This window comes from Peromyscus californicus, unplaced genomic scaffold (assembly GCF_007827085.1).
Source record: "Peromyscus californicus insignis strain IS unplaced genomic scaffold, ASM782708v3 Scaffold_23__1_contigs__length_62951481, whole genome shotgun sequence".
Classification (NCBI taxonomy): domain Eukaryota; kingdom Metazoa; phylum Chordata; class Mammalia; order Rodentia; family Cricetidae; genus Peromyscus; species Peromyscus californicus.
The window spans coordinates 37,226,544-37,298,632 of record NW_026294534.1 but is presented as its reverse complement, the minus strand read 5'-3'; positions in this window follow the sequence as shown (position 1 = coordinate 37,298,632).

Below are 72,089 nucleotides of genomic sequence, written 5' to 3'. Positions count from 1 at the left end.
TCGGGGACCATAATGGTGCCCTAAGTAGGATGTGGTGAGGGCCTGAACCAGGGAGATGGGAGGAGTGGGCAGAAGGGCTTTCGTTCTAGAATCTGGAACGATCACTGATATATGGGTAATTCTTCCCAGTGGACTCAGTGTGGTTTGGGAGGGGGGTGGGAAAGTCAAGACTAATTCTATGATTTTTTGGGGGTCTGAGCATGTAGAGCGATAGTTATCATCAATCTGGATATAAGAAAATGGGATTCAAGACTCAGTTTGGGACAAGTGTGAGAGCCTCATGAGACCCCCACATGGGAATATATCGTATGGTGTGCATTAGGCCTTCAAGGTCTGTATTTGTCAGGCCCACCCAACCACCCAGTATTATGCCTTCCCTTCCCAGTACAAACCACGGCATTTTCCCTCCCTCTACCCGCTCACTCCTGCTTATAGGGCTGCACTGACATGTCCCTCTTCCCTGAAATGCCATCTCAACTTCCCGCTTCCTATCTAAAGTCAAAAGCCCCCCACTGGCTTCGTGTTTTCATTCTGCAGACTCTGAGCCAGACATCACAGAAGCTGAGGTTTGGTGGGAGCCTCCGGGCTTCTCAGACACTTTTCTCAGCCTCCTTCATGCACACAGTACTCCTTTGTGTGGTGATATATTGTGTACCCTATGAACTTGTCTGAGAATCAGAGAACAGAGCCAGCTACTAGATTAGACATAGAGGTCAGGCAGTGGTGGCACACAACCTTAATCCTATCACTTGGGAGGCAGAGATCCCTCTCTATCTCTGTGAGTTCAAGGCCACACTGGAAACAGAGCCAGGTGTGGTGGCACACACCTTTAATTTCAGTACTGGGAAGCAGACACACCTTTAATACCAGGAAGTGATATCTGGGCAGAAAGATATATGAGGAGTGAGGAAATAGGAACACACTCTCTTTAGGCTGAGGATTTCATAGAGGTAAGAACTAGAGGCTGGGTGTTCTGCTTCTCTGATCTTTCAGCTTTCACCCTGATATCTGGCTCTGGGTTTTTTATTGTAAGACCATCTTAGATTCGAACAACACCTTTAACTTCAGCTGTGGACTCTATCTGGGCATCTGGTGCCTTCTTTTTGCTCTCCCATCTGCAACAGTGACTGTTATTGAACAGTCTGGTCTGAGTATCTGCTGTGATAAAGATGTAAGCACTCTGCACCGAACGCCTACTTCCCATTCAGTAGGAACTCCTACTGGAGGAGAATAGGCAGTTCTGGCTCCTTTATTTCATCTACAGAGCTGTGTTCTTGGGGCATATCATCAGACCTAGTTCAAGTCTCCTCCATCTCTCTGGGGTCTCACCTCTCCCAGACTGGTAAAGAAGCAGGCAGGGAGAGGGGAGGAGGGAAGGCCCGGTGGGGTCTGGCAGTGTTGGACTCTTGACTTTGATCTAATGCACCATTGGCCTTTGATTCTTCTCTGGCTTCCCGCCCTACCCTTCTGAGCCCCGTTAATCATTAGTCTATTTCTAAGAAGGAGACTGAAGTGTGTCATATAAACACTGTGAAAAAGAAAAACTATGCCCAGTTCAACTAAACAAGTTTATTTGAGCAAGAAATGGATTCTAGAACCAATCCAGCTGAAAATACAGTTTACCTCACCCCTACCCCCATCCCATCCTACATCCCATCCATCATATACATGCATGCTATAAGGATCTATTTTAATAACCAGAGAGACAAGAAAGGACAAGCAGATACTACCTGATGGGTGCTGTCTGGTGTTTGTCTAATTGGGGCATAATTTGGTAGCCTTCGTCCTAGGGTTAGCTGAGGGGTTAGCTGCTGTGACTGGCTGAGGCTCACTTACTTAGCTATAATAGTTACTCTTTGGTTAGGTTACAACCTACTTGTTCATCAATTTAGATTGTAGTTCATTAGCTATGGGGTTCCCTTAAGACCAATATATTGTTCAAATGCAGGGCTGGTGTGGGCCAATTCATTCCAACAGTAGCCCACACTTTGCTCTAAAGTTCCTTTTGGCTTGAATTTTACCTCTATTACCTGCTTGACTAGACTGGACAAGCCACTTAATTTCAATCATTCTTATCCTTCTCATTTCTACAATAAACACACTCAAGGTTTCTGTAATCGTATAAAATATATACTTATATATATTATATGTATTTATATACATGTATCTATTTATTTATCTGTCTTAGCTAGCACAGTACTATACATAGAAATCCAGGGAATAAATGCCATCTTCCCAGGGCATTCTGGGATTTATGTGCTCCACTGTACTAGTTTTAGCATGGTATGAGCTCCTTGCTTTCCGGCCTTGGTCAATTCCTGAAGACAATATCCTCGGTACTCATAAGTGAGTTGAGCTTGAGAGATGTAGTCCACAGAGTTGGACGACTGGTATGTCCCGGAGGCAATTAGGGCCAAGGGTTCCTACGGGAGAGTCACAACGGAGCTCTGGGGATCCCATGTGAACCCCATTTAAGATTTGGTCTTGAGCTAATGGCCTCATTAACCATGGGATCAATACTTACTTCAGTCCTTGTTGCTTGCATAGCATATGCTCTTGAGCTTCCAAACAACCGTGTGTGTGTGTGTGTGTGTGTATGTGTGTGTGTGTGTGTGTAAGAGTGCTTGCATCTGTGTGTGTATCAATCAAGGAGAAATCTTGGTGAGGTGCTAGCTAAAAGCAAAAGGAAAGAAAATACTGACCCTCTAACCAAGCAAGAAATACAACAAGAATTTCATTGTCCTCAGTGGAGGTGGAGTAATGAGTCGGTGAGACAGAATAGGACAGACTTGAAGAAGGTAGACAGATAGAACGATATTCTGTGAGGAAGTGTGGCCAGTTTCCCAGCCTTTACATTAGTTTCCAACCATTCTGATTTAAGAGTGGGTGCTTTGGGGTCTTCTCGGATGCTTGCACCCAGTGTTTAGCCCTCTCTCCTGGCCTTTCCCGCTCTTCCTTCCTCGATCCTTTGTTCGAGGCCCCCTTACTCATGGCCCGAGTCATCTAGAATGGAATCTAGATGCTCTGTATTCCTCAGCAATTCCTGTGACTGCTGCTGAGGTCCTTAATATCATAGGATGGGAATGTGTGCACCTTAGACTAGATCTTGTAAATCTGTGCCTGTCCAGGGTAGATGCTAAAAAATATTCTTTGGCTAATCAGAATCTAATTACATTCTTCTTCAACTGAACAGAAAGAACCTTCTAAGGTTCACCTACTATTTTCCTTCTAAGTAACAGATAGCCATCAACTCTAAAGAAATAGTCATTCAGCCAGGTATGAATGAACTTACCATCTTTTTGTTTGTTTGTTTGTTTGTTTTTCAAGACAGGGCTTCTATGTGTAGCTCTGGATGTCCTAAAACTCACTATGTAGACCAGGCTAGCTTTGAACTCAGAAATCTGCCTGTCTCTACCTCTGCCTCCCAAGTGCTGGGATTAAAGGCATGCACCACCACCACCTGGGTCAACATCATTTTTAAACAGCATGTTTATTTCTTTCTACAAAAAGATCCCAGACAGCTCTGAAATATGCTGTGTTTTATGGAGAAAAGGATGCCGTTTGACATGGTTTGGTCCCAATAATTTTGTTTTTGGCTAGTGAGGAAACAGCTACCTTCTCTGTTCTGCTCTGAGAGAATGAATGTGAGGGCAGACACAAAAGGAATGTGTTAGTTGGCTTTCAGTTACTACAATGAAATACCTAAGATAATTAACTTATAAAAAACAAAGCTTTATTTTGGTTCATAGTATTGGAGGTCAGAGGTCTGCTGGCATTATTGCTCTTGAGTCACCGCTGCTGGAGGGCACAATGGAACAAAACCATTGACCGCATCACTAGGGAACGAGAGACAGGAAGAAGAAGGACCAGGATCCACCTACTCTGCTTCCAGCAAACTAAAGGCCTCTCACTCAGCCCCATTTCCTAAAGATTTCCCTAGATCCCAGCAGCGCCACTGGATAATACGCCTTTAATGTATGAGCCTTTAGATAATATTCAATTCTGAATCATAAAAGTGAGTTATTAACAGAAGGGTCAGGCACCACGCTCTTAAGAGACATGCCAGATCAAGTAGGGCATACATGCTCAGCTAAGAATGTCTCAATATCAAAGCACGAAAGAAGGAATGATAAACATAAATTGTAGGAGAATGAGTCTCTTCAATTCCTTCATAGTGCATGCAAAGGAAGTGATTCTACTTAATTCGTATCTTCCTTTGGGATTATAGAGTCATTTTTCTCATCGTTATGGTTGGACACCTGACAAGAACGTGTCTGAAGAAAGGATTAATTTTGGCTCCCAGGTCAAGAGGGAAGAGTCCATTTGGCAAGGAGATCTTGGGGGCAGGATTGTGAGGCAGCTGGTCACATTACATCTTCAGGCAGAAGAAAGAGGAGATGAACGCTGGAGCTCAGTGAGACCTCTTTAGAAGTATCTCCAAGATATGGCCAGCTGTGTGTGTCCTTGGCAATTCCAAACCCAGTCGAACCGACGATGAAGATTCACAGGGATGTATAATTGGAGTTTATATATGAAAACAGTGTCTCCTACTGGAACCGTGGCATTGAGCCCGTGTCTGACCCTGCCTTTAACATTGCTTCTCCTCTACTCCACACTGGACAGAAGTCCTCATCCTCCTTTTTCTGCCTCCTAAGAATACATAGCAATTGCCTCACTAACTGCATTTTACATTTCACTCTGTCTCTTTTTGAAAGGATGGCATATATATGCCATCCTTTCAAAATATATGATGTTCACTTTCCACGGCTTATGAAAACATTAAGCTCAGCCATTCAAGACTATCTCAGAGGGCTGTAACTTCCCCTTTGCTTCAGTTATCTGATGCACTATTGCCACATGTGGGTAAATACAACTGTTCTTTCCAAATAGCGAGAGCCAGCGGGACCCTTACCCCACTCTTCTCCCTTTCATACAAGGTACAAGGGTGAAAAGCCTCCAGCTTTGCAGAGTGTCCACTAGATAAATATTTAATGGAAAAGAGCACTGGGTTAAAAGCCAATGCACAAGTTTGCCTGGTCAGCAGCCTTCCCCTCTGTCCCCTTCCCGCTCCCCTTCGGCATCCCAAATCTGCAGACTCAACCCAGTCTGGCCTCCCGGAGCCTTGCAAATCTAACCAGATATTCGGATAACTTTTCTGGCCTCTGCCTCGTTTGGCGTCGCCACCACCCTGCAATGAACACACCTTGGACACGACGGTCGCGTTCCAGCTCCATTTCTTAAACTTGAATCCGCATATTTATCATTGCCAACCACATCGGTCCTGGTGACTCTGAGTTTCTCACTTTGTAGTAGGAGCCACCTTCCCAGGGACAAGAAACCTGTTCCTGATAATGGCGTCCACTACTTAGGGCCGGGTACCAAACACTTACGGCAAGTATTTCTTGGGACTCATTTTCAACATGGCACTCCAGGCAGTCAGAATTAAAAGATCACGAACAACAACTTACAGCTGTCATTTCCCCAGAGCAAATTGCACTGTGGAACTATTGCCCACAGATATCCTGCTAGTAATTCTCATGAGAATCACACCAAAGACAGCTTAGAAGGGGCAAGGCGGCCATCAAAAAAAACAAGATACTTCCAGTGGCTCTGTGAGTTCAAGGCCACACTGGGAACAGAGCCAGGCATGGTAGCACATGTCTTTAATCCCAGTACTAGTTAACCATAGAGGTCTGGAGGTCTGTACAGACAGACAGGAAGTGATGTAGCTGGGTGGAGAGAGGAAGTAAGATGCCAGGGCACAGAAAGGTATATAGGCATGAGTATACAGGAAGTAGCTCTCTTTGACTGAGGATTTCTAGCAGTAAGAACGTGGCTGGCTTCTTTCTGCTTCTCTGATCGCTCAGTTTTCACCCCAATATCTGGCTCCAGGTTTTTTATTAATCAGACTGTTTAGCAATTTGTCTTGCAGGGGGTCTGCTTCCATTCACCCCCCTCCCCAGTCTCCTCGGTGCTGTGACTTCAGGTGTCTGTCACCACACCTGACTCAATAAACTCTTCAACTGACTTCCCTCTTTATACATGGATTATATATATTTTAGTTTACAGACCAATAGAGGGCATAATTTTCTACCTGCAAAAACTAACCAAGTAGGGGCTAGAGAGTTGGTTGATTTGGTCAAATGCTTAATGTGTGATGATGAGGACCTGTGTCCAGATCTCTAGCACCCACATTTTACCATGCCTGGTTTAAAAAAAAAAGGCATGATGGCATGTGCTTCTAGTCCCAGCACTGGGGAGAGGGAGAATGGAGGATTTCTGAAGTTCACTTAGTCAGTCCAGCTGAATCAATGGACTCCAGTTTTAATGATAGACCCTACCTCAACAAACAAGATGGCGGGCTGGTGAAGAAGGGTGTTTGAATGAGAAATGTTCCCCATAGGATTGCATATTTGAACTTCATTCTCAGTTGCTAGCACCATTTGGGGAAGTTTAGTGGGTGCAGCCTTGCTGGAGGAAGTCTGTCCCACCAGAGATGATAGAACATCACCCTATTTCCGGTTTGCTCTCTCTGCTTCCTGCTTGTGGCTGAGACCTGGTCTCTCAGCTTCTTGAGGCAGCCACCATGCCTTCGGCTTGCTGCCGTGCCCACCCACCATGATAGACTCTCATCCCTCTGAAACTGTAGGTCAAGATAAACTCTCTTCCACACTTGTCTTTTGTTTATGGTGTTTTTATCCCACCAGCAGAAAAGTAACAAATACAGCACCAAATATTGACCTCTGGCCTCCCACACATGTACACACACATATACACACATACATGAACTTGTGCACCTGCCTGTACTACACACACACACACACACACACACACACACACACGCACATATAAAACTAACAAAGTACGTTTTCTCATAAGTATGTACTTCAGACACGTTGACTGACATTTCATGTTCAGCCTCTGCTCTCCAGGTTTCAAAAGCTAAGTTTACTTTTAGATATCAACAAATGGGAAGTCTTGCACATGTCCCCCAGGAAGGGGCTGGGAATGGAGAGAACAGGCTTCCCTTCTCAGGCGCTTGGTAGGTCCTGGTGTGTGTCTTGCAATAGTGTGACATTCACCAGAAAGAACACATTCCTGTCAGGCACACTAGTTGTATGATTCAGATGGAGTGAGTATTATTCTTATTTTTTTTTCAAATGAGGAAGTTAAAGTTTGATGAGGTTAAAGGACTTCTCCAAGATCCTAGGATTTGTTTTGATGGAAACAGAATACAGTCTCTGATACGTTCTGTGGCTCATATGGAGACTGTGTGACTTTAGTGGTTCTGCCTTGGCATGGTTGTGACCCAGTCTGCTCTCCATCTGTCTTAGGGTTTCTATTGCTATGAAGAGACACCGAAACCATGGCGACTCTTACAGAGAAAACATTTCATTGGGGTGGCTCACCTACAGTAAAGAGGTTCAGTCCATTATCATCATGGTGGGACATGGCAGCATGCAGGCTAACATGCTGGAGAAGGAGCTGAGAGTTCTACATCTTGCAGGCAACAGGAAGTGGGCTGAGACACTGGGAGTAGCTTGAGCACAGGAGACCTCAAAGCCCTCTTCCATAGTGACACACTTCCTCCAATAAGGCCACACTTACTCCAGCAAGGCCACACCTCTTATTAGTGCCACTCCCTTTGCGGGCCATTTTCTTTCAAACCACCACACCATCTCTACGGGAAATATTTGCACACTATAGTATTATATTGAATACTAGTGCACATGACCAACAACCAATCCCAAACTTAAATATGGCCTCAACTATGTGATGCCTCAGGAAAATGGGTAGGAGACTACAGCCATAGACTATACAGGAGAGAGAGAAGTTCCCATGCCCCACAATGTCAGAGCATGTCAATATAGACAAGAAGGAGTCAGACTAGATATTCTAAAGTGGAACCAAAGCCCATGCCGGAAGACCGTTTAGACGCCTACCAGCTCACGTTCTAGGATCAGACAATTTTCATACCCGCCACTCGCTATTGAGTGACGGGAACAAATCAGTGGTGCTCTCCACCCCTCTTGCTCCTTATCTACACAAAAGGGAGACAAGAAAATTCACACACGCCTAATTGTGGGGGTGAACAAAGACAGCACACACTGTAAACTATACACTTCTAGCAGAACTCACAGTTATTATTTTTAGGCCACTGGGCATGGAATATAAAAGTAACAGATGGTTTCCTTTTCCCCCTGAACTGATTACAGTCTGGGGAGGGATGCACATTATCGCCATATGAAAATGTTTCAAAGGTAACTGCATTCCTGAAGAACTATCTCATTTGAAATTCTATTAACCCTTAATCTTCCTATACATATCCTCTGCGGACAAGAAGGAGATGGGCTCTTGGCTGCATACATCTATACTCAAAGTAGCTTTTTTTTGTTAGTGGTGCTTTAAAAAAAAGTCTTTGTACTGTCTTTTTAAATTTTCTTTCTATCTATCTATCTATCTGTCTATCTATCTATCTATCTATCTATCTATCTATCTATCTATCTATCTATCATCTACCTACCTACCTACCTACCTACCTATCTATCTATCAAGTATGGGGGCAATTGGTTCTTTCTTTCTATCATGTGGGTTCTGGGGATTGAACTCAGGGTATCAGGCTTTGCAGCAGACACCTTTACCTACTGAGCCATTTTGCCAGCCCCAAACTATCCTTTCTGTTTTGTTTTGTTTTTTAAGTTTATTTGTTTAATGTGTTTTACTAATGCAGAAATTTTCTATTCATTTTACATACCAACCACACATCCCCCTCTCCTCCCTCCTCCTGGCATGAGTATTTTGTCTACACGTATGTATGTATGTGTTCCATGTTGCCCGGTGCCCACAGAGGTAAGAAGTAGGCACTGGTCTCCTGAAACGGGAGTTTCTGATGTTTATAAATCACTATGTGGGTGCTGGGAACCAGATTAAGATCTCCTGCAAGAACAACTAATGCTCTTAACCACCAAACCATCTTCCCAGCCCCCCGCCCCGCACTGTCCTTTCTTAGCATGAGTTTTTCTCCCAAGTCAGCTGCACTGTAGATGGATGACGAGCAGTACTGGCCTTCCTTGACTGACACTTCTCAATCATTACATAGTCATGCATAGGACATTTCCAGAATGACTGATTTATAAAGGCTTAGCCAATTCTGTCACAGGATTAGAAAGATGATAAATTATTAAGAGCAATAATTTTTTTTAACAGCCTTCTACCAAAACCACTCATGAAATTCTCTGCCCCTGGCTCATCGTATGTTTTACTCCTGAAGCCTGGAGCAGCTTGTCAGCACACTGTGGGGACAGTCACAGGACAAGGGACTAAGTGGTCAGCTTGGCTCTGCCATGTCACTCTGGACACATCATGCCAATTTGCAGGAAGTTCCACTGTTTCAAATGCTGTTCTTTCAGAGATGCTTTCTTACTACTTAAAAATACAAGCATTCTTTAAAATAATCATAATTCAAATTAGCATGAAATTTCAAGCCATCATTCAAATGGTCTCCAAGTCTTCATAGTAAAAGTAGGAAGCATTGACAGGGTGAGGCTGCTAATTGAGGAATAGTTTTTGAAGGATGAACATTTCGCTTTGAATATGTTGAATAAAAATGCATTGTGAATATGCTTGAATGGAAAGCAATTTGAGATATGTTGAATAGAAGATGTGTCCTAATTACTATAATACGCCAATTCAAGGATACCACTGGAAATTGCTCAGTTTCAGAATCAATAGTTCTGATTGCTGCACTTTTGAAAGGATCTCAGAGCCATTCTGTTTTGAAAGCTCTGGCACAGCCATTCTTTGAGGTTGATTCTAAGGACCCAGGGGGTAGGGAACAAAGCCACTCTCCAGGGGTAGAGCTTTGTGCCTGAAGTTCCTGAGGGCTCTGGGACTTAAACCGACTATGTTTGAGCTCAGTGCATAGATGAGATGGTATTTCTCAGTAGCTAAGAGTAATCAACAATATTTGCCTAAAGGGAGCCTAGTATGAGAGTTCCATGGTTGGTTGCCAAAGGCTACATCAGATCTCTTTTGGTGTGTGTTTGAATAAGGGAATAGATAGTAAGGTTGCCTAGCTTAACACAAAGCATGTTTTTGTCCTGAATGAGCACTTAAAATTTCTGACTTTAAAACAGAGACTGAATTCCTTTTCCGCTTGAATTAGCACACCAACCAGTAAATCAACAAATATTTATTGAGATCCTGCAATGGAACCTTGGACTTCCTTGTTTAATAACTCTTGGCATATTCTCTAGTGTCCTGGTAAAGAAAACATTTCCTCTACCAAATCATGTTAAAATCGTGTTTATTTTTCCATTTCATCTTTGTACTTTATAAAGTTTCCCTCTGATCTTTCTCCCCCCATGGAAGAACACTATCAATTTGATGCTCTAAATTCAGTTAAAACAAAACAAAGCATAGCTTGGAAAGGTCACTTTGAACCCTGAATTGGGGTGGGGGAGAGGGGTGCACACAGGTGTGTCATCTAATGCTACCTAACCATTGGTCCACAGAATTTCACTGGAGGAACCACGATTGGAGAACACAGTCTAGGTGGTGGAGCTGGATCAAGAAGCACTGAGCCTACCTCCTGCCTACCTCCCCCTCCTGTCGTAGATGTACTGAAGCTTCTGAGACATTCTGTAGCTCTGAGGATTGTGGTAGTAAACATCCCTCGGTGAAATTCTAAGTAGATTTTGAACACATCCACTGTAACTTTTTCTTTGATTGCTACTCTCTAAGGCTATATTAGATCTCAAGTTCTTCAACAGCAAAAGTTACCAACAGTGAGAAAGCTGTCACACACTTTCTCTCATACACAGCATCTGGATTTAACTACATACATGAAAGCAGATGAGGGATTATGGGAATGGGGGAAGGAGGAACGATTAGGTAAGAGAGGGTGAATATGAATAAGCAAAGTACAACGATATGTATGAATGAAATGCCATAATGAAACCCACTATTTTATATGCTAACTTAAAAACATCACTGTCCAGAAACAGAGATATAGGTCAGTGGAAGAGTGCTTGATAGAGAGGTCAAAGCCTTGAGTTAGATCCCCAGCAGTGCAAAAAACAATTTTTTTAAAAAAATGACTTCTATTATATCATGGGAGTTCCACTTTGACAGATTCAACCAAGTATATCTTGGGGAAAATTGTACATCTACCAAATATATACAGATACTTTCTTGTCCTTATTCTCTAAATAATAGAATGTAATGGTTATTTACATTAGCATATACATTGTATTGGATAGTATATGTAATCTATAGATTATTTGATAAATCCAGAAAGATTGCACAGATCATAACTAGTTATTATTTTAGGCATATACATAGGTACACTATTTCATATGAAGGACACAGCATCTTAAGAAATCCTGGAAAACATCTTTCATGAAAGCAAGAGCATCCTCACTCAGTCATAATAAAAACAGACCCAGATCCATCCTATTTGTGAACTATTCAATTACTGTCCCTTCAATAAAGACTCACTGTATGCACGTCTCTATGCTGGGGTGTCTTGGAGAATATGATTTTTAAATGGAGGTGTGCCAAAGGAATTTGTATCTAAAAAAAGAGAGAAGACTGTGTGGATCCAAAGAAGTCTTGAGTGAATGTGTAGAGAGCAAATGAATACTTGAGTGAATGTGTAGAGAGCAGACGAAGTCTTGGGTGAGTGTGTAGAGCAGATGAAGTCTTGAGTGAATGTGTAGAGAGCAGATGAAGTCTTGAGAGAATGTGTACAGAGCAGAGGAAGTCTTGAGTGAATGTGTAGAGAGCAGATTAAGTCTTGAGTGAATATGTAGAGAACAGATGAAGTCTTGAGTGAATATGTAGAGAACAGATGAAGTCTTGAGTGCGTGTGTAGAGCAGATGAAGTCTTGAGTGAATGTGTAGAGAACAGATGAAGTCTTGAGTGAATATGTAGAGAACAGATGAAGTCTTGAGTGAGTGTGTAGAGCAGATGAAGTCTTGAGTGAATGTGTAGAGCGCAGATGAAGTCTTGAGTGAATGTGTAGAGAACAGATGAAGTCTTGAGTGAGTGTGTAGAGAACAGATGAAGTCTTGAGTGAACTTGTAGAGAGCAGATGAAGTCTTGAGTGAGTGTGTAGAGAACAGATGAAGTCTTGAGAGAGTGTGTAGAGAACAGATGAAGTCTTGAGTGAATGTGTAGAGAGCAGATGAAGTCTTGAGTGAATGTGTAGAGAACAGATGAAGTCTTGAGTGAGTGTGTAGAGAGCAGATGAAGTCTTGAGTGAGTGTGTAGAGAACAGATGAAGTCTTGAGAGAGTGTGTAGAGAACAGATGAAGTCTTGAGTGAATGTGTAGAGAGCAGATGAAGTCTTGAGTATTCGTGTAGAGAGCAGATGAAGTCTTGAGTGAACGTGTACAGAGCAGATGAAGTCTTGAGTGAATGTGTAGAGAGCAGATGAAGTCTTGAGTGACTGTGTATTGTTGACATGGGCACAGCAGTGTCAAGAATCCGAGTGACAGAATACCTCCACTGTGTTTACAAATGATTGACCAATGTGTGCAAAAACTGGGAACTGTGGCTTCCTGCTCCCTAATGTTTACAGACTGCTGGCCTATAGAGACCTACAAAGACCTACAGAGACTGGCAAACCCCCCACTCCCACCATGCTGTACTTAAACACACTGAGGCTCTGAGTTGCTGAGGTAGGAGGTAGTGCCATTGTATAAGAGTATACACAGCCCACACAACCACAGCTTTTCTGTCTGTGTGTCTTTCTTCATTCCCTCATCGCCATAGTCATGTTTCCAGACTCAAGCCATACAAGTCTTGGCAGAAGACCCAAACGTATGAAAACAATAACAACCAACTTGTGTTATAATAAACTCTCCCCCCCTCCCAAGGTATATTAGTCAAGGTGGGCTGACTGCTGAAACACACAATCTCCAGAATGTGTATGTAGGCTCCTGAAGGATGGGTGTGAAGGTTCCTGCCGGTGGTGAGTCAGGCCTCAGCTCTTCCATCTCTTAGCTCTCATCCTCACCAGTCAGTTTCCCAGGTGACTGGGATTTTTCCCAGACTAAGCTGCTGGCTCTGTTGGAGAATTTCAGAAGGGAGGCAGGTCAACTCTCGCATTCTCTCAGGTAGAATTTAGCCATATTGGCCATACCTCACTTCAAAGGAGGAGGCGGTGTTCTGGGTGTCAGAGGGAATGGGATGTCGGCTCAGCGGCAGAAAACAAGCATGCTGTTTGATCCCCAGCATCATACAAACAAACAGAATGGCAAAGAGGAACAGAATATTGAAAAAAAAATCTGTTGTTCCTCAGTGAAAACCGTTAGGGCTGGAAAAATGGCTCCGCAGTTAAGAGCACTGGCTACTCTTCCAGAAGACCCGAGTTCTATTCTCAGCACCCACACAGCAGCTCACTGCAACCTATAACTCCAGTCCTTGGGGATCTGACCCCCTTTCCTGGCCTCCACCAACACCAGGCATGCACATGGTACACTTTCGTAGGCAAAACACCCATGCACACAAAATTTTTAATATATATATATATTTTTTTTAAAATTATATATGTGAATGTTCTAAAGTCTCTTCTAGGTAGGGGTTGGCCTGGCCCCCCGGAACCTCTCCTGAAGGTCATTCCCAGTGAAAGGAAAGATCTATGCAAAGGATAAAAGAAAGAAGTGTCAGTCAGCAGGTACAGAGAACTCGTGCACATGGTTTCTCCTGAAATGAGAGGTTCATGTAGAAAAGTGGGGTCAAGTTTGGAAATGATGTTAGCATCAGGTTGTGGTGGCACTGAATGCCGGGCCAAAGAGCCTTAGCAACATTTTAGGTCAAGGCCAAAGAGACTCCATTTAGAGTTAAAATTGAGCAAATACTAAGCCTGTATTTGTTCTCTGGACATCATTATATTTTGTGGGGGTTTGGACTTTTTAAAAAGTGGCTCCAAAGGTCATTTGTTGAGGCTTGGTCCCCAGATGTCAGCCCTATTGAGAGGTGATTGGACCATGAAGATTCTAACTTCATCAATGGATTAATCAGTTGATGGAGTCACAGCCTGCTTGGAGAAGGTAGGTCACTGGAAATGTCTTTGAAAGGTATATACTGGGTCTCTGACCCTTTCCTCTCTCTCTCTCTCTCTCTCTCTCTCTCTCTCTCTCTCTCTCTCTCTCTCTCTCTCTCTCTCTTTCCAGCTGTGTAAGGTGAGTAACTTTGTGACCCATCTGCCGGGATATTCTCGTCTACACAGGCCAGTGATGTAGACTTGAAAGTGCTGGAGCTGTGAGCCAGAACCTCTCTTCCACACCTTAGTTGTCAGAGTAAGGAAACAATCACCACATGCTCCTTGCGTTCACTCCAGACAGTCTCAAAAGACTGCAGCCGAATGTGTCTCTGTCTCCATCGCAGGGGACTGTCTGCATGTAGCAGTTGTTAGACTCTCTTCTAAAAAAATAATTTTATTTTATATTTGTGTGTGTGCGTGTGCGTGTGTGCGTGTGCGTGCGTGCGTGTGTGTGTGTGTGTGTGTGTGTGTGTGTGTGCGTGTGCGTGTGCGTGTGCGTGTGCGTGTGCGTGTGTGTGTGTGTGTGTGCGTGTGCGTGTGCGTGTGCGTGTGCGTGTGCGTGCGTGTGTGTGTGTGTGTGTGTGTGGTGGCACACGTGGGGCTCAGAGGACAACTTTCAGGAGTCAGTTTTTCCCTTCCAGCTGGGGCTTGAGGGATCAAACTCTGGTCATCAGGCATGCATGGTAACTTTTCACAAGCTGGGCCATCTCACCAACCGGTTGTCCAACTCATGGATGAACTTTCCATGACCTGTTGGTAGTGTTTCCAAAACAATTAGAAGCCCCAAGCCAGAGTTGGAGAGCCACTCCTTGCAAAATCAGCTAACAGGGGGCTGGAGAGATGACTCAGAGGTTAAGAGCACTGACTGTTCTTCCAGAGGTCCTGAGTTCAACTCCCAGCAACCATATGGTGGCTCACAACCATCTGTAATGAGATCTGGTGCCCTTGTCTGGCCTGCAGACATACATGCAAGCAGAACACTGTATACACAATAAATAAATAAAATATTTTTTTAAAAAATCAGCTAACAGTGGCTCTTGACTATAGGAAGCTTGAGGCTAGCTGTGTTTGCCCACACATTTTTGGTAACTCTACAAGCATTCTGTGTGCTAATTTCCCTATCTGTCATCTTCTTCTACTTTTCTTCTTCTTCTTTTTTTTTTGTTTGTTTTTTGAGATAAGGTTTCTGTGTGGTGTAGCTTTGGAGCCTGTCCTGGAACTCACTCTGTAGACCAGGCTGGCCTCGAACTCACAGAGATCCACCTGCCTCTGCCTCCCGAGTGCTGGGATTAAAGGCGAATGCCACCACCACCCAGCTATTTCTTTACTTTTGAAATCTTACTACTGGGCTGGAGAGATGGCTCCGTGGTTAAGAACACTTGTTGCTCTTGCAGAGGACCTGGGTTTTGTTCCCAGCCTCCACATGGTATCCCATAGCCATTCTTAACTCCTGTTTCCGAGAGTTCTATGCCTCCTTTTGACTTCCTTGGGTATCCAGCACACACATGGTACACATACACACATGCAGGCAAAACCCACATTAAAAAAAATCTTTCTAAAGAGAATTCAGTTGAAGGAAAAATAGTTTTAAATTAAGAATTAAATTAATAAACTCAAGAAAATTTTAGAAAAGAAGACAAAATAATTCACCGCCTCATCTGTCAGCGGCAAATGACCCTTTAATATACACCTTTTCTCCATATATATGTATATGTGAATTATATTATGTGTGAGTTATATCTATATATAAGCTATATACAATGTATGCGTTATGCATGTCAGGTGTCATTTTATGGTTCGCCCTTTCTGTATTCAGCATATATCCTGGGAGTTTTTCTCATCTTGCCAAGAGACCTTTAAGAACATGGTTGTTAAAAGCAGATCTGAATGGACTGTGTTTTCACCAAGCACCTCAGGAGGTTACGCTCTGAGCTGTCTCCAGGTTGAAGGGTCACAGGAGAGACCCACCAAGTGTTCCATTAAGAAATGATCAAGGATAGATTGACCTTCATATATTATACCCCAAAGGCTGGAAGTGGTGTGTGTTTGATGTGGCCTGTATCTCATGGCCCTAGAAACAGATGTTCTCTCTAATCAGGACTAGAGACCTCATAATCCCCTGAGCCATATATTGAAGAAGCATGCATCCTGATTTGTTTATATGGTCTCATATATAGTTTCCCCTGTAGCTACTAACAGTTGACTCCTGAGGTTTGAGTCTACCCACAAAAGGCTTAGATGTTAGAACCTTAGTTCCTCCAGGTGTGAAGGGGTGGGGCTCTGCTGGAGGTGTTTGGGTGAGCACAAGTAAAATGGCAATCAATTGCCCACCAGTGTTCATGTCAACACTGTTCACAACAACAGTGTTCCCACCAGTGTTCACAACAACACTGTTCACAATCAGTGTTCACGGCAACACTGTTCACAGTCATCTGAAGTCCTGGAGATGGAAACCCAAGGCCTTGTGCATGCTAGGCAAGCTCACTAGCAACTGAGCAGCATCCCCAGCTCCTGACTCCCTCTCTAAAGAAGGGCTGGGTGTGGTGTTGCACGCCTTTAATCCCCGTGCTCAGGAAGCAGAGGCAGGTGGATCTGTGTGAGTTCCAGCGTGGTCTACAAAGCAAGTTCCAGGTCAGCCAGGGCGGTTACACAGAGAACCCTGTCTTGAAACAAACAGGCGAACAACATCAACAACAACGAGGTGAAAAAGAAGAAGGGGACCATTTCTTGTCATGTTCTCTCAAAGCTTTTGAAATAAAACGTTTTTATGTTTTCCTTTCTGTTTTTTGAGACAAGTTCTTCCCAACTCTCCCAGGCTGGCATGGAACTCACCGTGTAGAACAGATTAGCTCAAGCTCAGAGTCCTGCCCTACGTCTGGAGTGTTGGGGTCACAGGTGAGCACGGCACACCTAGCTGTACTGAAATAAAGTTTTGCTTGGATCAAAGCTAAGCCGGAGGCATGGTGCGGTGGAAAGATACAAAGTCCATGAGCCCTGGAGTAAAGACACCGGAGTCGCTATCTAATCACAGCTCTGGCTCACTAAGACTGCAGGGCAAGGAACCTAAGTCCAGCCCAAAGCTTGAATTCTGACACACAAAGATAGAACTGATGGGTTGAAGAGTCCCGCAGATGCAGGGGTTCAACTCCCGATCCGGGAAGACTGCCATGGCACAGCAAGAGAGGGAGAAGGTTAAATGGCCCACATTCACAGCAGGCTTGGCCTGTTGAGTCTACGCTTCTGATGGAGAGTACCTGCAACTAAATGAGAAGCCGCTACTCTGGGCTGGGGAGATTGGCTTAGCCGATAAAGGCACTTTCTGCCAAACCTGATGGATGACCTGACCTCAATTCTCAGGACCTATTACATGGTGTAAAGGAGACAACTGGCTCCTGTAGGTTATCCTGTGACCTCCACCCACACCGTGGCAAGCATGTGTATACACACAGGCATACGCCAAATAATAAATACATGCTTAAAATTCTAAAAACAAAAAACAAAAAGCAAGATGCATTGCTCTGGAGCTGACGTCATTAGGGTAAGGGACCCGTAAGTGGCGTGGTTCAGAGTTTTGCACAAGCCAAAGATGACTGGAAGTCAGAAGTGATAAGGGAACATAGAACTGGCAAATGCCTAAAGGCCTTTGTTGAGTGGTTGGAGCCTGTGAGCTGTGACACAGAGGACTTTGGGAACCTCCAGGTGTACAGAACATCAGGAAAGCTGCCAGCCTGTCTGGGAAGGGCCCAGCTAGGCTGCTTCCCGAATCCCCAGCCTCCGCTTCAGAGAAGTTGGCCAACAGTGAGTCTACTAATGACCTTCTGATCCAGAATGTTCTTCATGTCACCTGCCTCTTTCACCCATGCAAACAAATGAAACTAAACCAAGTTTCAGTGGCGGGAATATGCAAGAAGGATCTTATCCTGTTATACCAGAAGACAGAGCCCTCCTCCTCTTACCATGTGTATCACCCCAGACTGCTGGTCAAGTGTTGCTTTCACCAGCTTGGCCCAGGACAACTCACTGCGTGTGTTTATCATACCATTTCTTTGAGAACGTGAGAAGGTCTTCCTGCTGGTAGGCAGGTTTGAACAGACAGCTTGTGGGGGGGAAATCATGAAAAAAAGTTTTGAGACAGGGTCTTACTCATAATGTAGTGCCAGCTGACTTGGAACTCACAGCTAGCCTCCTGTCTCGGTATCCTAGTTTGCGTCTCCTGAAGTGTCTGGTAAAATGCTGACCAAACACAGTTTGGGAGAGGAGAACGTTTGTTGGGCTTCCAGTCTATTATCCCAAGAAGTCAAGGCTAAGACTCTTCCTCCAGGTAAGAACTTGACTGTGGGAACTGAAGCAGAAACCATAGAGGACCACTGTTTCCTGGCTTGTTCTCCCTTGACCCGCTCAGCTCCCTTTCTTCTACAGCCAGGGCTCACCCACCCAAGGGACTGCACTGCCCACGGTGACCTGACCTCCTACGCCAATGAGCAATCAAGAAAACGCCCTACAGACGCTCCCATAGGCTGATCTGATGGAGGCAATTTCTCACTTGGGTTTAATGTCCAGCTACGCACCCCCCAAAAGGGAGGGGGGGAGGGAGGGAGGGGGGGAGGGAGGGAGGGAGGGAGGGAGGGGGAGAGAGAGAGAGAGAGAGAGAGAGAGAGAGAGAGAGAGAGAGAGAGAGAGAGAGAGAATTGTCAGTTTCTCAGCCTAAGCGCCTAGAGAGCAGACTGGCTTCTTTGAGCATTCTATAAAATTCTCAGTAAGCAGTAAGGCCCTGAGGAGATGTCAAGGAGACAGAAACCTTGGAAAGAAAGACTTGGCATGCATGCTCGGCTTTCTTGGGGCTTCACCGTTGTGATGGAGACAAGGCTCAGGCAGCCATCCCCAAACCAGATCAGGGCAGGTTGAAAACAGAGAAAGGGCCCCAACGGTGCTGGGGAAGCGAAAAAGGGTGAACACAGAGGCCTATTTTCTTCCCGGGATTGCATCACTCCCTAGCCAGGCTCATACTTCCTCAAGCTGTGCAGCTGACGGGAGACTCCAACAACAGCAGCCAGGCTAAGGGGCAGGTAGCTTCTAGGAATCTAGAATATACAGTTCTTGTGTTGCCGGGTCCTACAGCCAACACCAACTGTGGTCTTAAGTCATCTGATGCGCCCTGGACTAAGAAACTGGCCTGACAGCCAGGGAACCCATGAGCAGGACCCAGGAATAAGCCACCAACGCAACTGGCACACGCTTGCGTGCATTTAGTTCATGTGACAAATACATCAGGGTCCACCCGGCCCCATCACCGAAGACACCCTCCCCACCACACACACACACACACACACACACACACACACACACACACACACACACACACACACTACGCACCAGAAGTATTCAAGCTTGATCTTCAAGGACGGTCAGAACTTTCGGGAAAGGTCTCAAGCCCAAGAAGGGATGGGGTGATTATGTTTTCACTGGTCTGATTGAAAAGGAGAGGAAGAGAGCAACTGAGCAAGTTTTTAAACAACTAGACTCATGCACTGTAAAGGAATTTGGGGGTGATGTGTTTTGTGCTTTCGGAAGATTGCTGTTTTTTCTTTCTCTTGTGAAATCGAGTTCAGAATGCATGGCAGACAATTCGTATTGTCTCATATTTGGCCCAATAAAAATAGTGTCCATTTCCCACGTTAATTTTGAATGTTTTATTTATTTATGGGGGGCATGTCGAGGTCAGAGGACAACTTTGGGGAGCAAGTTCTCTTCTGCCACCATGACTGGAGGAATGACTGGGTCCCAAGGCCTGAAATCAGGTCGTCGGGCTTGGCAGCAAGCATCTTTTCCTGCTGAGCCAGCTCGCCAGCCCTCACAGTAATTTCTTACCTTCATTTCCCATGCTTTTTTTTTTTTTTTTTTGAGTACTGGTCTGTGAATCCTGAGGAGTATGTTCCAGGTATAAGTGATGATGACTGTACAGCTTGCCTTGCTGAACAGGCTGTGTGCACAGGGAAGTGAAGAACTCAGTGTGCTCCAAAGCAGGAGATGGGACCAGAAAAGATTCAGAAGTGGGTGGAGGAAAGTCCTTTCTCAGCGGCTCTGGCCATTAAGAAGCAGGTAAGTACAAGACAGCTGGGCTTTGCTGTGAGAGGATCAACTTGGACTCCAGAGGAGCAGATGGATTAGAAAGGAAAGAGATAAAAAAGACAAAGGATGCAATACATCAGAGATAAGGATCCGGGTAAGATAAAGACTCTGGTGGCCAGCGGCACGGACTGAAGAAATACCGCAAGCCTTTGCTGGCTGTCCTGTGGAGTGACAGCCTGGAGGATGCCATCAGCATAGATACAACCGGCACATTCAGCTCCACCTGAGAACGCCGCAAAGCCAAATCTTGAACATGACCAGTGGTGGCCCATCAGTTCCCTGGGCCCACAGACCCCAGAGTCTGAACAATTTGGGGCAATTAAGAGCTCTGGGGTAATCCCAATGCCACCTAAACACATGCGCCTTTTGACCCATTGGCTAGGATAGTAATCGCGTACTTTGGAAGACAAGACATAATCCACTCGACAGACTTTTGGGTAGCAGGCAATTTAAGGACATTGGAAGGATGTGCAGGTGTAGATGGACCACTGGAGTTAGCACTCATTCTCAGTGGCAAGGCCGCAATGGGGGATGGCAGAGACTAAGGCAGAGTCGGGCCCGTAGACCCTGGGTAAAAGAAGCTTCTCTTTTGCCCCATCCAACTGATACAATGTGGAAATGAGGTCGGATCTTCGGAAATTTTTTGAAAGACTGGAAATCTGGAAGTTTACTTAATGAGCTAACTCAAGCTCTAGCTACAACATTATTTAAGTTAAAAATCTGTTTTACCTGCAAGCTGAATTTGTTCCTCTGACCTCGAGTCTGAGACCTTTGGCCTAGAGATTAAAGAATCATTAAGCTCATGTATCTATAACCTGCATACAGGCCCTGTGCTCTCTACTTGACTAAATAGAACAGCAAAGCAGAACAGAATGGAACAGAGACAGGGAAGCTGGTTTGTGAAAACTAGGTTTACTTACAGTTTGGCCAAAAATAATGGAGAGAGAGAAAGAGAGAGAGAGGGAGACAGACAGACAGACTGGGAGATAGAGAGAGAGACAGAGAGATAGAGACAGAAAAAGAGACTGATAGAGACAGAGACAGAAAGGGAGACAGACAGAGACAGACAGACTAGGAGATAGAGAGAGAGGAAGACAGAGAGAGAGACAGAGACAGAAAGAGAGACTGACAGAGAGAGATAGAGAGAGGGAGACAGAGACAGAGAGAAAAAAAGAGAGAGATAAATAAAATACATTAGTTTGTCACCAATCCTTGTCAACATCTGTAGCAGTATCTCTATTTACAGAAAAGATGTTACAACCCCCCCCCCCCTTTAAGGTCCAGGGGACATCCAAGAAGAGGGCACAGAGAGAACGTAGGACAGGGAGGAGACCTTGGAAATGCCATCCTCTAAGCATGACACAGCCTTTGCTGCCACGAACTCAGAGCTGCGGATGCCTGCACTGAGCCTGCGCGAGCGTGGCTCTTTGACCTGTCAGTCATGGAGCCCTCCCTCTCCCGGAAGAACTATTGGCTACTGGTAGATGGAGGACTGCAGAGTCACTGTCTTCAGTTGTGGCCCACCGTTCAGCCCAACCAAGCTTCAGTGGGTGATCCATAACCAAAGCCAGGGGGGAAAGGCACTGTGGAGTGAGCCATGATGCAAGTGTCGTAAGCGTGAGGAGCCCGTGCGGCAGGGGGGTTGCTCTTCGGCACAGGACTTTGGGCTGTTCTCGCCCTTACCAAGGGGGCTTCATGGAGAAAGCTTTAGCCATTGCAGCCCACGGTACACTGTTACATGCCCGCAACGACTAAGCAAATATATGCCAGCAAGAAGAAGTGTGACGCCGTTAATGATAGAGGTGAGGCTGAACTATCTGTGGGGAGAAAGGTAAGATTACGAAACACTTTAAATTCAAAGTGAACAAGCCAATAATCGCCACTGTGTGCTTCTCCTATCAGGAACTGTGACCATGTGCCTCGGTAAATGGACCTGTGGTCTCCAGGCGACGTTTGTCACCGTGGCCTTATCGGAAAGAAGAACAAACGCTCCTGAGAAAAACAAGCTGGGGTGGACCTGCCGTTCTCCTAGAACCACTGAGCTGAGCTGGGTCTAGAAACTTCTCTGTTGTCACTCTACCGGGCACTGGTCTACCCAAGACACTTCTACTGGGTTTCCCTGGAACTAGACCACACCTCCTTGAAACAGGTGATTGGTTCATTCCCTCCTGCCTTAGTCAGGGGGGCTACTACTGCTGTGATGAAACACCGTGACCAAGACGCAAGGTGGGGAGGAAAGGGTTTATTTGACTTACACATCCTCCACGTCACAGTCTATCATGAAAGGAAGTCGGGACAGGAACTCAAATAGGGCAGGGACCTGGAGGCAGGAGCTGAGGCAGGGGCCATGGAGGGGTGTTGCTTACTGGCTTGCTTTCCCTGGCTGGCTCAGCCTGCTTCCTAATAGAACAACCCAGGACCACCAACCCAGGGGTGGCACCACCCACTATGGGCTGGGTTCTCCCCCATCAATCACTAATTAAGATTATGTCTTACAGGCTGATCTTGTGAAGGCATCTTCTCAATTGAGGCTGCTTCCTCTCTGATGACTCTAGTTTGTGTCAAGTGGACATAAAACTGGCCAGCACACCTCCCTTCCTTCCTTTCTTCCTCCCTGACCCTGTGTCCTTCTTTCTGCCATACCCCCACACGCACTCCCACCCCTGCCCCCATACACAGAGGACTAAATCCGGGGCCTCCAGGATTACTACCACTAAGCCACACCCCCAGATCTTTTCGTACTTTTTATTTTAGGGGGAAGGGGAGTCTCACATGGCCCAGCCTAGCCCAGGCTTGGCTTCCCAAGGAGCTGAGATGACAGACCTGTCCCATCAGTTCCAGCTCAGACCAGCAAATGTCTCTCTACAGCTGGTGGCCTCTGAGCACGCCTCGGCACCAACAGGCAAGGTGGGAGAGGGTCATCAGAGGTACCAAGGGCACACCTGGAGGTGCTTGTGGTCCCACCCTTAGTCATCACCCCTACTGGGACAAGAATGGCCAGTCATGATGTAGGCCTGTGGAAGACAGCTTTTCTTATCTGTGTGATTCTTTGGAACTGCACTGGACGGTCCGTTCTTCTCACCTGCAGCATGTCACAGAACATTCCTCATGCGTCCTCATCGCTAGCTCCATAAGCATTTGGGAGGGGGTAGATTTAGAGCTGCTGAACTGTTTTCTAGGTTGCTAATGACAGTGACTGATTTTGAAAGTCATTTTATTGGGTCTACACTTGCATTCATCTTTCTAGGCATGCATGGACACGTGCAAACTGTTCAGCACATAGGCACTTGCGCGATACTTCTTAAATGTGTTTGTTGCATGCAGAATCAAGGAAGCCAGACTAGAGTAGCTTGAGGCAGGGATCCAGAACTGGACCACCTGGGCTTACAACTTGGTTCTGTTGTTTTCTACGTGGATGACCAGACACATCTCTCCCACAAGCTTCACAATACATTGATCTGTTTCATAATGTCGTTGGGAGGGCTAGCTGAGTGACACAAGTTGCGTTGCCTGGGAAACAGCCTCAAAACAGAAGCTAGCATGCAGGCTTTCCTTGGAGGCTGCCCTGGGACCAGCTCCGGTGGGAGGCAGCAGAGAAGGCAAGCTGGACAGAGCAGGAATCTGGCTGCAATTCGGCTTCACCAAAGACCCCTGTCAACACCACCAGGATCTCTTCTATTATTTTTCTACACATATTAGACTGGCCCCTGTGTGTTTTGTCTCACTGCTGTGGAAGCTGTACCATGCTGTCTGATCTCTGTTTCAGAGAGAAGGAATGAGTTCTCCAGCTGATAGGTATGGTGCTTGCACACAGCCCATAAATCTGAAGCTAGTGACCTTTCAGAGTTGTTGTGTGTGTGGGGGGGGGGGGGGCTCAGATATTTCTGTTCCCATGTGGATCTGTCATGGACTGCAGTCTGCTCCCACTCTCCTAACTCCCAGGAAGGTCATATCACCCAGGTAAAGCAGCTTTATGAAGGGCAAAGCCCCAAGAGGGCCTGAAGCTGGGGATCAAATGCTCCACTGCAGAAAGGAGATAAACAGAAAGACAAAGGCTCCGTTCCAACGAGACAAGTCACATGCTGAGGCCAATTTTGTACCATATAGTATTATATATTGTCTCCACACATCTTATTTTCAACTTCTTGGATGCTTTTGCTTTCATACGCAGGACAAGGAATGTGTAAGATATCCTAGCACTTCTTGTACTTTTCTTTTGAGACGGTCTCTTTAAGTTGCCCAGGCTGGTCTGGAACTTGTGGCTGTCCTATCTCAGCCTCCTGAGTGGATGGGATTATGGGCCTGCCACACTAGATTCACGCCATGGCACATGGCCTGAGTAGCATCTGTCATTATGGCCACTTGTGAGAGGTTCAGGATGTGTGGCCTTTTTGTCCTCATCCAATCATGGGAGACATCACCCTTCAAGGAATTGGTGAGTTTAACAGGTCACACATGAACCAAATGCAAAAAACAGGGTTAAGTTCATACAGATATTCACACAGAATTGTTCACAGAAGCCAAAAGACAGAAATTACCCACTGAGAAAGAACAGACGTGATCTCTACACAATGATTTCCAAGTATTAAGGTCACTTCCTTATTCCCGAATGACCAAAAAGAATATACAACCAGAGAATAGCTGAATCATAGACACGGGGAAGTCATTTGAGGGTTTATCTCCTCCAATTGCCTCATCTGCAGATGAAGCAAGGCAAGTAAAAGAGGTAAATGCGCCGACTTGACGGAGCCTACGGCAGTGTCTTGATTTAAATTCAGGTCACCGGGCTTTAAGCTCAGGGCCCTTCTATTGGACCACATCAAAAACTGCAGCTGGATTGTCCTCATGGGCGTTCTAATGAGCTGATAGCAGCTGCCCACACTAAGGAGACTCAAGTCCGAGGCTTCCTACGACCGTTTTATTAGGGCGCTGTTTTCATTTCTAGAAATTCCTTGTCCCACAGATGAACCAAAAGTGCCAAGTTGAAGATAAGATTTATGGAGACAAGTATACCACTATTTGTAAGGAGAAACACGAGACTGGGTTGCCATTAAGCTCTGAATCTACCCAGATTGCTCCTTCACGCATGGAATATTGTCCTTTGACCTTTGTACTGTTTTTCCTCCCCAAGGGAAGATGTGAAGACTCGGATAATCACAGGAGCCCCTCTGCTCTTCCCTGGTGCAGCCAGGGATTTCCAGGGATGAGATGGCTGAGCTGAGTGGCACTGGAGGGGACCAAGGATAAGGCAGAAGCTATTTCCAGAGCACCCTGGGTGACAGCAGGAGTTGGAGCTAGGGCATCGGTCCTTGTTCTTTCTGGTGATGAGAGGTCAGGGCTCCAGAGCGGAAGGTTAATGGAAAAAGATGAAATTTTTATCATGACAGAACAGGCATGACAAAATTTACATTTCAACCATTTTGTGCATCTAACTTAGTGATTGTGACACTTCTACACTGATGTGCCACCGTCAGCATGGGTGTCCAGAATCTTTGTCATCTCAAACAGAACTCTGGACTCATTAAGCAATAACTCCCCAGTCCCTCTCTGGTAACCTCTACTCTCCTTCCTGTGTTTTCCTAGTCTAGGTGACTTGTGGGAGCGCACTGATAAAACATTTGTCCTTTCGTGCCTGCCGTCTTTCCAGAAGGGTGAAGATTTCAAAGTACATCCAAGTCATGCTTTAGCACTCACTTCCGTCTTAATGCTGAACGACATCCCTTGTAAGAATGTACCACACTTTGTGTTTTTATACTTCTGTGAATGCACATTGGCCATCTCTGTTTTCTAGCTATTGTAAAGAACACTACCATATACTCTGGTGTGGGGTAACTGTGTGTTTTTGTTTGTTGTTTTGTTTTGTTTGTTTGTTTTTATTTTTGTTTCTGCTTTCAGCTCATGTCTAATACATTAGAGCATCAATTCTGAGAGGATCATCTAATGCAGTCTCTCGTGACCAGATGAGGGAGCGAAGGCCACACAACACCGAGCCTCTCATCCATTTAGTGGCAGCACTAACAGATGGTATTAAGGCCATGTACCATGCTTTGAATCTGAAATGTGGCCTGCAGGATAATGTTTTCAATGCTCAGTCTCTACCTCTTGGTGCCATTATTTTAGTAATTTTTTTAATTTATTCTTTGAGAATTTCAGAAATATATATATTTTTTGAACATACCTACCTACCACTCTCAACATGGCTCCTTCCTAAATTCATGTCCTTATTATAGCCCAGAGAATTATAATAATAATAATATAATGGGCAACAATTAGTGTTGCCATATGTACATAAGTGTGAGGCTATAGGTATGGAGCATGGGCAACCTACCCATGATAGCATCTGCCTTCTTTTCCATGATATTACCTGAACCTTGTGATGGCGGAGCTTGATACAGCCGTTCTGTTTAGAACTGAGCATTTGGTCACCTCTTCTCAGTATCTTGATCAGTTATGAGTCTCTGCATTTACTGCTACCCACAACCATTTTTGACCATTTTTACAGTTTCAAGCATGGGTTCCATACTGTGGAACAGTCCTCAAAGCCAAGCAGAAAGTAGTGGTTAGCCCCGCAACAGTCATGCCACTAGGGCACTGGTGGACACATCTTACCTGCCAGTTCAGTACAGTAGCATACAGAATCCAGCTTTGAGTAAGACTATTCTCTTCTTTTCTTCCCCAATGGCCAGCACACCACCTTCCCACACTACAAAACGTAGTATGGCACTCTTTGAAGGCTGAGGAGCTTTTAGAAAATGGGTCCTGGCTGGTGGAAGTTGGTCGCGAGTGTGAGTCCTTGAACTGTATATCCATTTGTGTTTCCAACATGTTCTCTCTCTACTTCCTGTCTGTTGCCATGTGAGCAGCCACCCGTGCAAGCTCCTACTGCTACAGACTGAGCTACTTCTACCATTGAATCTTCCCCTCTACGAAGGACTGAAATGTATCTGAAACTGTGAGCCAAAATATGTCTTTCTTCCCTTAAGTTGTTTCTGTCAAGGATTTTGGTCATAGCCATGCAAAAGTAAACAATACAGCATGGGATCCAAAGCTTGGATTCACCGGCTGAGTTGTGATAAAGTAGATATACCATTCTTTCTCATAGCACCAGCAATTAAACCTAGTAGGCATACATGCAGAAAAATGCTCAACTACTTGAGCTACAGCCCCATCACTATGCACCATTCTTGACAATTTATGTTTACCCTATGTGATAGTTTGAATGTCATTGGCACCCATAAACTAGTAGGGAGTGGCATTATTAAAAGGTGTGGCTTGTTGGAGTAGGTGTGGCCTTGTTGGAAGAAGTATGTTGGAAGAAGTGATGGTGGGATTTGAGGTTTCCTTTGCTCAAGCTATGCCCAGTGTGGACACAGACTCCTTCCTGTTGCCTGTAGATCAGGATGTAGAACTCTCAGCTCCTTCTCCAGCACCATGTCTGCCTACACAAATGCCATGCTTCCTGCCATGATGATAATGTACTGAACCTCTGTAACTGTAAGCCACCCACAGTTAAATGCTTTCCTTTATAAGAGTTGCTATGATCATGATGTCTCTTCACAGCAATAGAAACCCTAACTAAGACATCCTATGTCTAGCAAATGGAATACATAATGATTTTAAAATAATATGATTTATAGTTATCAGATACCCAGTATTTATCAAACCAAGTAGCCCAATTATCCATTGTTTTATATTAGAGAAACCTGAATTTAGCAGTATGAAATAGGAACTATTTGTCAAGCACCAAGAATTCAGATTAGGAGGCTGGAGAGATGGCTCAGCAGTTGAAACTGTGTGCTGTGCTTCCAAAGGATCTGGGTTCCGTTCCCAGCACCCACGGCAGGCAGCTCACAACAGCTTATACCTCCAGCTCCAGGGGAATCGGACGCCTCTGGGTAGGCCAGGCACTTCACTCACATGCACATAATTAAAAATAAAATACATCTTATTTTTAAATTCAGATTAGGACAATGGTGGAGATTGCTTGGCTCTATCCCATAATCTCCAGGCCTCAGCTGCGGAGATTCAAACAGCAGAGGGGGACTTGAATGGCTTGGGACTAGGACTGTCTGTGTCACCAGGGTCACCCGTGGCACTGGAATCATTTGTGGCACGAGGCTCAGATGTCTGTGTGTTTTCACTCATGTCTTATGTCTGCGCTGGGATGATGCAAAGGCTGGCCAGCTTGCCTCAGTGAATGGTATCCCCACTCTTTGTACACACTGGGCTTCCCCACAGCGTTAAGGAAACAAGGAGTAACACTCAGTACTCGACAGCTCAGTCTCTCAAAGGCGAGTATTCTAGTCATTGGCGAACTGGTGTTGATCGTCCATGACCTACGGGCACATAACGTCGCTCTCACTCTTCTGTTGTTCAGAGACACAAGTCCCTCGCAAGAGAGAGAGCCACAAGTCCCCTTCTCATTAGAGAAGTATTTGAAGGGTTTGTGACACTGACTTGCAAGCATGACCGCTAGGGAATATTGTCCCTTTCAGGGAGGCCCCTCTGAAATACCACGTAACTGTCCCAGTGCCGCCATCCTTCTTACAGCTTTCTGGAATGCCGTTTTGGAAGTCTCTAGACTCTGTGGAACATCATTTTGACTTACTAATGGCAATGAGTCTTGGCTTACCTCTGAAGGGGGATTTGACTTGGGAATCTCCAGTGATGGAGAAAGATGGATCAGCCTGCTTTCCAACACTCAGTGAGCTGCTAGCATGTGCAGGGAACTAGGAAGAGAACCCATATGAAGAACAGTCGTCATACCAGGCATGGTGATGCACGCCTTCAATCCCAGAACTCAGGAGGCAGAGGCAGGCCGATCTCTGTGAGTTCGAGGCCAACCTGGTCTACAGAGTGAGTTCCAGGACAGCCAAGGCTAAACAAAGAAACCCTATCATGAAAAAAAAAATAGTAGACACACAAAGGAAGTAAGGCCTTCTAAACACAGCATGACCAACACTCACATGAATGTACAGAGACGGAGGCAGCTTGCACAGGCTTGCACCAGATGGGGTCCTACAGCTGAGAGGAAAGTAGACACATGCCCCCATCCCTAACCCAGAAGTTACCTCAAGCGATAACCACTCACAAATGAAAAATTAGGAGCTGGAGAGATGGCTCACGAGGTTAAGAGCCCTGGCTGCTCTTCCAGAGGTCCCGAGTTCAATTCCCAGCAACCACAGGGTGGCTCACGACCATCTGTAATGAGATCTGGTGCCCTCTTCTGGCATTCAGGCATATATGCAGACAGAACACTGTATATATAATGAATAAATAAACAAATGGAAAATTAGTTTTCTCCAAGGGAGTCTCACTGGGAAAACAAACCGCTGTTAAGGGCAGGTCCCATGTCCAACAGTAGGTGGGCAAGACCCAACAAACTCAATGACATCTTTGGAGGTTCTTTGTCTCACAATGTTTTACATACAATATGGCTTCCAGTTTGGTGCTCTTATGGGATCATGTATCTCTGTGTCTATATGTATTTTTCCTTTTGCTTTTTCTTTGGTTCTGTTTCTTCTGTTTATTTAGTTCTATTCCACTTTGTCTGATTTTTGTTTATTTTATTTATTTATTTTTTATTATTCCTTAGAAGCCTGTTTATTTCCTAGGGAGAGACAGGAGTTGGGAGGTAGGAAGGAACGGGGAGGAATTGAGGGAGGGGAAACTGTAATTAGAATATATTATATGAAAAAAATCCATTTTCAATAAAAGAAAAAGAATACTAAAAAAGAATAGGAACAGTAGTGTGATGGTTTGATAAAAATGGCCCTGATAGGCTCACGTATTTGAATTCCTAGTCATCAGGGAGTAGCGCTATTTGAGAAGGATTAGAAGGATTAGGAGGTGTGGCCTTGTTGGAGTGGGTGTGGCTTCGTTGATATAAAGGAGAGTGGGCTGAGGTTTCAAAAGCTGACACCAGGCCAGTGTCTCTCTCTCTCAGCCTATGGATCAGGTTGCAGCTCTCAGCTACTGTTCCAGTACCATGTTACCCACATGATGATAACGGACTAAGCCTCTAAAATGGCAAGCGAGTCCCTCAATTTAACACTTTCTTTTGTAAGAGTCGTCTTGGTCATGACGTCTCTTCCCAGCAATGGACCGTGACTAAGACAAGTTGTCACTTCAGAGCAAACTTGAAGTGGACCTGTGCCAACAAATCAGACGGATGGTCTTGCGTGTCTGAGGACTGTCCAAACAGAAGTCCCTGTACGAGGATGAGGTAGGCAACTCTGTGGCTTTCTTCTGGACTCTTCTAAGAGTAAGAGTTGTACAACAGGGAACAAGGACTGTGTGTTTCTTCACTTGGATCACACTCTAATGTGGTCTCCTGACAAGGATAGACAACCTTCCTGAACATGTCCCCAGGTGTTTGAGGTCTGAATGTCGTCAGGGAACGCTCAGCACAGAGCGCAGCGTCCCACAGAACTTGGCCTTCATGTTCTCGCCTCGTGTCTCTTCTCATCTTTGTCCTTCAGGTTACCCAGGCAACTAGCAATCTTCTGTGCAGTGTTCCTGCCCTTTCCCATGGAAACACAGTTTATGCGTGTGCTGTGTGATCTGTCTTGATACAGTCATCAGCAACAGCATTTAGGCCTCGTAGCCTAACAGGTACCCCAGAGACTAGGCCAGTAGGCAGAACACACAAGGATGGTACACACACACTTTTCACACCACCCAATATGTGTTTGCCATCTTATGAGTCTTGAGACAGCCCAGACTATCCACATCCTTTTCGTCTTTCCCAAAGAGCTCTGTGAAAGGACAACTTAATTTTGTGATTTGAATATAAATGCCCTCCACTGGCTTGTGGTGTATTTGAACTTATGATCTCCAGAGAGTGACATTGTATGGGAGGTTGTAGTGTCTTTGTGACTGAGGCCCTGCTAGCAGAAGTGTCATTGGGGGAGGGCCTTGAAGGTGACATCTGCTTTTGACTTGGGCTCTTGAGTTCTGTTATCTTTCCTGCCAAGATATAGATAAAGAGCTTTGGTACTTCCCTCTAGTGATGGACTGAAATCTCCTGAGATGGGCCAAAATAAGCCCTTCTCATAAATTGTTCCTATCCAATATTTAATAACAACAATGAGAAAACACAATGTTTAATATAACAGCTAAGAACCCTTATATCTGTCCCTCTCTTAAAGAATATGGGGTGACCTCACAGACATTCTGTGTAGTAGACATCTATGAAATAGGGGTCTCAGAACGTGGTGACTTGGAAGCATAGGGTCTGTACTTCCTTGACATGACTATGTAGCCTACATGTTGGCCCAAGGGTGTATCATTGCGATGCCAGCACCAGGTTAAGAAGAGGAATCCTTCCTTCCGTTTCTACATGATGTTCTCATCTTAACCACAGGATGAACCATAGACTGGAAACCACAACAGTAAGTGGACAAGATTGCTTTCAAATCCTTTTGCTAACTGACTCACCCTAGAGCTACTTTAAAAAGCTTCTGAGCCCTTTGCGATGGTTAGTATCATTTTCACCCACCCCAAACTCACGTTGAGACTTGATCCCCAATCTAATAGCATGTGGAGGTGGTGGGATTGTGAAGAGGCATTTGGTCATGAAGAATGTGCCTTCACAAGGTGATTAATGTCTTTATTCTAGAACAAGTTCTCATAACAGGAGGCTATTGCGATATGTCTTTGTAGGCACACACAAAGCAGATTCTCTTTCTGCTATGACAGGAAGCAGTATGAAGCCCCCACCAGAAGCTGAGCAGGTGTCCAAACTACATCCTTGGACTTCCCAGTCTTCTGACCACGGCATTCCTTATACATCACCATGCTGTTGTTTTGTTCCAGCCATAGCTAACAGAATAGGACAATCCACTTAAAGAAAGGTATTGGTCAAATTCTCTAAAACCCCATCAGGAACACTCAAATTATTTTTAGAACCTAAGTCTTTAAAAAGAACACCATGGAGCCGGACGGTGGTGGCGCACGCCTTTAATCCCAGCACTTGGGAGGCAGAGCCTGGCGGATCTCTGTGAGTTTGAGGCCAGCCTGGTCTCCAAAGCGAGTTCCAGGAAAGGCGCAAAGCTACACAGAGAAACCCTGTCTCGAAAAAACCAAAAAAAAAAAAAAAAAAAGAACACCACGGTTGTGATTTTTATAACCATTATAAAATACAGTGGTTATATAGGTCTTCTTTCTCCTTTTTTTTCTTGTGTGGCGTGGTGTGTGGTGTGGTGTGTATACATTGTAATGTGTGTGGTGTACATAACAGTGTGGGCATGTGCACACGCATGCGGTGCCAGAGGTTGAAATCTGGTGCTTATTCTTAATCACTCTTTACCTTCAGTTTTTGAGAAGAGTCTCTCGGTGTGAATGATGAGGACGTGATCACTCCTAGATGTGGTTGAGGAGAGGGTCTTTATAGTGGATACGAGGGTGGGAAGAGTCCGAGGGTGGGAAGAGTCCGAGGCATCTGGGAGGATCCAGACTGAACGTGGCCAGCAGAATAGACTGGACCATGGGTGTGGGGGTGGAAGGGGGCATTGAGAGAGAAAGAGAAGAGAGAGGGAGGAGAGAGGGGTCCAGCAGAGGGAGAAGAACCAAGAATGGAGAAGGGTGGCCAAAATGGCCGAGTTACATGGGGAAAAGAAGGTGAGGGAAGGGAGGCAAACAAAGCCCAGGGGCTGGGAGGGTTGTGGGTGGGGTGGGGTGGCGTGGGGTGGGTGGGGTGAGAAGTGCTGAGAGGAGCCAGGACTCTGTAACAGCCATCTGCAATGCTGAGCAAGCCGGGCAGCCAGTGCCCACTTTCATGTGTTAATAGGCGCCTCAGTCATTTGTCTCAGGTTTCCTTGAGACCTAACACCGTGAACCTAAAGTTCATCAATTGTTTTTTGTTTTGTTTTGTTTTTGTTTTTCAAGACAGGGTTTCTCTGTGTAGCTTTGCGCCTGTCCTGGAACTCGCTCTGTAGACCAGGCTGGCCTCGAACACACAGAGATCCGCCTGTGTCTGCCTCCCGAGTGCTGGGATTAAAGGCATGCTCTGCCACCACCCAGCTAAGTTCATCAGTTTAACTAAACTGGTCGACCAATAAGTTTCAGGGATCTGTCTCTGCTCTGTGTGACAATGGGGTCACCAGAGCCCTCACTCCCCCGACCCTCCTGCCACCCCTGGACACCCTTCTGCCTCTCCCACTGTCCAACTCCCCGACTTAGCTCCAGCAGTAATCACTTTGTGCTGTGACAAGTCACTTTAAGCTTTCAGAGCACCTGATTCCTTTACACCTGTAAATCAGCCTAATTATGAAATGGATCAATGAGGCAGTGTTTGCAAGGTCGGAACCAGCTACTCAGTTTGCCCTGTCGGGTGCAACCTAAAAATTCAGACCTTTTCTACAAAGGCAGAAGGGGAAAAGATTTCTCCTTTTCCTGGGGTCACTGTTGGAGGGTCATGACCCTTTGGGGGTTGAACGATCCTTTCATAGGGGTCATCTAAGACCATCCTGCATATCAGACATTAACGTTATGACTCATAACAATAGCAAAATTACAGTTATAAAGTTGCAATAAAAAATAATTTTATGGTCTGGGGTGACCACAACATAAGGAACTGTATTAAAAGGTTGAAGCATTAGGAAGGTTGAGAGCCACTGGGCTAGAGCCTGTCTTGCTGCCTTTGTTGGCTATTTAATGACAAACTCCCTCAGGGGAGGATACACTCATCCCACAAGCAAAGTCTGCCAGAATCATTGAGCCTCTCTCAGAGGGCAACTTCCGTCCACCAGGAGTACCAGGCACTACTCATGCCTGGATCCATGAGCATCCCCAGGCAGGAGCAAGGCCGCCAGCAGCCAAGGCCAAGTCAGGGACCAGAGAGTGGGAGGCCAGAGGTGGGACAGGGTATAGAGAGTTCCTTTCTCTGTGCTAGGCATGCATCCCAAGCAAGAAAGCTGGGCCTGTGTATTTTGTTAGCAAGGTTCTTCGCATTTAAGTCACATTCAATACATGGTAATTAGGACTCCCCCATCACCAAAGGATTTTGTGAAGATGACAGGCAATAATATGAATGAAGTTAAAGCATCCTGGACAAATTGTGAAATACTTGATGCTAGAAAAATGCACCTGACCTGGACAGCAGGCATTGTTTCGCTGGGCAAGGCAGTGACAGAGAAAATTTACGGTGGGAGAATGTGTGGCTAACACACTGTTAGGAAGCTTCCCTCAGTGGAAGACGAGAAACACCAAGCATGGGTCTTCCATATGAACAAGCTAGGTTTTCCTGGGTATCGCCCCCCCCCCAACAACTTGAAGTCAGCATGCCATGGGGCTACCTGTTGCAAAATAGCTAAGTTACAGAACTAATCTGGGGGTCCAATAACAGGGAAATGAATAAAGAAAATGTGGTGCATACACACAGGAATTTTTTTTTTTGATCCATAAAGAAGAAAGAAGTCATGCTGTAAGAAAATGGACACAGCTGCAGATGACCAGATTAAGCCAATCCCCAGTGTGGTAGTTTGAATGTAATTGGCCTCCATAATCTCCTAGGGAGCGTCACTATTGGGAGGGGTGGCTTTGTCGGAGTGGGTGTGACCTTGCTGGAGGAAGTGTCTCAGTTGACTTCCTGTTGCCTGCAAGATGTAGGACTCTCAGCTCCAGCACCACGTCTGCCTGCACGCCCTCATGCTCCCCGCCATGATGATAATGGACTGAACTTCTGAAACTGTAAGCAAGCCACCCCAATTAAATGTTTTCCTTATAAGAGTTGCCATGGTCATGGTGTCTTTTCACAGCCATAGAAACCCTAACTAAGATACCCAGAAAGACAAATATCATGGTTTTTGTCATTTGTGGTTCCAGGATCTTATATAGAGACATACTTAAAATCATGTATGTATACATGACATGAATGGAAAAGTAAAACTGTCTAGGGGCAAGAGATTAACGGGAACAGAGAGAAGGATGTGTGTGAGAGATAAGGACAGAACATGCCCAATGCACAATACACGCTATGAAAAATTGAAAGTAAATAATTCATTTACGAATAGTGATTTTTCCTTCCTACTGTCTTTTCATTTAAACTTCATTTATATAAAACATGCTTGTTTGTTTTTAATTCTGAGAGTAACAAGAAGGTTACAATTAGAAGCTGAAGTTACATGCATTACAGGTGAATCTTTTTCATGTGCTGGAGACAATGTCTGGCTCGATAGCCCAGGTAGCCTGGCATTCATTATCCTTCTGACTGGCCCTCCTGAGTTCTGGGATGAGATATGTGTCACAATGCCCAACCATTCCAGGTTAGTTTGTACAGACCTTCCTTTCCTGAACTTCCTGTGTGTCCTGCATGTTGAGAAAAGAACAGTGCACGCAGTGAGGAGTCCAGGTTTGGCTTGGGTGAACAATGGTCCACTCCACCTGTGGTCGGTCAAGTGGCCTCAGCAAGTTCCTGGGAGATGCTTCTCATCGGTTCATTTCGTTTTATATTACCTTATCTTCTATATTCTGGTGGGATTTTCTTGTTTGTGTGAGACAAGTCTCACAAAGTTGGTCTCCAACTTGCTATATATCAAGGCTGACCTTGAGCTTCTGGCCCTCCTGGCTCCTCCCACTGAGTGCTGGGATTACAGGTGTGTGCCACTGAGCACAGAAGATACCACAGCTACAGCATTCAATCGCCTTTTACTTCTTTGAGCTTATCTGCTGTCCTGCTTGTCTGCTCCTTCGTAGTTCCACTCAGTGTTTCTGGAACATTCTGTCTACCATGGACCTCCAAACAGCTTTCTCCCTCTTTCTCCAATCTCTCTCTCTCTCTCTCTCTCTCTCTCTCTCTCTCTCTCTGCCTCCATCTTTCTTTACCATCATGCTATCTCCTCAGAAAGGTCTTTCCTCAATATCCATTAAAGATATTACTCTTATGCTCATCATTGCCTTGTCTATGTATTTCTATTATGGAAAAATAGACAAATGTAAAATTAGCCAATACAGTCATCTGAAGCATACAAGCCAATAACTTAACATGTTTTCAGTATTGTGCAATCCTTCCCTCCACTTGTCTCCAGAATGTTTTCATCAGTAAAAACAGAAACTTTGCACTTCATGGCTGTTTTGATGGCCTTCTATTTACCTGTTGATGAGGGAGAGAAGAGATCCTGCCCTAGGGGTGTGGGGAAGGCCAAACACATGCCATATGACCCTGGAAAGCTGAGGCAGATGACAATGTCAACTTATCAGTCATATCCACTCACAGCCTGGAGGATGAATTCAGCATGTGCCGCACAGGACTCTCCTCCAGAGCAGAGAGATGAACAGGAAAGTTATAGGAGTTTGCATAAGATAACCTCTAGCTCCCCCCAAAATGGTGTGATGGCTTGTTCTAAAACTTCCAGTGACTGCAGGGAACCAAAGCCCACCACCTAAGCACCGACAGGAACTGCCCAGAGCCCCCAGGGCAAGGTAGTCTGTTTGGCTGGGAGATCTTATCCATGTGAACATGTGAGGAGAGTAACATGAAATTACGTCATTCAAGGTCCCGCAATGTCATCAGACGTCAAAAGCTGCATAATGGTAAGCCTTAGTTTTCAGACTTCCACCAAAGTCATTTCCTATCGCCTTTCCATGTTTTAGACTCTTGGGCACTTGCCAACACCCCTTATTTATCCGTTATAATCTACCCATTCACATGAAAAGATCATCAGGGTAAGGATTTCTCCATGTTCAGTCTCCTGCTATATCTTCAATGCTCCAAGTGTACTGAGCACACAGAATTACCTCAATAAATATCTATTTAATCAATTGTTTCACATTTTGTCATATTTGTAAATGAATTTTCTTATCAAGTATCCAATTTTACGAATCACTGTGAGTTAGGTTTTTGCAATGATGACATATCACTTCTGAATAAACAGGGTGACTGATGCTAGACAAACGCATCTCTTAGCTCTTCAGAGAGGCTTCCCTGTGCCAAGGATGCCGCAGGAACTCAGAAGTGATCAGAGCGCAGAGAATAAATGTCAGTGCGGTGCTCAGGCACAAGTGGAATGTCCGTATCACACCCCACCCCCAAGCTTAGGGGACATCACGGACAAGAGGGCAGAAAGATCGTAAGAGCTGGAGGTTGGAGAACACCAGAGCGAAACTGTTTCCTGGACCACAGAACCCATGAACGCCCTGCCTCTGTGGATGTGGTACAGGATCAAGCTGGCTGGCCGCATTGCAGCATGAAAGGGTCGCGGCCCTAGATGACGAGCTATTGACAGTCTGTCTCGATGCTCTGATTTACCTTAAAGAAACGCTTGCAAAAGCCAGCCTTGGACTTAGCCTAGAACCTGGATGCCAGGCCTCCATTTCCCACCGGCAAATTGGATAGCCTTGAGGCAACCATTTGGCTTTTGAACACTTTAGTTTCCTAACCTGTAAAATGGAGTAAGAGCCAACCTACCCATGTTTTACAAGGATGATATTAAATGTAATTAAATAGTAGGCCGAAGGCTTATTAAACATTGGTGGCGGAGGCTTAATGCTGTCATCATTACCCAATACAAGGTCATTTGCTTGTCTCTAACCCTAGGGGCCCAGCTCATGGCTGCCTGACGTCAAAGCCCCTAACCTTCCTTTGCCGTTCTCAAGGAGCTGCTGACCTCGCATTCAGGATGTTAAGTCAGAAAGCAACTTCCAGAACTTCACACCATTACCACTGACACTTCTGACATCTGAATCCACGGACTTTCTTAGCATGGATACTCTCATCTAGAAACGGTGGTTTATTTCAGTGGTTTTTGTTTTTTATTTGTTTATTGCTTTTCTTTTTCAATCTTATTTCTGCCTGAATTTGTAATTTGGTTTACTTGCTTTTCTTTAGCTTTTTAAGATTGGAGCTTAAATGAAATTCAGACATTTCTGTTTCTCTACTATTAAACATTAATGCCACAAATTTTCCCCCTAGGTACTACAATAGTTGCATCTCACACATTTTAGTAAGCAATAATTTTATTACAATTTAGTTCAAAATATTTTAAAAATCTTATTTGATCATTGTACTATTTAGGAGTGCATTTATTTGCAAACATGTAGAAATCTCTCATATGTCTGAAGCTGGTTTTTCTATTGCCAAGTGAGTCTTATTTTTTAAAAAATACTATTTATTCAGAATCAAATGAGAAACAAAGGACAAAAAAAATAAAATAAAAGACAGTAACTGAGAATTCCCAACACACAAGTGAAAGTACCAACCTTCCCCAGCCATCAGCCTTTCCTTCTATATCTATTAATCTCTTAAGCTTTTAACGTTTCTCCCCGCTTGTTCTCAACCAGGTTTCCACAGTAGGGTCATTTGTATCATGTGCCTTTGACAAAAATGACACATCCCAGTTCAGTGGAACAGCGTCACTCCACTCCATCCATCTTGAAGAGATGGTGTTGTGGTTTGAAAGAAAATGGCCCCTAAAGGGAGTGGCGCTATTAGGAAGTGTGGCCTTGTTGGAGTAGGTGTGGTCTTGTTGGAGGAAGTGTGTCACCGTGGAGGCAGGCTTTGAGGTCTCATATATGCTCAAGCCACAGCCAGTGAGACAGACCACTTCCTGTTGCCTGAAAGATGTAGGACTTGCAGGTACTTCTCCAGCACCACATCTGCCTGCATGCCACCATGTCCCACCATGATGATAATAGACTGAACCTCTGAACTGCAGGAAAGCCACCCCAATTAAATGTTTTCCATTATAAGAGTTGCTGTGGTCATGGTGTCTCTTCACAGCAATAGAAACCCTAACTACAACAGAAGCCTTCTTGGAACACTGACTTGCATGATCTGAGCTGAGGCATAGCAGTCACTTTTCTGTGATTAAAGGGGGTAGAGTTGGCTGGAGGGCCTCTTCTTAATTAACTCATGGTGCTCAAGGGAACTCTGGGCCCTGTCTTTCTCAGGAAAGCTCTTGGGATGACCCAGGGTTGGAGGCTGCTCTTGGTCTAGCCTAGAGTTAGAAGATCCAACTCTATCTGCTCAACACTCAAAAGCTAGTATCTGAGGAACATGAATGGAAGGAAGGAAGTCGGGTTTATTCAAAAGTTGGAACACTGAGGAGATTGGGGTAATCTATCATTTCCTCCCCAGAAAAGACTCTCTTGGGGAATTGAGGTCCATGAATGGGCTTATACAGAGGGAAAAGGAGAGTGTTTCAGGGTAACATGGGGGAGGCTGTATGCTGAGTGTGGGTAATGATGTTGGGGAGGCTGTGCTTTGAACAGGGTGTTTATCATCCAGGGTGTGTGTCTCCTTACTTTTTCCTGGCTGGGAAAACTGCAACAGATTTTGGTCTGTTGACAAACACATCACTCTTCTACATGTTAAACCTTACAGAGGTTTATGTATACTTGGTTGGTTGACGCAGTGGACTAGAGCGAGCGAGAAGGGTGGGTTCACCTCCTAATGCTTTCTGAAGGTCACCCAGTAGTCTGGATCTCATAAATCTAAGGCGAGATTACATGTTGGCTGACATATCTCAACTGATTAGGTGTGGCCTTGCTTTGGGGAAGGAAGGCAAAGGGTATTGCGTAAGGAATAGAGTGCACGTACATAGGGAGCATGCTCTACTCAGTGGATGCTGTGGTCACAGCGTCACATCTTGGCTGCTGCGGATGTGACCTGCCAGGTCCTGGAGGGCCGGCGTAAACACCTGGATGCTGACACTAGTCCCTCAGTACGTGTGAGAACAACTTGCAGGAGTTGTTTCCCTCCTTTCACCATGCGGGCTTGGGGATCAAATGTTAATCCCGACAGGCGAGGATAAGACCACGGCCAACATTTCTGAGCCAAATTTGAAGCAAGATTTATTAACTACTGGCCAGGATGATGGACGCTAGCCAGGCCCATACCAGTGATCCCCAGAGTATGGCAGCAAATTATATTAGTCAGGGGCATATAAAGGCTAAACCCACAAGGCTACATACTTCCCACCTTCATCCAATTAGGGATGAGCACACCTCCTGACATACTAGGTGCCTGAGTGTGTTCAAGCACATCCTGTACAGTCGGGGCAACCAACCTTGTTTACAGAAGTGAAAACACATGGCTTGTTATCTTACATGAACAACAGCCCCCAGCATTGCAGAAAGTTATCTGTCCTTAGGCAAGTGGGACTTACAGGTTAGAGGCACTTTTGTTTCATAGGTCTCTCTCTCTCTCTCTCTCTCTCTCTCTCTCTCTCTCTCTCTCTCTATCTATCTATCTATCTATCTATCTTGGTTTTTCGAGACAGGGTTTCTCTGTGTAGCTTTGCGCCTTTCCTGGAACTCACCTTGTAGCCCAGGCTGGCCTTGAACTCACAGAGATTCGCCTGGCTCTGCCTCCCGAGTGCTGGGATTAAAGGCGTGCGCCACCACCGCCGCCGCCGCCGCCACCCGATTTATAGGTCTCTTAAGCACGGTAATTTAAACTTACAACATAACTTCAGCTATCACGAAAACTCCATCATCAGGCTTGGCATCGGACACCTTTGCCCACTGAACCATCTCACAGGCCCCAGGAAAATGCAAATTTTTTAACGAGAGGAGAAAATGAAGTGTGAGCGGGATCCATGGGCCGGTCCTAAAAACATGATCGAAAGATGATCACAAGCATGAAAATCAAGGTGAGAACGAACCTGAGCTCCTGTCCCACTGTCAAACAAGGACAGGAACCGAGGCAAAGTTCCACTCTGCCACCCTGCAACATTCTGCAGAGTTCCTCTCAGTCCTTCCGGGACCTCAGCTCAGGCCAAACAGGGATTCGTGGATTTGAATCAGAAGACAAGTTCAGGACTAACCAGGGTGAATCAGAATCAGGTATTTTAAAAGATATTTTTAACACAGTGGGTTTTTTTTTCTTTTTCTGCTGTTATTTTGTTTTTAAGACAGGGTCTCACTCTATAGTCATGGCTAGCCTGGAACTCGATATATAGACCAAACTGACGAAAAACTCACAGAGAGCTACTTCTTTAACATCTGTTGTAAGCACTATGGTTAAGAGCCAGACTAAGACAGACAGACAGATGTACCCCCACAGCATGGGTGTGGGCTTATGTAAGAGACATTTCATTGTGGTTACAACAGTCATACATAAAGTTTTGGTGGGTTTTGAAGCTATGAACTTCAAAGGGTGATTAAGGAACATGAGGGAGGTCACAGGATGGTTCCCAAGGAGCACATGACAGGATTACAGTTAATAAGGTAAAACTCGGGATCACAGGGGAGCTGGAAGGTAGGACGTCTTTACTGTAAACAAGGTTAGTAGAATTGTTTTCCTCCAGGAAATTAGTGGGCAAAGGAAGGAAGTTCTACTCAAGGTCATACATAAATAGGCCTCAAGTCTGGGTCATTGATATTTTAGTAATAAAATATGTATAGACAAAAATGTGTATATTAGACTCCCCTGATGTGGAAAGAGGAGACGATAATTTGCAGGGAAGGGATTCTGCTGCAAGCTTGAACTTAACGTGTGTTCAATAACAGAGCAGGCGATTTTTGTCAAGTAAGGTATCAAACACTGTAGCGAAGGAAGAGGTCAATGGGGGTGGGGGTGGCAAGGATACATGGACTGCTCTCTTCAATGTGTTAAAATGTTAGTGCTTTGACTTAAAAAAGAAATGCTGATGCATGAAGTCTGGGGTTTCCCTCATGATGATTGGAGTGAACTTCTTCATCTACACTGCTGTAGGGGGAAAATTATTACTACCTACAGGGGGTATATCCTTCTTCCTGGAATGGCCGAATGTTCCAGAGGAAACCACCATAGTATCCAATATCAGACTTGGTGTTTGAAGGAAGGGTCTCAGGCTGGCCCATGCTCTCTTTGTAACCCAGGCTGTTCTTAAGCTCCATTCCTCCGGCCTCAGTTTTCTAAGTCTACCACCATGCCTGGTCTGATGCCATCATTTTAAAGCAAAGGTAGCCTGTCCTAAAGTAATTGTTGCCTGAAGCACACCTCCCTGCCCTGTGCTCCCACAGGTTCACACTATTTAGTCCTAATTGCTAGAACCTTCTCTGCGGGAATTCCGACCCAGCAACCCTCAAGCCAAAGCTGTCCCTGTCCGCAATGCCTACCTACGGAGTCTAAGCCACTGTAGTGTCTTCGGCTTTGTCGGTGCGATTCTGCTGGCTTCCTCGGCCTTTGAGGGCACTGGGAACAACAGCCAGGGTCCCTGAGAGGACAGTGGGAGCTAAAGAGAGCGTCGTCTCTCAAACCAGATTTCCACCTCAACCAGCTTTGTTGGGTGCCTCTGAAATTCACTCAGGAACGAACTCGCCTCATTATCTTAAATAATGCCTCCTTCTGAAAATGGCACCTGTAGGTTCACCTGAGGAATGTGTGTTCCTCCAATTAGTGAAATGTTTACCTTTGAATTGCCAAGTGTTTTCTTCTTCCAGTCATTACATAACTGCCTCTATCTGAACCATCTGGGAAGACGCCCCACTTCCTCAAATCCTTAGTCTCCTGAACAGGAGGCGGGGCTTGTTATCAAAGTCCGTTCTGCATGACGGGGGCCTCCTGGCACCGAATCTCTGCTTGGGAACCGCAGCTTAACTTTACAGCTACACACAGGTCAAGACGAGTTTAGGGCTCTGTTTGTGAAAAACTAGCTGAGCCTTGACCAATCGCTACAGCCAAGCCCCAGCCAATCACAGACTGCCAACTGATCAGGCCACTTTCTAAGGAGGCAAACGCCCAGCTGTCACCGGTCCAGCTCCTCCATCCCTGTCCCAGGATGCTGTCCGCCCATGATGCCCTGAGGAGGTCTCTGAGCTCACCTGATTCTGACAGCCACCTGACACAAATCGCTCTTCACTCACTCGGCACCCAAACTTATTAAATGTTGAACCATCAGCAGGTTTTCTCTGAAAACCTGTCCCAGCTCCAAGAGCTTTTCACCGTCGCTAGAGTCTCCTGGGTTCTCAGGTCCTTATTTAAGTTTCCCGGGTTTGCCCCTTGTTAATCCTTTGAATAGGATTCCGGCTTCTTAACTTCGGATTGCTCTCGGTTCTAGCAGCTCAAATGTCCACAAGGGAGGACATGCCACGTGGTCAGTGCTGCCCAGGGCAATGTGGATACAGTTCCCAAGGATGGGGGAGGGGAGGGGAAAGCCTTGAACTAGGGAAACCGAGAGGTCTCCTCATAGCTCTCACCTGGGCTGGAATGCAGTTATCCTGTCTCAGATTCAAAGGAGATTATCAGAATCTTGGTGCGCTGAGCTGGAAGAATCCTGGGACCTCGGAATGGAGAAACTGTGCACCTGCTCCTATGAAGCTTCCTCAGTCGGGCTTAAGAATGCAGGAAAGGCGCAAAGCTACACAGAGAAACCCTGTCTCGACACACACACCCCCCCCCCCCCAAAAAAAAAGAATTTCAGTCTCTCTCAGATATTTATGCAGTCATAGAACTTTTACCATTCCAGGATCACGTTTAAGGGATTTAAAAAATTAGTTTAAATATAAATAGTCTCCTGAATCTAAAGAAAAGATTCCCTAACTAAATTGGTTTAATCATCCGTATTGTATATATGTGTTGAAATATCCACACTGTACTCTGCAAACATGCCAATTTTATGCCAGGTAGTAAAATGGTTTAAGAGGTTAGAAAGTTTTTATGGCATTGCTTTATTTATTGTGTGTGTGTGTGTGTGTGTGTGTGTGTGTGTGTGTGTGTGTGTGTGTATGACTATGTGGAGGTGTACTTGTGCTGTGGCTTTTGTGTCACGGGCAAAGAGCGTTGGGGAGCTGGTACATTGCTTCCCACCATGTATGGACTGGAGATTAAACTCAGGTCATCAGGCTTGGTGGCAAGTACCTTTGCCTGCTGAGCCATCTTGCTCTAAAACATTTGAAAATCATGATAAAATTTTAAAAGAACAAAGAAACCACAGCCCATAGCTGAAGTCGAGCTGAACTTGACCTCTTGACTTCATCCATACACTTTCCACTATATCAAGTCTGACATTTCTAATCATTTTTTTTTCATTCTAAACATCTTAGGGTTTATAACTACACCAGAATTACAGGAGGGATAAAACTCTTCTGCTTGGTGCTCTAGGAAGGAGGGAACTACAGTTGTGTTTGGCCATAGCTCCCAAGGCACCACACATAGCTACTGCCCGGACTGTAGACCTGGGAACCTCACCCAGGTGCTGGCTGCTGTCCCAGAAGGAAGGGAAGGTCTTGAGTCTGCGTAAGATTACTTCAGTATTAAGGGCTCCATCTCCTGGCTGTCTCCTGGGAGTGACTGGTGTGCCTGTGGTTTCGATGAGATTTTTAGTTCCTTGTTCCTTCTCTGACAGTTGGTCTATGACCTTGTGTGAATTGGGCTTCTGTTTCCTGGATTCCTGATCACCCAGAGTAATGATGCATTGACCCTCAGACCCTTCTGGTTTCCTGCATGTCTCTACCCTCTATTCTGAGCACTCTTGCCTGGAGTGCCCAGCGTCTTAGTCCTCCCCTGGGCCTGTTCCTTATCTGGTTTCTCTATCGATCACAGCTTTCCCTGTCCTGCAAAGACTCTCAGGCCGGAGCTATTCCCTACCCAAACCTAGAGCAGCCTGACTTTAAATACACCACCCTGAGGAACAAGCTTGACGGGTATGAGTGTACCACCTTATAGGGACAGGCTGGTAACAGTCACTCTGGAAAGCAGTGGGTAAGCAGGTGGCATCCATTTTCAGCTTCCCGTGGTAGGGTTCTGGGGCCGGGGGCTCTCTATGCTTCTTCCTAGATCAAGTGGAAAATGGTAATACCAATCGGTAGGCCTGAGTACGATTTCTTCAAGCTGAGGTCGACTTTGTCAAACCTGTTTTAATAAATTCAAACCGAAGCAGGTGGAATGTCACTTTGAACCTAAAAACAAAACAAACCTAACCTGAAAGCACCAAGAGCCAGCAAGGATATGGAGCAACTTACTGCAGAAGAGTGGCCCCTGGCAAGCAGCTGGGCGGTTTCTTTCTTTCGTTTGTTTATTTATTTTATCATGATTTTGTATGTGAAGAAGGGGTGGGGAGAGGGGGAGATGGGGAGAGAGAGAGGAGAGAGAAGAGAGAAGGGGATGGAGAGGGTATAGAGAAGGGGAGGAAGGAGGAGAGGGGGAAGGGAGGCAGAGGGGGAGGGGGAGAAGAGAGAGAAAACTTTGTTTGAGGCAGGGTCTTTTTGTGTTCTCTGCTGTATATGGCAGGCTAGCTGACCTGTGAACTTCAAGGAATCCCCCTGTCTCTACCTTCCATCTCTCAACAGGAGCAGCAGAATGAGAGAAGTGTAACACCGTGCCAGGCTTGGGTGAGGTCTGGGGATTTGAACCCAGGTCCTCATGTTCTCATGGCAAGTGCTCTACTCACTGGGCTGTCTCTCCAGCCTGAGAAGTTTCTTTTAAGGATAAAAATTCAGGTTTCAGGGTCTGTGAGATGGCTTTGTGGGTAAAAGTATCTCCAGCCAAGCCTGATGGCCTGAGCTGGATCCCTAGGACCCACAGGGTGGCAGGGGAAGACTGCCTCCCATAAACTGCCCTCCGACCTCCACTTGTGTGCTGTGGCACATGTACTTCATGCAGACACATAGCCACACACTAAATAAATAAGGAAATTAATACAATTTAAACGCCTTTTAAATTCACATTTCACAAAACTCAAGCATTCCCTTCTTAGGTGTTACCCAAGAAAAATGAAAACTTATATTCACATAAAGCCCACATGTAAATATTACAAAAGCTGTTTGTTCATAATGGGCAAGTGTTGGAGATAATCCAGATGGCCATGAGTAGGTGACCGGACAAACTGGAGAATGCATGCCGTGGAATTCACACCCCGGTAACAAACAGAAGGAAACAATGGGGACACATAACAGCTCCACAAGGGCTTTATGCTAAATAAGAAAATCAAACGCCTAGCCCTGGCCGAGCTCCTGCGGGATGGCTCCGTTTATATGCTATTATTGAGATAAGTGGTGGCCGAGAGTCAAGAAAGATGGGGAAGGGGAAGAACAGGGAGTGACTGGAAGAGGTCATACTAAGTAGATCCTTGTCGTGATGAAATGGTTTTGTACTGAACCATCCAGGAGGTAGTTTCCATGTGAGAAGATAGTAATGGCAGCTTCCTGCTTCTGATGTTCCTGCAGTTGGCTCAGGGGTTCTGGGACACTTGGTACTGTCTTTAAAAAACAAAAACAGATTTACTTATTTTATGTGCATAAATGTTTTGCCTGCCCGGATGTATGTATGTATACCACATATGTGCCTAGGACCCAAGGGAGCAAGAAGAGCTGACTGGATCCCCGAGACCTGGAGTCATAAAGGATTGTGAGCTGCCATGTGTATTCTGGGGAGCACACTCAGGTCCACTGCAAGAACAGCAAATGCTCTTAACAGCTGGGCCATCTCTGTAGCCCCTCAGTTAGTGATGTCTTACTAACAGTCAATGACTCTTCTTATTTGAAAGTCTGTATATACATAATAGATAATATCCTGTTATATAGTCCATGGACGCATGTAAACACATGTGCACATGTATACATATACCATTGCGTGGATGAATCTCAAATATACTACACTAAGTGAAAGAAGTCACAGAAGGCTTCTGTGATGTCGTCATTTGATATTCTGCTTTTGAGACAGGGTCTGTTTACATAGCCCTGGCTGTCCTTGAACTCACTCTGTAGACCAGGCTGGCCTCCAGCTCACAGAGATCCACCTGCCTCTGCCTCTGAGTGCTGAGATTAAAGGCGTGCACCACCACGCCCAGGCCACCACTTGATATTCTAGAAAGGGCAAAGTTTTGGGGACAAAAAAAGAGGTCACAAGTGGGACAGCACCAGTGTTTGGGATGGTGGAATGTTCTGGACCCTGGCTGTGTTGCGGCTACAAGAATCTACACACATACTTAAACTTGGGGACTTGCACATTAAAAAGAGTGAATTTTACTAGACATAAATTTCAAAATGAATTTTAAAAAAGTGAATTGTCGGTAATACACAGGGCACCACACTTCTATTACAAGAAACTACCACAAATATTTTTGTGTAACTTCCATATTTGGTTTCACAATTTTAACATCCGTAGTGACACAGTCCGACTTTTAAAATTCCCTGAGATTGTCTGACCAAGGAAGTGGTCATTTTTACAGTTACATCTCTTTCTGTTTTGGTTCAGCAATTGTTAATCCCGCCAGGTGAGAATAAGACCATTACCACAATTTTGAGCCAAATTTGAAGCAAGCTTTAATTAAATAGTGGCCAGGATGAGGGACTCTGGCCAGGTCCATTCCTGGGTTCCCAGAAAGTAGAGAGGAGTCACCTTTTGCACAGGCTTATAAAGGCAAACCCATAAGGCTACATATGTCCCACCAGGTCCAATTAGGGGCAAGCATACATCCTGACATACTTCCTGCCTGCATACCTCCCACCTCCATGTGATCAAGCACATCTGGTGTAGTTGGGTCAAACAAACTTGTCTAGGGAAGCAAAAACATGTGGCTTGTTATCTTCCATAAACAACAGCCTCCAACATCTCAGGGACTATCTATCCTTGGGCAAGGCGCTTACAGGCCAGAGGCATTTTGTTTCATGCATCTCTTAGGTGGAGTAATTAAAACTTAAAATGTAACTTTGGCTCTCACACAATACAAAAGGAGAAAATCCTGTGGCATGCTGGGGCAAGACAAGCACTCTACGAAACTGAGCCATGTCTTCAGGCACACGTGAGAAACATGGATGGTGTTTGGCTTATTGACGGGCCACTCCAGTGACAGCTGGGTGGATACCAAAGATGGAATGTGGATCCACACAATTGTGGAACATGGGAAAGCTAGCTTGAAACCCAAGTGGGTTTGGGAGGGAGGCGGAGAGCCTTGGGAACTGATTGCCTGAGTTGGTCATTCTCGGTGTTTTCTGGAGAATGTGTTCAGGAGTTTCCGCCAAAGCTCGGGCGTACAGACTTGGTTTAACAGCGGACTCTTTAGAGGAGTTTGGGAATGTGGTGTGCTTGTTCTCCACCCTACCCCACCCCACTGCTAAGAGGCTTTTCGGCAGGTTCTTTTATTGACTGGTGCTATTGAATGTTTCCTCACTGGAGCACACGGACAGTGGAGCCTGTGGAATTGTACACTGAGAACACTGGGAACAGGTGACCAACCTGGAATCTGCCAGCCCCCAGTCTCACACTTCCAGGTCTGAAAGTGTAAACGATGATGTTGAAATATTGTAATATACTGTTTTTCAAGAGGAATAACCAGGGGTGCAAACACCCCACCAGCTGAGCTCCATCTTCAGCCCTTGATGAACTGTCTTTTGTGGTACTTTTCCTCCTTGAAGAGTTTCAGAAGGCATCTTCTTCAGCATCATTACCAAGAAATATAAAAAACTGAAAACTGTCTCATGTACGGTGTGTGCCTTCTCCCAACTTGGGAATGCCTACTTCCTGCCTCCTCCCTGTGTCCATTTCCACTTCCTGCCTCCTCCCTGTGTCCATTTCCACTTCCTGCCTCCTCCCTGTGTCCATTTCCACTTCCTGCCTCCTCCCCGTGTCCATTTCTACTTCCTGCCTCCTCCCTGTGGTGTCCATTTCTACTTCCTGCCTCCTCCCTGTGGTGTCCATTTCTACTTCCTGCCTCCTCCCTGTGGTGTCCATTTCTACTTCCTGCCTCCTCCCTGTGTCCATTTCTACTTCCTGCCTCCTCCCTGTGGTGTCCATTTCTACTTCCTGCCTCCTCCCTGTGTCCATTTCTACTTCCTGCCTCCTCCCTGTGGTGTCCATTTCCACTTCCTGCCTCCTCCCTGTGGTGTCCATTTCTACTTCCTGCCTCCTCCCTGTGTCCATTTCTACTTCCTGCCTCCTCCCCGTGTCCATTTCCACTTCCTGCCTCCTCCCTGTGTCCATTTCTACTTCCTGCCTCCTCCCTGTGGTGTCCATTTCTACTTCCTGCCTCCTCCCTGTGGTGTCCATTTCTACTTCCTGCCTCCTCCCTGTGTCCATTTCTACTTCCTGCCTCCTCCCCGTGTCCATTTCTACTTCCTGCCTCCTCCCTGTGTCCATTCCTACTTCCTGCCTCCTCCCTGTGGTGTCCATTTCTACTTCCTGCCTCCTCCCTGTGGTGTCCATTTCTACTTCCTGCCTCCTCCCTGTGGTGTCCATTTCCACTTCCTGCCTCCTCCCTGTGGTGTCCATTTCTACTTCCTGCCTCCTCCCTGTGTCCATTTCTACTTCCTGCCTCCTCCCCGTGTCCATTTCTACTTCCTGCCTCCTCCCTGTGTCCATTTCTACTTCCTGCCTCCTCCCTGTGGTGTCCATTTCTACTTCCTGCCTCCTCCCTGTGTCCATTCCTACTTCCTGCCTCCTCCCTGTGTCCATTTCTACTTCCTGCCTCCTCCCTGTGGTGTCCATTCCTACTTCCTGCCTCCTCCCTGTGTCCATTTCCACTTCCTGCCTCCTCCCTGTGGTGTCCATTTCAACAGCATTTGAGCTTTGTTCCCGTTTAAAACCCAAGCTTCCTGACCCTGGACTCAAAGCCCTCAGAAGATGTTGACTGAAATCTTCTGTAGCAAAACGTTTACCCCTTGGGTTTATTTACCAGTTTAGAGAGGCATGGCTTGTGGATTCTTTGCAATTCATCTCTATTTTTTTTTTCCTTTAACTTTCACTAAATCAAGATAAACAGTGGAAGAGTCAAAGACTTTTTATAATGCTGTGAGGACAATGCAGGCCCCTCCCCCACTCCCTTAGAAGCCCACCACTCTGTACCAGGCTTTTTCTTTTAGGGACACCAACCAGATCCCAAATCATGACACATAGACTTACTAGTTTTGAATGCTCGGCCTAGCTTAGGCTCGTTTCTGGCTGGCTCTTCTAACTTAAATTAGCCTGTTTCTCTTTATCTACCTTTCGCCCTCAGGGCTTTTTACCTTTCTTCCTTCTGTATATCTTACTTTCACTGCTTCTCATGTTTATCTGTCTGGCCCGGCTGGCCCCAGGCCTCTCTCTCTTTCTTCCTCATTCTCTCTTCTTCTCTCATTCTTCCTCTCTCGAGCCTAGATTTTCTCCTTCTCCTTATTCTCACTGCCTGCCAGCCCTGACCGTCCTTTCTCTGCCTAGCTATTGGCCATTCAGCTCTTTATTAGACCAATCAGGTGCCTTAGGCAGACAAGGTGAAACAAATGCAGCACATCTTTACATCATTAAACGCACATCCTTACCTCGTTAAACAAGTGCAGAATAAAGAAATGTAACCCACCTTTACACAGTTTAAGTAATATTCCACAGCGTAAACCAACGTACCACATCTTTGCCTAGTTAAAATAATATTCCACAATACCACTCAAAGCATCTAAGTTGATGTTTTTACCACTGACGCCTACAGCTGTAGATAAAATACATGCCCTGATGCTCTTGGTTTTCCATTTAGGATGTTATCTATTAACATTCTCCTTTGAAGAATTGGAGCTTTCTCCTCGAATTCATTAGCCACACACACACTCTTCCCACTGGATTGTTCCAATATGGCTGCATCATTTTTATTAGGTCCTTATTCGGTATTCACAGTATCATTTCTGTGGAAATGAAACTCTGCCATGTGGTAAATGATAATGGCTTTTTCTATTAGTAAAACAATGTTTTCTTTCCCAGATAATCTTGTCATTGCTGTGTGTCACAAACTCAGACACAAACTCATTCCTTAAAAGAATGTCTTCTTGTAACATTTGGAGCATCACATATTTCATCAAATTGATCCTCTTAGGAAGAAAAAAAATCTCCTCCTGGTGCTCTGACATGCTTTATTTCTGGACTGTTTGTGCTTAAGGATTGAGCCAGAAGTAGTATCCAAGGACGGGCTTCACCACCTTCCTGGAGATTCCCTGGGGCAAGTGTGAAGAAAATCCATACATGAGGGTCATCAAACAGTTGAGGCAGCTTTCAAAAATGATTTCTGCCTCAGACATCACAAAAGAAAATGAAAGCAAAAAGTAGGGTCATGACTGTCTGTCTCAAGAACTGGTCTCTACCACACATAGTGGGATCTCCTGACCTCCCACTTTCAAAAGATGTTTCAGTTATTGGGATTGGATTTGGTTTATTTTACTTTTTAACCGTGTTTCTGCGGGGAGGGGAACATGTGAATGTGTGAGTGCAGGAACCTGAGAGTCCAGAAGAGGGCACAGGAACCTCTGGAGCCCTGGTGGCTGTGAACCATCTGCATGGTGCTGGGAACTCAGGTCCTCTGTAAAAGCTGCACGTGCCCTTAATCTCTGAGCTGTTTCCTGATCGCTTCCCATACTCACTGATGACTGATGATGATCACTCTCATTGAGTGCGTTTTTTTTTTAAGAGCCCCCACCCCACCCCGTGCCACAGCGTACATGTGGAGGTCAGAGGACAAGCTCAGCAGTCGGTCCTCACCTTCCATCTTGTTTGCCACAGTGTGGGACAGGCTAGCTGGCCCCGAGACTCTGGGGACTCTCCTGTCCACATCTCCCATCTTGCCGCGGGAGCATTGGGATCGCAAGCGCTTGCTGTTGTATCTACCAGGCTTCCCATGGGTTCTGGTGACTCAAACTCGTGTAAAAGCAAGTGCTTTACCCACTGAGGCATCTCCCCAGCCCAGAATCTGTTTTTAACCTATCTCCTCAGACCTTTGTTTAGGATTTAAGCTCAGATTGTTTCTTTACTGAATTTTGAGATTGGGGGATAGGAGGGCAGGAAAAGGGGGGAATACGGGAAGGGACAACTAACACTAAAATGCCTTTAATTCCAGCACTTGGGAGGCAGAGCCAGGCAGATCTCTGTGAGTTCGAGGCCAGCCTGGTCAACAGAGCGAGATCCAGGACAGGCACCAAAATTACACAGAGAAACCCTGTCTTGAAAAACCAAAAAAAATCATCATCATAATAATAACTGGCCAACAGTAACTGGGGGGGGCATTTTGCTTACACTTCTGCTGTGGAAGAATCTTTTTGTACACTATGAATATGTATTATTCTCATTGCTAATAATAAAGCTGATTGGCTGGTAGCCAGGCAGGAAGTATGGGCAGGACAACCAAACTAAGGAAGGAAAGAGAAGGGTGGAGTCAGGAGAGACACTGAAAGCCGCCCAAGAAGCATGATGCTGGAGGACAGGTAAGCCATGGACCAGATGGCGATAAATAGATTAATAGAACTGGGTTAATTTAAATGTAAGAACTAGTTAATAATGAGCCTGAGCCATCAGCCAAACATTTACAATTAATATAAGCCTCTGAGTGATCATCTGGAAGCGGCTGTGGGACAGGGCAGGACAGAGAAAAGTTTACACATTTCCACTATTTTTTTTTTCATTTTTTTAAACTTCGTTTTTCTTAATTAAGAATAACATTTAACTGGCAGGATATTGCATTGGTATGTTAAATGTTGTAAACATAGGTGACTTTCCAGTGTGTTCTTGTAACTCTGTACTTTTCAAACTTAATCTTCAGTGCTTGCAGTCATGATTATCCCGGAGCTTCAGAGCTCTGTATGTTTCAAACTTTAAGTAGTTTTTCATACACTTTATTTTGATCGTATTCTTTCCCTTCCCCAACTCTTCCAAGATCCTCCCCATCTCCCTACCCACTCAACTCCATGTTCTATCTCTCTCTTTCAAAAAAATAAAATGAACAAAAGCCAATAATACAAAAAAATATCAAAACAAAATAAAAAGCACACACAAAATGGAGTCTGTTTTGTGTTGGTCAACTACTGGGCATGAGGTCTGGCCTGGAGTATGGTTGATGCATCCAATGATACTCCATCATCATTGATTTCCCCTTTCCCAACAGGTATCAGTTGCAAAGTCTTCTTGGTTAGGCTCAGGACCTTATGTCTACTTCCTGTCTTTGTGCTGGGATTTGTCTGGTTTGAACCTGTGCAGGTCTGGTGTGTGCTGTCACAGCCTCTGTGAGCCCACAAGGGCCTTTGTCCTGTTGTGTCTGGAAGATGCTGCTTCCTTGGAGTCCCCCGTTACCGCTAGTTCTTGTAGTCTTTTTGCCTCCCCTAACAATAGTGTCTTCAGCAATGGGTCTTCCTCTCAGGTTGGGGGTGAGCATTAACCCATAGCATTGGCAATAGCCTGGGATGTGTGGGAGAATCTACAGAACCCCTTTGACCAAATTCAACAAAATTTAACCCATTCCCCGGTATTGGATGTTTGACTTGGTGGTATAAGACATCTAGTTGGGGCATTGTCTCCCCCATTATTTGGTGAACCCTACTTAAATTCCTTTCACGTATGTGTATGTTTTAGGGAGCTTCTACAGCAGTAGGTTTTAATATGGCTTTTTCAAAGGGCCTTTTTTTAATAATAACAAAGGGCCAGTTATTTTATAATAACAACAAAGAAGTAAACTAGGGCATCTGATATTAATGTCCAACAATGCCAACCCCCCAAAAAAATGTATTGAGAAACAATGCTACCTCACCAGTTTTCTAAAAGAAGTTTATGTAGAATTGATTTCTACATTATTATTTCATCCTTCAATGTTTCATAGACTTTTTTTTTTTTTTTTTGGTTTTTCGAGACAGGGTTTCTCTGTGTAGCTTTGCGCCTTTCCTGGGACTCACTTGGTAGCCCAGGCTGGCCTCGAACTCACAGAGATCCACCTGGCTCTGCCTCCCGAGTGCTGGGATTAAAGGCGTGCGCTACCACCGCCCAGCGACTTTTTTTTTAACTGGTGTCCATTGAAGCTTCCTTTGTGAGAAGCTTTTAAACTCCAAGTTCAACTTGTTTAATAAATACCTAGTTACCCAGACTTACGCTTTTTGTGTAAGTTTTTGTAGTTGGAGTCTTTCTTAAGATTTATGTTTCAACCAGGAATGATTTTTTTTATTTTAATGGTTTTTGTTTGTTTGTTTGTTTAGTGTTTTAAAGTTACACGTAATAGCCCCCTTACCACCCTTTCAATGCAGTCTTTCAATAGGGGTTATGGACATTTGGTCTGGACAGTCTGTGTTAAGGGGACATGTCCTATTCATTGAGGATTGCTCAGCTATGTCCCTCATTGTGTGTGCTATATGGACATTACAGCAATGTCTGCAGACTCTGGTCCCTAGATATTGCCCAGTGCCCTCTGTGAGGGATGCAGTTCCCGTTCCGAAACGCTACTTCATGTGGCAGGTTCACCTCTCTCAGTGGTGGTAATTCACAGCTCCTCTCTCTTTTGATTCATGAGTTTTATTAGTCTCCTCAAAGCATCAATTTTGGTTTCATTGACTTCATCTTTTTTTCAATTTCATTGATTTTTTTTTTTCCACATCTGACCTTTCATGGCACTTACTGGACGTTCTTCCACTCCTTCATATTTAATGTGTTCTACTCTATTAACTGGCTACTAAGAAGGGAAAAATCATTGACTTTAAACATTTCTTCTTGCCCAAGGTTTTGGCTCATAGCCTTCCTGTCATACCCCATAGATTCTGGAGTGTTATATTTCCAGTTTTCTTCCATTCAAACCACTTTCTGATTTATCCAATTTCTTTGATTCAAGGGATATTTAGAAGTACACCATTTAGTTTTCAAGGGTTTGGGTATTTTTAAGAGGTCTTTCGGTGACTGATTCATTATTTAGTTTTATTGTGACCAGAGTGTAGGCTTTGTTTAATTTGAAGTCTTTTAAAGTTTACTGAGACACAAGGCATGTATTCAGATAGAATGTGATCTACATTGGTAAATATTCAGCACACATGTTCTTTTCCAGTGTACTCTATGTTGTTGGGTTGATTTATAGTGACACTGAACTCATCTGTGTCGTCACTTCCTGACTGTTTTCATCAATTATGCTGATAGAGCTATTGAAGCATCCATCTATGGTTATGAATTATAGTAGTGTCTTAGTCACTGTTCTATTGCTGTGAAGAGACACCATGACCAAGACAATGGATAAAAGGAAGCATTTAGTTGGAGGCTTGTTTACAGTTTCAGTTTACAGTTTCAGAGAGTGAGCCCGTGATCATCACGACAGGAAGCATGATGGCAGGCAGGCAGGCCTGGCACTGGGGCAGTAACTCCACAACATCCTGATCTGAAGTTGGAGGTACAGAGAGAGAGAGAGACAGGGAGAGGGAGAGGGAGAGGGAGAGGGAGAGGGAGAAGGAGAGGGAGAGAGAGAGAGAGAGAGAGAGAGAGAGAGAGAGAGAGAGAGAGAGAGAGAGAGACTGGTCCTGGCATGGGTTTTCAAAACCTCAAAGCCCACTCCCAGTGACACACCTCCTCCAACAAGGCCACACCTCCTAATCCTTCTCAGACAGTTGGCAACTAGGGGCCAATCACTCAAATATCCGAGCCTATGGAGGCCATTCTCATTCAAACAACCACAAGTAGGAATATGTCAAAGCTTTCAGAGATAACATAGAAGCAATCTGACATTCTTACATGGGCAGAAAGCTGGGAAAGGGAAGGGTTTTTAGTTTGTTTGTTTTTTGTTGTTTGCTTGTTTGTTTTTAGAAAAAGAAAGGTTATATATTTTTAAGAAAGGAAAAGGCGCCGGGCGGTGGTGGCGCACGCCTTTAATCCCAGCACTCGGGAGGCAGAGCCAGGCGGATCTCTGTGAGTTCGAGGCCAGCCTGGGCTACCAAGTGAGTTCCAGGAGAGGCGCAAAGCTACACAGAGAAACCCTGTCTCGAAAAAACCAAAAAAAAAAAAAAAAAAAAAAAAGAAAGGAAAAGGCCCTGAATATTTTCTTTCATGGGAGTCTATATTCCTAGACAATTAATGAGGGACAAAAGGAAGGAAGGAAGAAATGAGCTTGCTTGGCCTTTGGATGTGATGCTCTGTAGTATTTGGGCAAAAACAGCAAAATTAAATTTAGTCATGAAGACGCTCAGACAAGCCTAAATTGAAGAACATTATTGTATTACTCGGGATGTAATAAGGTTAGGGAGTGTTTCAAATTAAAGAAGATTGCAAAGATGGGGAAACTAAATGCAATATGGGTCCTGGACTGAATCTTCTGCTAGAAAAAACAGTTGCTCTAAGGTTAGCTGTTGGACTAATGGGTGAAGCTGGAACGTGAACTTAAATGGGCCAAAGTCAATGTTAAATTTCCCAAATATGAGGATTTACCAAGGTTAAGGGAGAACTTATCCCAGGTTTAGAAAATACGCAGAAGAATGAGAGGTTAACGCATGGGTTGCCTACTGGTCTTCAGGATCTAAGCAATCAAGCAAATGCCCCACAGAATGCCAATCTGATGGAGGCCATTCCTCAGAGGGACCAGAGGCAAATGAAGAAAATATTACAGTATGAAATGGACAAGAGCCTACTGGGGTTCCCTGTACAACTTTTCTTGGGGTTTAAAATACCTTCAAAATAAATTGAAGGGAACAGAAGGGAAGAATAGAAGGAGGGAGGGAGGGAGGGGAGAGGGGGGAGGGAGGGAGGGGGAGAGGAAGGGAGGGGGAGGGAGGGGAGGGAGGGAGAGAGGGACTGATTTAGCAGTCTCTGTTTCCACTCAATTTCTCCCTCACCAGTAAGTAAAGAACATCAGAAATCCTCTGTCAACTTTTCTGGCATCGACTTTTGACTGCAGATACAGGCTCCACCAGAACTTGGATATAGTTAGTGCATTAAGTAGCACCCTGTGTGCACAAAGGAGAGACAGGGTGGTTTTCAGGTACTGTCAATAGCTCCATGGGGAAACATTCATCAGACCATTTATATGCAATTTCTAAGTTATGGTTTGTTTTGCCATCGCGAATATTGATGTCCTTACAGTCTTCCTGTCTTCTCTCCATCTGGCCTCACTCTCTCAGAAATGGAGGAGGGCCAGACTGTGCATGGGGAAAGGGTGCTCACGGAGCTCTTGGTGAAGCTCTGTGAAATGGCCCACTTTGGACCTGCCCTGGCTCCACCTACCTTCCCCTATCTTTCTGGTTTTATTTAAGGGAAAGTTGTCAAAAATACTGCTTTGAGTTTGAGAGATAGATCTCAACAGCAGAGGACTTGCCTGGCGTACCCAAGGCCCCAGATGTTATCCCTAGTGCTGAAAACAAAACGAAACTTGTTCACTCTCAAGAACCAGCTTCCTGATTCTCTGTCATTAGAACTGAATGTCTTCAAATCTACAGTAAAATCAAACCAGGTAGTCGACAGGAGTTACAAAATGAACCTGTTCTGGGTTCTGTATTGCATACAATACAGCAACTTTACTTCAGTGTCGCCTTGTGTACTAAACAGGTAAATCTTAAGTGTTCTTCACACACACACACACACACACAGACAGAGACAGACAGACAGAGAAACAGAGAGAGTGAGTTTTCTCTACTGGCTCATTAACATTAGAACAGACATATAATTACAGAATAACAGCAATTAAATTTTTTATTTTATTATTTTGTAGATATGGGCATTTCGCCTGCAAGTCTGGATACCACATACATAGAGTGCCACCAGAAGCAAGAAGAGGGTGTCCAACCCCCTGAGACTGGCCTTATAGACAGCTGTGAGCCCCCACATGTGAGTGATGAGGACCAAACCTGGGTCCTCCGGAAGAGCAGCCAGTGCTCTTGACTGACTACCATTCCAACTCCTATAGCAGCAAGTATTTCAAAGTTTACAAATCACCCCAGAAGAGAAACAGCAAAATCCAGCTAGGGGCTTTGGGGAGGAATGAAGAGGATGGAGAAGGGGAGGGTACCCCGAGGGGAACCCTCAATAGTTTCCATCTATAACTGAATCAAATGGATCAGGTGAGAAAGGTCAGCTAAGTGGCCACTTGTGAGAGCAGTGCCCTTTATAGTACTCCGTATGGTTCTGGGCTTTGAGACATTTCACAATAAAAGGGACAGAATGGTAACAAGGACAATGCAAATGTACTGATATCAACAGTTTGGGGCCTGGACATTGGAGATGCCAAGTGACAACCTATGCCAGCCTTTTCTGCAACCCTCTTTCCAGAATGTCAACCGTCAATAGCTCCACAACCAATCTGAACAGGTTCCCGTAAACACTGACAAAAATGTGTGGGTTGGGCTTTCCTTCTCTTCCTTAATGACAGAATGGGCCCAAAGCAGGGCCTGTGCATTGTGGACCCACCCAGTCGTCCTTTCCAACCGCAGGCTGGAGGAGGAGTCTCCCAGGTGAGTGAGGAGTGGCAGTGTCCCCAGGGGGAAGGGCAGGTCCTGGGAACAAGGGAAAAGGTTACTACAGGTCAGGAAAGAGTAGGTGTGGAAACAGGGCTTGGCATCAGCTTGGGCCCGGCAGGTGCCAGCTGTCAGACCGGAGAAAATGGTCTCGGGAGCAAAGAGAAGCATGTGTTTGTTCAGGGAAAAAAAAATGGCACATGGGCTTTCCCTTCTAGCGCTGCCACAAGGAGGGCCTGGATTCAGGGCAGAAAAGCTGCTGAGATGCCTCTTGCCAAGGTAGGCGCTTAGCCATCCCATGTCACTCTCTGTGTCAATGTCTTAAGACAGGACGGCTCAGATCCACCATCCAGGCTCATGACCTTTGAGGGTACATGAGTCCAGTGATAGGTCATCAATTATGAGACACAAATAAGTCCCCCTGCTGTCCCTAAATACTTTCCAGGTCTGCTACTCCCCACTCACAGTAGGAGCCCACGGATGAGGTAAATGGTAGGATCTCATTCAATTCATTGTCCACTGTTCTACCAGGAGAGTGGTCTGATAATGGGGTTCCTTCAGCCCCCAGTCTAAAATGGGCTCATTTTCTGATGTTCTGACCCTTTCCTTGATGTTGGTACACAGAAAACTCATATGCCGGGAATGTCCTTGGTGCTTCTGGAATCTCTAGGAGAGCCTCGAAGGGGAACTCCACCCCTAGACCCATCTACACCATCTCAAAGTCAAGTTGAAATCTCCCTTCACCTCTTCTCCCCTTTAGCAGATATTTCCTCAGTTCCTCAGCTAAGGGCCTCCTGCCTCTGGCTGTCTCTGCATCCAGCTGATGACAGAGCCCTGCCAGCGTTCCTCGGGAGTGTCTTCTTCATGCTCTCATCCCACAGATGACATTTCAGGAAAAGCCTCGGGGGTGTAATGGTCACAAGGTTCACCGAACATCCTAAAAGGCTCTCTGCCTTTGTTCTTGGCTCACATGGGCACACAGCCTGGGAACACACTAAAACAGAGAAACCAGAGCTGGAGAGATGGCTCAGGAGTTAAGGGCATTTGGTGCTCTTGCAGAGGACCGGGGTTCAGTTTTCAGCCACACATGGTGCCTTACAGCCATCTGTAACTCCAGTCACAGGAAGTCCGATGGCCTCTTCTGACCTCCATGGACACCAGGCATGCATGTGATGCACATACATCATACATGTAGGCAAAACACTCATACACATAAAACAAAATAAATAAATCTAAAACAGAGAAACTTAGGTCTTGCCATGGTGGTTTACATGAACATGGTTCCCATAGAGTCATAAGGAGTGGCGTTATTGGAGGTGTGGCTTTTTTGGAGGAAGAGTCACTGGGGGGGGCAGGCTTCAGATGCTCAAGCTAGGCCTTGTGGCTCACTGTCTCTTCCTGCTGCCTGCAGATCCAGATGTAGACTCTCAGCTACCTCTCTAACTTCATATCTGCCTGCATGCCACCATGCTTTCTGCCAAGACGATAATGGATAAGCGTCTGAACTGTAAGCCAGCCCCAGTTAAATGTTTTCCTTTATAAAAGTTGCCGTGGTCAGGGTGCCTTTTCACAGCAATAAAACCCTAAGATACTTACCATCAAACTACTGGGACAGAATCCCCGGAGATGGGCCTGGGTATCAGACTCCAAAGTTAAACCATGGTGCCTAAACACATTCTAACAGGCCCCAGAATGACACGGCGATAATGCAGACATTTGGGGCCACATTTCTTCAGTTCAGAGACCAGATTAACTACTCCTCAGTTGTGTAAACTTTAATAGATTCTGTGTCCTCTGAAAGCTCTGGTTCCCTTGTCAGTCAAATGGGAGTCGATGTGAGGATTAACCACACACAGTCAACGGCTTAGACGGTTGACTCACAGTTTCTGACTTTACAACAGTATAAAAGGGATACACATCCTGTAGGAAACACACATTGATTGTGAAACTGGGGCTTTCCCTGAGGCAGCAAGATATGGTCCAATATCTCAAGACATCCGGGCAGTGACAATGAGCCACGTGGTCACCAGAGGCACAACCAACACTCTACAGTGGGTTATGTTGCCCAGTTCTGCTGTTCAGCAGACTGATTCTAGCAAATGCAATTTTTAATATGCAGTGTTTCTAGCTTCTGCTAGGTTTATTGGTGTGCAAGCATTCGTGAGGCGAATCCCATGAAGCGTCTAGACCAGGACAAGCACAATGTAAGGTCATGATGCTCCTATTCAGGATACAAGTCATGAGTGGACTTTTCGGTTCAGAATACCATTTTCTGTGTATATACACCCACACATGGACATGTGTGCAGGTGCATGTAAACAGAGATCACCAATGTGGTAGGCTGACTGACCAAGAAGTCCCAGGGGTCGTCCTGCCCACACATCCTTGGAGGTGCTTAGGTTACCGATGCGTGCTGCTCCACTTGGCTTTTCGAATGAGTGCTGTGGATCCAAACTCAAGCTTTCATGTTTTTGTGGCAAGCACTCTCTTGAAATACTATTTTCACCCGGTCACACTTCTAACTCAAAAACAACACTTAATCCCAGACAGTGGTACAGAGTCCCTTGGTCACGTGACTGAGGGTAACATCAATAGTGATGAGGCACATTGGTAGTAGACACTCATGACGTGATGAGAGAGCAGGGTGCCTCACTGCTGAGCGCTTCCTCAAAAACCTGGAACCTAAGCCTAACTCAGAGAACACCGGGCAAGCCAAAGGGAAGGATGCCCAGCATGCCTGATCCTGGATTTGATCCCCACCACTAAAAACAAAACCAATAAAGCATCATTGACCTTTCAGTAGGCATAGTGATGCACCCCTATAATATACGGGAGAGGCACCCTAGGATACAGGAGACTGAGGTGAGAGGAATTTGAGGCTAGCCTCTGAGGAGTGAGGGAGGAGGGACTCGGAAGAAGGAGATGGGGGGCAGGAGGAGAGGGAAGATGCCCTTCCAGATACCTGATCCACACTTCCCAAAACTGTCGGAGTCATTAAAATCAAGACCACAAAACTGCAAAATTGTCACACATTGTGACATATGTAATGTAACACATTAGAAAGGAATCTCATAGAACAACAACAAAAACAAAAACAAAAAACAAATGTAAGGTGGGATCATGAGGCCAGTGAAATGGCCTGGCAGGTAAAGACACTTGTGTAAAGCTTGACAACGTGCATTTTATCCCTGGGATTCAACGTACACACACAAAGATACCACACATGCATGCGCGCGCACACACACACACACACACACACACACACACACACACACACACACACATAGAAGAGAGAGAGAGAGAGAGAGAGAGAGAGAGAGAGAGAGAGAGAGAGAAGGCATTAGTTAACCAACTAACCAATCAATAAAATTTAAAGTTTTAAAAACTGTAATGTGGGATTCCAGTTGAAATTATGAAATAGAAATAAGGATAACTGAGCGCAGTATGGCTTTGGCTAATGGCAATATATCAATACTGGCTCATTCTTTGTAACAATGCCCCACATCAACACAAGCTGTTAATGGTAATGAGAATGGGGGTCAGGTAGAGTACATGGGAACTCCACTCTCCCTCTGCAGTACTGGACGGATGCAAACTTGGATGAAATCCTGAAAGAGGGATGTCAGAGGAAACCGGGCGGAATCTGGGTGAATGACAGACGGTTAATTGCCGTCTGTCAGGATGGGCTCACCGGTCCTGAGGACTGGAGCTAGGTAGAGGCTGTCTGTGTGGCTGTTGTAACTTCTGGGGGACCTGAAGCCATTCTAGAATTCAAATGTTACTTAAATAAAAAGAAACTGTATTCAGTCTCTCTATTTATCCGACTCAACCTTACCTCCTTCTGCTCTCCAATTTCCCATTCTGCCTACAGTGGTCTTACAACTCTCACTGCCCAAGGCCCAGCCAGCCAGCTTCTTTGATCCCCCACTGACAATTACCTTGCTTCCCACCTGTTCCTTTTCCCTCCCCTTCCCTCCCCTTCCCTCCCCTTCCCTCCCCTCCCTCCCCTTTTCTTTCTCATTTCCTTCCTCTGTCCCTTTTTCTCTTTCTCTTCTTTATTTGAAGCAGCCCTGGCTGGCCTTGAACTGTCTATGTCATCAAGGATGAGCTTTAAAAAAATTCTTATTGCATGTTTGTGTGGGGGGTTGTATTGTCTGTGTGTGTGTGTGGGCACTCGAGTACATATGGGTGCATACGTGTGCAGGCGTGTTTGTGGAGGCCCAAACTTGATAAAGGATGTCTTCTTAATCACTCTCCATTTTAATGTCTCCCACTGTGGTAGTGTGAATGTAATTGATCTCTATAATCTCATAGGGAGCAGCACTATTAGGGGGTGTAGCCCTGTTGGAGGAAGTGTGTCACTGTGGGGGCTGCCTTTGAGGTTTCCTATGCTCAGGACACCACCCAGTGTCTCAGTCAACTTCCTGTTGTCTGGAAGATGTAGGACACTCAGCTACTCCTCCAGTATCACGTCTGCCTGCATGCCACCATGTTCCCCGCCATGATAACAAACTGAACCTCTGAAACTGTAAGGGATCCATACCAATGAAATGTTTTTCTTATAAGAGTTTCCGTGGTCATGATGTCTCTTCACAGCAATAAAAACCTGAATTAAGACACCCACTGAACCCAGACTTCACTGATTCCAGCTCCTTTAGCTAGCTCACTCACCCTGGAGGTCTCTCGTCCCTGCCTGAAGCTGACAGACAGCAACTGTGCTCATCCACCTTTTTACATGGGTGTTGGAGGGCCAAAGTCCAGTCCTCAGACTTCATCAAATGTGCTTTACCCACTGCATCATCTCCCAAGCTTCATCATTGACCTTCTGATGCTCCTGCCTCCCAAGTGCTAAGACTGGAGTCATGCACCACGTTCCCAGTTTCTATGGTACTGTAGAGGGAACCTGGGGCCTTCGTGCATGCTAAGCAAGGGCTCTATCAACTGAAGTACACCCCCAGGCTCTCTCCACCTCTTTGCAAAGCTGAAGCCACCAACACGTTAAGATCTAGACAGAGTGGCTTTTCCCTCAGCGTTCCTCTCCTGTGCTCTCAGACCCTGGCAGTACCCGTCTAAGTGAAGCATTTCTTCCTGCTGCTCCACACTCTTTCTCTCCTCTTGAATTTACATTTTACTCGTTATCGCCATTGAGATCAGGGTGGTCTGGCCGCAGATGAGGGCACACAGTTACTGCGGCTGAAGTCATTTCTTTTCAGCCGTAGCAATCAGCTTTTCCAGGCTATGATAAAACGCCTGAGGCAATCAACTTCCAAAGCAGAAAGGTCGTTTGAGGCTCACAATTTTAGAGGCTTCCGTCCAGCGTCCGTTGGCTTTGTGTGGTTGGGCCCGTAGTGAGGAAGAGATCATGGTAGGTAAGGAGGGTGATAGAGCAGCCAGCTTACCTCATGGCAGGCAGGAAGTGTGGGGAGGAGAATGGAGAGGACCCAGTGTCCTCTCAGGGTACACCTCAGACCCCTGAACTCCGCTTCCTTTGTCCCACTTCCAAACTGTCTCCCAAACTTCTCTATACTGCCACAGCCCAAGGACCAAGACTTCAACCCATGGCCTTTGCAGGACACTAACACTGTACTTAGCAGCATCAACAAACTGTAACATGCCCCCCACCCCACCCCCACCCCCCCACCACCCAGGCATCACTCTTGTATCTCTGTTCCTGAAACCTTTCAAACATTCCACTGACTTTTCATATCATTTTCATCCAATTAAGAAAAGCTGAGAAAAAAAAATTTTAGTTTGGGAGTCTGGTAAAAGCCATACAATGTGCCATTTGTCATTTTAACCATCTCGAGTTTATGGTTCGAGGCATCGAGTGCAGCCGCCGTGTGTGGCAGCCGCCACCGTCCATCTCCAGCACGCTTTTGTCTTCCCTAACTAAACTCCATGAAGCAGGCGCTCCCCGTTCCTCAGCCCTCCAACGACATGCTGCCTTCTGTCTCCATGAACACATTATTCTAGTCACTTTCAAAGGAGTAAAACCCCGAGCTGCCCTTCTGTGACCGGCTTCTTTTGTTTAGTGGAAGGTGTTTAAGGTCCTTCGTGTTGTAATCGACTTCAGGACAGGAAAGGTTTATTTTGACTTCTCATTTCCGAATATTTCCTTTTAAAGCCAAAGAATATTCTTACTATTTGACTGCATTACCAGATTTTTTTTTTTTTTATTTCACAGAACAATTAGACTTATCACAGCAAGATTGTTACGGGGGCCACAAGTTCAAATACGCCAATGTCTTGATTCCTGGGTTCCTCAATGTCTTCCTGCTTTGTGATCAAGGTCAGCTTCAAGGCCTCTCTATCTCACTGCATGCCTCAATGTTTTATTCCAAGATATATTCTTGCCAGAGATAAGTGATATCAGTGTTTACAGTCAGATCAAATACTTCTCAGCTAGGCTTCCCAGGGATTAAACACATAAAGGTGACTTCAGAATCTACTTCCTGTATGTCCTGTAAGCTTGCTCTTTGCCCCAAGCATGAGAGAATCAAGGAGATCAAACGTCTTTCACATGTCAATATGAACAGCACTGAAATGATCTCTTCTCGTTTGATCCCCACATCATATCAATTTCAAGGTGACTAACTGAATTCTAACCATCACCCTCACTGGGAGCACTGTGCCCATTGCTAATGATACTTTGGTTGATGTGCATGTGTGAATAGAGAACATTTTATCCTATTAATCAGGGTCAGCAGAGGTGCCTGCACGGAGTGACTCCAGAAATCTCCGTGGCTTAATTACCCAGAGGATTATTGCTCTCTACCTTTGTAGAGAGGTCACTCCCTTGCATGGCACTCTTCAAAAGGTGATGCAGGGTGGGTCACTTTGTTCCCTGTTGTTTGCTGACTCCTGGTCACGTGACTGGGAGAGAAACAGAAAACCGTCAACAAAAGCCTGAATCTAAACAGCTGCAGGCTGGAAATGACTTAGCTCTTCTGAATGCACGCACACCACTGATCCTCCAAGTGAGGGGAGAGGCAGGTGGGAAGTGTACCTTCCCTGTCCACAGGTTATAAAACTGCCTCGATGGTGGCACACTGCCATCTCTGCTTAAGAAGCAGCACAGATTCCTTGAGTCCTGCCATCCTCTTTGAGACTTGGTGGTAACTATTTGTAATCCCAGCACTTGGGAGGCTGAGGCAGGAAGATTCCAAGTCTGAGGCCAGCCTCGGCTACGTATCAAGACTCTGTCTCAAACACCAGAGATAACAAGGGAGATCTAGCCTGACAATTTTGCTGTCAAATTTCCTTTGGCTCTCACTTGCCAAACGCTTCCTACGTACCAGACGGTGTGTCAGCCAGCTTTCCTTCACTATGACAGACACACAAAAGTTTCAATAGAAGTCTTGATTTGTGGTTCACAGTTTCTAAGCCGTCAGTCAGGCTGGGGTCCCTGTGTCTGTTGCTTTGTGCCTGAGCTAAGGCAGGGCACCATGGCAGGAGAGTATGACAGACAGAGCCCCGCCGCTCACCCCCTGCCAGCCAGGGAGAGAAGGAGCAGATGGGACCAGGGACAAAATGCCCTCCCCAAGGCATGTCCCAGTGACCTCCTTCCTCTAGAGAGGCTCTGTCTCCCCAAGTTTCTACCACTCCCCAGAATAACACCATTAGCAGGAAACAGAGTTCACCACACTAGCCCACAAGGGACACTTCAAGTTCAAACCACACAGCTGTCCATGTGAACGTTTTTACATATTTCATTTATTCTAACTACTTTGTAATTCTTACATTACACTTGAAAAAAAAATACTTGGCCCTGTGTTAGCTTTCCAGAGCTGCCATTTTAAAAGTCCTACGGAAGACCAGGTGTTTTGAATGTCAGGCATTTCTTTTCTCAAGCTCCGTATAGACATCTGAGATCAAGTTACCTACAGCCGTGCTTTTTTTTTTTTTCTGTCTTGTGGGTAGCCACCATCTTCTTGCTGTATTTTCATACACTCTTTCCTCAGCGTGTACCTACTTATGCATCAATTTCTGGGGCCAGGTTAGTGTTAGCACCACCCCAAAGATTTCCCTTTAGCTTAGTTTCGTCTTCAAAGAATTTACCTCCAAATATGATTGTGTTCTAAAATGTTGGGGGTTGGAAGTTTCTGCATGTAAATGTGGTGGGGGGTCCCAGTTCAGCCCAGAACATTCCCTAATTCTTCTTACAAAACATAATTTAAGAATACATGCCAAATTTTCGTAAGTTATTTTTATCCAAATTACTTCTAATAAGAAAAATATTTGCTAAGGCTTAACCACCACGGACAGGATACCAGCCTTAGTGCCATTTAAACATAACAGAGGTACAGGTGGTTTTGATCCTGGTTCAGCAGCTCTCCCAAAACCTGCCTTCTATATTCTCGTGCTTCAGGGTCACATCGTGGCTGCTGTGGCTCCAAATTCCACGTGCATGCTTAAGGAAGACGGAAGTGGAAAGGAAAAAGCATTGCACGTCTGTTTTTTGTATCAAGGCAGAAATCCTTTTTCAAAGATCGCCTCTAGTACCTCGTGAGTTAGGATCATGTCTTCATCAAGCTCTAGCTGGCCACCAGGCAGTTGACAAGGTAATGAACTGAGTATGAATTTGGGGTGTACAGAGCCCAGAGTGTGGTGTGGGAGAGAAGTAAAAATCTATATTGGGGTTACTGACATGCCATGCTAAAGAGTAAGATTGCTAGAACGTTCTGGATAAGCTGAGACTCTATGAAGTCCTTGAGTGTGTCTTAGTCACTGTTCTACTGCTGTGAAGAGACACCGTGACCGAGGTAACTCTTGTAAGAGACAGCAGTTAACGGGGGACTTGCTCATAGTTTCAGAGGGTTAGTCTATTGTCTTCACAGCCGGAGCATGGCGACAAGCATGGTGCTGGAGCACTTGCTGAGAGCTACATCCTGATCCACAAGCAGAGAGAATCTGCACCTGGTGTGGGTTTTTGAAACCTCAAAACCCACTCTCAGGGACACACTTCCTCCCACAAGGCCACTCCCCCTAATCCTTCTAATCCCTCCAAAGAGTGGCACTCCCTGGTGACTAAGCATTCAGATATATGAGCCTGTGGGGGTGAAGCCCCCCCCCATTCCTATTCAAACCCACTAAGGAAGATTTCAAGACCGGTGATGTGTAACTAGCAAATTGACCCAGGGTTTGCACACACCTAGTTTTCTGTTTCCTGGGAGAAGACTGGGGTCTCCCCTAAATAACAATACTGGAAAAATTCTCAGGGGAGACCATCCACGAACTTTCCTAATACTCCCTAAAAGGCAGACATCAGAGCAAACAGCCAACCCACATCCCCAGAAAAAAAAAAAAACGAATCACACCTGGAACAGGGAGGTGAGTGGGTGTGAACAAGGGTGATGTGGACAGCAGGCTTCTTCTTCCCCACTGAGGAAATCTTACCTCTCAGATGAGAAGAAGCATAAATGGAATAGAACATTAGCTCTACCAGGGCACGTTCTCCAAAAAGGACCAGGTACTGCCAGCAACTCCCCCAGAGACCGCACACTTCAGGTGAACATCAGAGGAAGCAACAGGAAGATGTTTAGTCCAGACACGGATGAAGGTCACCACGAAGGGCACTTTTTGCTCCTTCCCCTGGGAAGAGCTTATAGCCCTTGCCGGCAGGACAGCAGCCCTGGGCCCTTGCTGTGCCTCACCGTGTCAGAGAAGAGTGAGAGAAGAGAGAAACCGTGCTTTAGACATCATAATGATCTCTTCGCATGAGTTTCTAATTCTGGTCACAGCAGTATTTGGTAAATCGGTCGCCAGCGACATCCTTGTTTTGTAGTGGGCCGGCATTTAGTGTCAGACCTCTGAAGCTAAAAAAGGATTAGCCAAAATAAACAAACAAACAAAAGTCAGCTTTTAAGATGTCTAGTACACACACTCCCCTGAAGGTCTTATTGCATTGAGGTTGTTTTGTGTTCAGTTTTTGTTTCTGCTAATAAAATACAGCGTCTTCAGCTGAGCTGCACAGTAGGCCATTGGAGAAGGTTCTGGTAGTGTTTGCCCGCCAGTTATAGCGGGGAGACCCGTGGAGGGCACAGGCAAGGAGAAGGTGTTAGTTATTTGCGGCGCTCTTACCCTGCGAGGAAATGTCACGAAACACGACAGAATCCACTAGCAAGAGTTTTATTAAGATAAGAGAGGCCGGGCGGTGGTGGCGCACGCCTTCAATCCCAGCACTCGGGAGGCAGAGCCAGGCGGATCTCTGTGAGTTCGAGGCCAGCCTGGGCTACCAAGTGAGTTCCAGGAAAAAGGCGCAAAGCTACACAGAGAAACCCTGTCTCTAAAAACCAAAAAAAAAAAAAAAAAAAAGATAAGAGAGAGAGACAGACAGACAGACGTGACAGGCCTGTGAAAAGACACGTGAATAAAGAGATGGAACCGGGACTATGGCTGGGCCGTGCCTGCGCTCACAGGCCCATGTGGCTATTCCACGCATGCGCGTAGATCACATGGTTGCGCTGCGTGCTTTACGCAACCACGCAAAGCCACGGGGTCCTGGTCGCACAAAATGTTTTGACCCGGAAATGGCTATTTTGACCTGGAAATGGCTATTTTGACCTGGAAATGGCTATTTTGACCTGGAAATGGCTAGGCGGAAGTGTCTAGGTCCGCCGGGCATGCACAACCATGGGGGCGTATTGTGAATCCCTATCAGAAGGAAACATTGCCTCTACCTGCTGAGCCATGCAGGTGTGCCCCACCCCACCTGTCTTCTGTGGTGCTGAGGATGGAACCTGGGGACTCATGCCTGCTAGGCAAGCCCCTCACCCACTGAGCTACATCCCAGCCCAAGAGAGCTGGGGATTTCATGAATATTGTTCACTCTTCTTCTTATGACTAAGAGGGTTTCTTGCCTTAGTGGCACCTGAGGGTCCCTAGTCCACAGGGCTTCAGAAGGTGCCAGCAATCATGCTATACTGAGGGTCACTGAGAAATTATTCCCATTTGTCCTGTTCCACAGAGGCGGACAGCACACCGCTCCTGAAGCAAAACCATTTGTATTTTAGTTGAATGGGAACCTGAGCTCTTAAAGGACCTCTCATCAGCCGCATGAAGCTGATGAGTCATTCAAAAGACTCACTGCATTTTATTCTGTCTTGCAAAGAGGTGGAAAGATGTGGTGGGCAGTTGAGACTTTAAATAGCTCCCAGAGCTTTCAGAAGGCCGGGTGATCTGGGTGCGCCCAACTATCAGGAGATCTTCAATGACTTCCCAGCCTTCCATCAGCCCCAGGTCCCACCTGAGCCCATCACCACATGCCCACTGCAGTTTGGATGCCCTGCCTGGATTCCAGCTCCCCTGCCTCAAACATGGGCCTGCAAGCTCCCTCAAGGGTCCCCATGCTGGAAAATTTGGGTCCACCCTTTCTCCTTGCTTCCCTTCATTACCCGCCACCTGGCTCCTGAAAAGGCTGGATCAGAAACGCCACTCAGCTGTGGACACCCGACGCTATGTGGAATTTCCATCCACTCGTCTGACTTACTGCTAACCATCTACCAACACATTTCCCTGCCGCCAATCTCCATCCCTCCCAACCTCCACCTTGCTCCAGGGTCGCCTTAAGGCCGGTGTGTTTAAAGGTTTCAGAAGACCAGATTCAACGTTTCCAGCTGCGCAAACAAAGCTGGCCTTGTCTCGGCTACTTCCACTCTCCCACCTGCTGGCCAGCTCCCGACTGGAGCTCCAAGGAGCCAGGGCAGGCTTTGATCACGTGCACACTTCCTACGTCCACACATGGCTCACTGTTAGCACCATTTCTCTAGGTCTCTAGAACTCATCTTCTAGGCGCTGTGGACTCTGTTTCTGCCCAGGCGTCCCTAGAAAACTTGCTATGATTCTGAGGTGGCTGAGGGAGAGGAAAGATGCAGAAACTTCAAGCAGTCCCTTGCATTTGCCCAGCAGCACACAAATTGATCAGACGCGCAGTTCCTTCCCACCGTGGACATTGGTCTTCCGATGCCAATCACATTCTAAATGCCCCTAACAGTGATGTACAAAGAGAAAACTCTGGGGCCAGGTGATCCAGCCAATCTCTAGATTAATGTGGGCGGGCTGTAGGTGTGCCTTTGGCTACCTGAATCTTGGCACTCTATCATAAAAATGGTTTTGGTTTGTCAAGGTAAAAACTCACCTGAAATGACACAGGCGGTCCAGTGTCTCAGGGTGGCCTGCAAAGGACCTCCCTTCACTGCTCTGTCCCGGGTGAGCCCAGAGAGAGGCTCACACTGCTTCTTGCTGGATCTGGGCCAGCCCAGCCTCTGTCCAGAGGCCCGTCCTGCAGTTTTATCATGCTCTGGATCTATTCCGGGCCACACTCATTTCTCAGAGTGGAAACTGGATTTTGTTTTGTTTTGTTTTTCGAGACAGGGTTTCTCTGTGTAGCTTTGCGCCTTTCCTGGAACTCACTTGGTAGCCCAGGCTGGCCTCGAACTCACAGAGATCCGCCTGCCTCTGCCTCCCGAGTGCTGGGATTAAAGGCATGCACCACCACTGCCCGGCTGGAAACTGGATTTTTGACAATGTGCCTTTTGCATGAAATTCTTCATTCTAATTTTACAACCAGTCCCCAGCGAGAAGGCCTGTGTTAAAGGGCAGTGTCTACCAGAATATAGGTTACCTCCTCCAGGCCCCTTTGCCTGGCAGGATGGCATCTTGCTGGCATCTGACTAGTCTCCTTATAGTCACTCCGAGATAGAAAGCCACTTTCTAGATATGATTTGCTAGCCAGGGGACACCTAGTGACGAAAGCAATAAATGACAAGAGCAAATGACCCGAGATCTTTGTAGGATCCCTTTTATTGTTTTAGGGGTAATAAGATAGAATGCCTCATCTTTTTATCTGGTCATATTTTGGGAAACAAGCATCTATTGCCCTTTCTAGTGCACTGGATCTAGAAGTGTTTATATTTAAAAAATAATAGTAAGAGTAAACATGATGGCTATGCCGGTAAAGGCACTTGCTTCCAAGACTGAAGACACCAGTTCAATCCCCCAAATCTACACAGAGGAAGGAACTGACTCCTGCCAGTTGTCCTCTGACTTCCACAAGTGTGCTGTGGTAGGAATAACACACACACACACACACACACACACACACACACACTAAACAATCAAATAAAAAGATACAATAGTAAGTCAAGTGTGGTGGTGCACACCTGTAATACCAACACTCAGGAAGCTGAGGCAGGAGGATCTGGAGTTTGAGGTATATGGGAAGACCCTGTCTCACACTAATAATAATGATAATCAAAACTCTTGCTTTCTGCAGGGAGTGATAGTTCATGCCTTTAGTTTCAACACTCATGAGACAGAGGCAGGAAGATCTGTGTGAGGTCAAGGCCAGCCTGGTCTACATAATAAGTTCCAGGATAGTGTACAGCCAGAGCTATGTAGAGAGACCCCTGTCTCAAACAAACAACAAAGTCTTATACTTTCAAAGTTCTCTGTCATCCCTGCAAGATATTTTTAGACTTCTCATGCCTGATGCTGGAGGGGGGGCGGGAGTGGAGGGTGAGAGGGGAAGTTGTTGTTGTTAAATAGTCTATGGCTATTGGGGCAAACATGTCAGCCCTGATGGGTGGATTTCATTTAAAGTATGTATAGACAGACTTTTATGTGCTGTGTGTAACTTTAGATACATAGACCACTTGGCTCCTTAGGACATTTCAGACATCCTTACTATTAGTCTGTTTAGTCAGTGTTCTATTGCTGTGAAGAGACACCATAATCACAGCAATTCATAAAAGAAAGCACTTAATTGGGACTTGCTTACAGTTTCAAAGGTTTAGTCCATTGTCATTATGGCAGGAAGCATGGCAGTGTGCGGGCAGACACAGTGCTGGAGAAGGAGCTGAG